General features: G+C 53.9%; 4 protein-coding genes across 5 annotated transcripts; all 4 read right to left on the bottom strand.

Annotated features, from left to right (window-relative positions):
* Positions 1-7,939: 7,939 nt before the first annotated feature.
* ZNF696 (zinc finger protein 696) lies at positions 7,940-17,884 on the bottom strand. Its single transcript, XM_032609589.1, has 5 exons — positions 17,668-17,884; positions 16,675-16,732; positions 16,427-16,483; positions 14,957-15,057; positions 7,940-9,591 (listed from the first exon to the last, which is right to left on the bottom strand). The coding sequence occupies exons 1-5, from the start codon at positions 17,882-17,884 to the stop codon at positions 8,486-8,488; spliced, it is 1,539 nt and encodes a 512-aa protein (XP_032465480.1). The 3' UTR covers positions 7,940-8,485.
* Positions 17,885-24,600: 6,716 nt separating this feature from the next.
* Positions 24,601-32,452, bottom strand: GLI4 (GLI family zinc finger 4). The gene is made up of 4 exons (XM_032610082.1): positions 32,405-32,452; positions 30,902-31,060; positions 30,110-30,211; positions 24,601-29,428 (listed from the first exon to the last, which is right to left on the bottom strand). The coding sequence occupies exons 2-4, from the start codon at positions 31,026-31,028 to the stop codon at positions 28,515-28,517; spliced, it is 1,143 nt and encodes a 380-aa protein (XP_032465973.1). The 5' UTR covers positions 31,029-31,060; positions 32,405-32,452; the 3' UTR covers positions 24,601-28,514.
* Positions 32,453-34,827: 2,375 nt separating this feature from the next.
* Positions 34,828-47,432, bottom strand: ZFP41 (ZFP41 zinc finger protein). Its single transcript, XM_032610087.1, has 4 exons — positions 46,028-47,432; positions 42,627-44,192; positions 36,066-36,227; positions 34,828-34,915 (listed from the first exon to the last, which is right to left on the bottom strand). Exon 2 carries the CDS (start codon positions 44,007-44,009, stop codon positions 43,506-43,508), a length of 504 nt encoding a protein of 167 aa, XP_032465978.1. The 5' UTR covers positions 44,010-44,192; positions 46,028-47,432; the 3' UTR covers positions 34,828-34,915; positions 36,066-36,227; positions 42,627-43,505.
* Positions 47,433-62,391: 14,959 nt separating this feature from the next.
* On the bottom strand, positions 62,392-64,354 carry GPIHBP1 (glycosylphosphatidylinositol anchored high density lipoprotein binding protein 1). 2 transcript variants are annotated; one of them, XM_032610246.1, is made up of 5 exons: positions 64,268-64,354; positions 63,871-63,978; positions 63,565-63,684; positions 62,862-62,975; positions 62,392-62,748 (listed from the first exon to the last, which is right to left on the bottom strand). In XM_032610246.1, the coding sequence occupies exons 1-5, from the start codon at positions 64,317-64,319 to the stop codon at positions 62,513-62,515; spliced, it is 630 nt and encodes a 209-aa protein (XP_032466137.1). In that variant the 5' UTR covers positions 64,320-64,354; the 3' UTR covers positions 62,392-62,512. The 2 variants fall into 2 exon arrangements, with proteins under 2 accessions (XP_032466137.1, XP_032466139.1); XM_032610248.1 differs by having other exon boundaries at positions 63,871-63,948.
* Positions 64,355-66,827: the final 2,473 nt, after the last annotated feature.

The following is a 66,827-nucleotide window of genomic DNA, read 5'->3' as shown; positions in this document are numbered from 1 at the left end:
TTATTTATTTAAGTTGTATTTTTGGCTGCGTCGGGTCTTGGTTGTGGCGTGCGGGCTCTTCGTTGTGGCGCATGGGTTTCTCTAATTTGTGTGTGTGTGTGTGTGTGTGTGTGTTTTAGATTTATTTATTTAAGTTGTATTTTTGGCTGCGTCGGGTCTTGGTTGTGGCGTGCGGGCTCTTCGTCGTGGCGCATGGGTTTCTCTCTAGTTGTGGCGTGTGGGTTTCTCTCTAGTTGTGGCGTGTGGGTTTCTCTCTAGTTGTGGTGCGTGGGTTTCTTCTCTGGTTGTGGCGCGTGGGTTTCTCTCTAGTTGTGGCGCGTGGGTTTCTCTCTAGTTGTGGCGCGTGGGCTTCTCTCTAGTTGTGGCGCGTGGGCTTCTCTCTAGTTGTGGCGCGTGGGCTTCTCTCTAGTTGTGGCGCGTGGGCTTCTCTCTAGTTGTGGCGCGTGGGCTTCTCTCTAGTTGTGGCGCGTGGGCTTCTCTCTAGTTGTGGCGCGTGGGCTTCTCTCTAGTTGTGGCGCGTGGGCTTCTCTCTAGTTGTGGCGCGTGGGCTTCTCTCTAGTTGTGGCGCGTGGGCTTCTCTCTAGTTGTGGCGCGTGGGCTTCTCTCTAGTTGTGGCGCGTGGGCTTCTCTCTAGTTGTGGCGCGTGGGCTTCTCTCTAGTTGTGGCGCGTGGGCTTCTCTCTAGGCGTGGCGCGTGGGTTTCTCTCTAGTTGTGGCGCGTGGGTTTCTCTCTAGTTGTGGCGCGTGGGTTTCTCTCTAGTTGTGGCGCGTGGGTTTCTTCTCTGGTTGTGGCGCGTGGGTTTCTCTCTAGTTGTGGCGCGTGGGCTTCTCTCTAGTTGTGGCGCGTGGGTTTCTCTCTAGTTGTGGCGCGTGGGTTTCTCTCTAGTTGTGGCGCGTGGGCTTCTCTCTAGTTGTGGCGCGTGGGCTTCTCTCTAGTTGTGGCGCGTGGGCTTCTCTCTAGTTGTGGCGCGTGGGCTTCTCTCTAGTTGTGGCGCGTGGGCTTCTCTCTAGTTGTGGCGCGTGGGCTTCTCTCTAGTTGTGGCGCGTGGGCTTCTCTCTAGTTGTGGCGCGTGGGCTTCTCTCTAGTTGTGGCGCGTGGGCTTCTCTCTAGTTGTGGCGCGTGGGCTTCTCTCTAGTTGTGGCGCGTGGGTTTCTCTCTGGTTGTGGCGCGTGGGTTTCTCTCTAGTTGTGGCGCGTGGGTTTCTCTCTAGTTGTGGCGCGTGGGCTTCTCTCTAGTTGTGGCGCGTGGGTTTCTCTCTAGTTGTGGCGCGTGGGTTTCTCTCTAGTTGTGGCGCGTGGGTTTCTCTCTAGTTGTGGCGCGTGGGTTTCTCTCTAGTTGTGGCGCGTGGGCTTCTCTCTAGTTGTGGCGCGTGGGCTTCTCTCTAGTTGTGGCGCGTGGGTTTCTCTCTAGTTGTGGCGCGTGGGTTTCTCTCTAGTTGTGGCACGTGGGTTTCTCTCTAGTGGCGCGTGGGTTTCTCTCTAGTTGTGGCGCGTGGGTTTCTCTCTAGTTGTGGCGTGTGGGTTTCTTCTCTGGTTGTGGTGCACAGGCTGCAGGGTGTGTGGGCGCTGTAGCTTGCGGCACGTGGGCTCTAGTTGAGGCGCATGAGCTCAGTAGTTGTGGCGTGTAGGCGTAGTTGCCTCGCAGCATGTGGGATCTTAGTTCCCCGACCAGGGATCGAACCCGCGTCCCCTGCATTAGAAGGCAGATTCTTTACCACTGGACCACCGGGGAAGTCCCCCCTGATATGTTTTTAATTTTGCTTATCACGTTTTTAAGATTTGTTTCCTTATTTTGAATCGTTCCTTTTAAAATACTATTCTGTTCTCTCTCTTTTTTTTCTGCAGTGCACAGCATGCGGACTCTTAGTTCCTCGACCAGGAATTGAACCTGTACCACCTGCAGTGGAAGCGTGGAGTCCTAACCGCTGGACCACCAAGTAAGTCCCCTATTCTGTTCTCTTTTAGTGGACACAGTTCCTTCTTGATCTCGTTGAATTTACTAACTACCATCTCGCTCACCTTTTCTACGTGTCTTGCACTATCTCTGTTTCCTCTGAGTTTGTAAAAAGCTCCTTTTCTGGTTTGACCTCGCATGTGCATCGAGAACCTCCTCAGCTGTCTGGTGCTGGCCTTCCATCCATGGGGATGGGGACGGGGTGGGGACATTCTGAACCCAGGGGAGCCTTGCTGCCTCTGGAGCAGCTGAATGCGGTTGCCACCGAGGTTGGTCTTTATGGCAGGACTTTGGTGTTTCTCCGAGATGGTTCCTGTTCTCTGGTGAGGACCCTGCAGACCCGCCGTCTCCAGTCACGGAGCCTTCCCAGAACTTCGCACAGCAAATTGGCGGGCGTCTCACCTCCGGAGGCCCCTTGGCCCCTTGGTGGACTCCTGCCTCTGCCTACTTTGTCTTCACAGGTACTGTGGTTCTTAGTTACAGGCTCCTCCTGCCAACCTTACTGTTTTAACTGGACATTGCATCTAGTTAGGTTTACCGTGATTAGGAACCTATTTGGGTGATTTCTACCATCTTACTCTGATTAGTTTTTTTCAGATTTTTCTTTTCCTATTTATTTTTTAGTTGATATAGTAAGTTTTTGTTCATTTTAAATTATTGCATTTTTTTTCTATTGGACTGGAAACATATACACCGTTTATATTTAGTAATTAAGCTTAAAGTATGCTATGCATATTTAAAGTCTAAAATTATAAAGTGTGTTACAGCCCTTCCCAACAAAGGAGGATCTTAGAAAGTCCCTTCTGCACCCGTGCAGGGCCCAGTGGACGTCCTCACACACAGTGTGTGTTTACACTCACATCGATCTTCTTTGCTCCAATTCCATCTTGTATCGAAGGCTGTCATTCTGAAATCATTTTTTCTTATTTTCTTTTTTTTTTTGTGGTATGCGGGTCTCTCACTGTTGTGGCCTCTCCTGTTGTGGAACACAGGCTCCAGACACACAGGCTCAGTGGCCATGGCTGATGGGCCTAGCCGCTCCGCGGCATGTGGGATCTTCCCGGACTGGGGCACGAACCTGTGTCCTCTGCATTGGCAGGCAGACTCTCAACCACTGTGCCACCAGGGAAGCCCTGAAATAATTTTCTTTTTGTAGTACAAATTTTAGAAGTCCTTTCAGTGAAAATTGCTTAATGAAGAACTGCCTCAGATTTTACTTATTTATATTTTACTTTACTTTTATATATTAATATAACTTATATTATTTTATATTATATTATATAATTATATATTATATATATATATTATATATATAATATATATTTTTATTTGTGCTGTTTCATATCATTATACTTCCTGCATCTGTGAATTTATGTTTTTCAGCAAATACAGAGAAGCCTTGCTGGAACACTGTGAGTGGGGTGTAAATTGCAGTCACAGTACTGTGATTGTGGCACAGGGGCCACCAGAAGTTGCAGAAGTCCATCCAAGCAGTCAGGCCCTCCATTCTCAGCTGTAGGTTGGCACGACTTGTTGGCAGTTGTCCACTCTGGCTTAAACACTGAAGATATTGATTCTGGGTCTTGAGAATGGCTGGAACTTCCAGGACATAGATAACAATTTCAACAATCTCTCCTTTAATTGATTGTTTCATTGGCCTGATTACGGGGAGACTGGTTGAGGTTAAAACTGGGGAGGCAGACACTCATCTTCACCAGATGGGGTTGGCTGTTGTTTCTCTGCCTGGATGGCCTGTGGGAGAGGATCTGCATACTCATGGGGGTCAGTGTAGGCTTTTGCTGTATCTCCTCTCCTTCACTCTCTCCTCCTGGGATTCTTGTCACATCTACGTCAGACCTTATTATCTTCTACAGATCTTTGAACATTTCCTTCATGTTTCCCATCTCCTCGTCCCTGTGGTATTCTGGGCCTCCTTGCATTTTTCTTCCACTACACTAATGCTTTCTTCAGCTGTGTCTAATCTGCTACTTAACCTACCCATTGAATTCTATTTCAGTGATTATAATTTTCATTTCTAAAAGTTCTACTTTAAAAGCCTGCCTTTTCATGAGTGGTAGTCTCTTACTGCTTTCTTGTCACTGTGTCTGTCTTCTTTTTTATTCTTTTTTTAAAATTGAAGTATTGTTGATTTACAATGCTGTGTTTATTTCTGGTGTATAGCAAAGGGATTTACATTATATATATATATCTATATATATATATATATACATATATATTTTTTCATATTATCTTTCATTAGAGTTTATTACAAGATATTGAATACAGTTCCCTCTGCTATACAGTAGGACCTTGTTGTTTATTTTATATATAGTGGTGTGTATGTTAATCCCAAACTCCTAATTTATCTCCCCAACTTCGGTAACCATAAGTTTGTTTTCTATGTCTGTGAGTCTATTTCTGTTTTGTAAATAAGTTCATTTGTATATATATATATATTTTTTTTTGATTCCACGTGTAAGTGATATCATATGGTATTTGGCTTTCTCTTCCTGACTTACTTCACTTAGTATGATAATCTCTAGGTTCACCCATGTTGCTGCAAATGACATTATCTCATTCTCTTTTATGGCTGAGTAATATTCCATTGTGTATGTGTGCATATATACACATAGATATATATATTCGTTTGGCCAAAAAGTTTATTCAGATGTATGGAAGAACCTGGATGAACTTTTTGGCCAAGCTAATACCACATCTCCTTTATCCATTCACCTGCTGATGGACATTTAGGTTGCTTCGATGTCTTAGCTATTGTGAGTAGTGCTGTTATGAACATTGGGATGCATGTATCCTTTGGAATTAGTTTTCTCCAGATACATGCCCAGGAGTGGGATTTCTGGATCATATGGTAACTCTATTTTTAGTTTTTAAAGGAACTTCCATACTGTTTTCCATAGTATGGAAGCCAGTTTATAGGCCCACCAACAGTGTAGGAGGGTTCCCTTTTCTCCACACCCTCTTCAGTATTTATTATTTGTAGACTTTTTGATGATGGTCATTCTGACCAGTGTGAGGTATTACCTCATTGTAGTTTTGATTTGCATTTCTCTAATATAATTAGCGACGTTGAGCATCTTTTCATGTGCCTGTCGGCCATTTGTGTGTCTTCTTTGGAGAAATGTCTGTTGAGGTCTTCTGCCCATTTTTTGATTGAGTTGTTTATTTTTTCTGTTAATTGAGTTGGATGAGCTGTTTGTATATTTTGGAAATTAAGCCCTTGTCAGTCACAACATTTGCAAATATTTTCTCCCATTCCATAGGTTGTCTTTTTGTTTTGTTTATGGTTTCCTTTGCTGTGCTTTCAAGCTTTTACGTTTGATTAGGTCCCATTTGTTTATTTTTGCTTTTATTTCTTTTGCTTTGGGAGACCTAAGAAAACGTTGCTATGATTTATGTCAGAATGTTTTGCCTGTGTTTTCTTCTAGGAGTTTTATGTTGTCATGTCTTATATGTCTTTAAGCTATTTTGAGTTTATTTTTGTGTATAGTGTGAGGGAGTGTTCTAACTTCATTGATTTACATGCAGCCGTCCAACTTTCCCGACACCACTTGCTGAAGAGACTGTCTTTTCTACATTGCATATTTCTGCCTCCCTTGTCGAAGATTAACTGATGGTAGGTGTGTGGGTTTATTCCTGGGCTCTCTATTCTGGTGATCCGTATGTCTGTTTTTGTGCCAATACCATGTTGTTTGATTACTGTAGCTTTGTAGTATTGTCTGAAGTCTGGGAGGGTTATGCCTCCTGTTTTGTTCTTTTTCCTCAGGACTGCTTTGGCAATTCTGGTCGTTCATGGTTCCGTATAAATTTTAGGATTATTTATTCTAGTTCTGTGAAAAAACGTCATGGGTAATTTGATAGGGATCACATTAAATCTGTAGATTGCTTTGCGTAGTGTGGCCATTTTAATAACATTAATTTTTCCAATCCAAAAGCATGTCTTTCCATTTTAAATCATCCTCAGTTTCCTTTATCAGTGTTTCATAGTTCTCAGCATGAGTCTTTCACCTCCTTGGTCAGGTTTGTTCCTAAGTATTTTTGTTTATTTTTTTGATGCGATCTTAAAAGGGATTTTTTTTTTTTTTTTTTTTTACTTTCCCTTTCCAATATGTCATTGTTAGTGTAAAGCAACAGGTTCCTGTATGTTGATATTGTATTCTGCTACCCTGCTGAATTTATGAGTTCTAGTAGTTTTTGTGTGGAGCCTTTAGGGCTTTCTGTATACAGTATCATGTCATCTGCATATAGTGACAATTTATCTCTTCCCTCGTAATCTGGATCTTTTATTTCTTTTTCTTGTCTGACTGCTGTGGCGAGGACTTCCAGTACTGTCTATGTTGAACAGAAATGGTGACAGCGGGCATCCTTGTCTTGTCCAGATTTTAGCGGGAAGGTGTCTGGTTTTTCAAACACTTCATGTGTAACTACTCTCTTGCCTGCATTATCTGGCAATTTCAGTATCTGCAGTTTCTGTGGTTTTATATCTGTTCTTTGTTGACTTTGTAGACCCCCCAGTCAATGAGACTCACCTTCCTGTGTACTTGGTGATTTCTGTAAGCTCATTGCTTTGATCTCATGATCAGGGACACTACAGGGTCTAAGTAGGAAAAATTTTCCTCCAAAGAGCTACCTGGGAGGCACAAACCTGGGCCTTGGCTTAGCATGGGAGCTCCAGGCTTAGCTTTCCATGTTACCTTGGCTCAAGTCAGCAGCCCAATAGCTGTGGTGCCTGAATGCACTCTGTGGGCAACTCTGCCCCTACAGGCTGCGCAACCCTGTAGCCTAAGCTCACACCATGAAAGAAACAAGGTGCCAACAAGAGCCCTAGAACTGAGCTACTATTTTGGAAGTCCCAGCCAGCTACAGGACCCAAATAATTCAGTCAGTAGTTAAACTAGAGCAGATAGTTCCCACAAAGTGGCACCAAACCACAGCTTGACTAGGACGGATTTGGGTCCTGTAGCTGGACCCCCAGGACTTGTGGCCAGGTGACTGCTCAGATTTGTCTTAGTCGTTACAGTAAACCTTCAATAACATGACCTCACTCAGTTTGTTACAGCAGTTTTATGATATGTACAGAGTATCATCCCCAACAAAGACACCTGTCGCTTTCTATCTGGCAAATAGCATGTGTAGGTATCTATAACACTGCCGTACTGTGATATGAAATATCGGATCATGAGCAGTGAGCTCACCTAGACTACTGTTTTACATACACTTTTTGTCTGATCTCCCAGCTACGAACTGGAAGGTCCTATGGGTGAGCACACTTCTCATGCTCTTCACAGTCCACTAGCGTGCCCTGACCTTTGCTTTGTACACATTTAATCCATCTGCGCAGGAATCCCCTCCCCTGGGTGTTCACCCCCGTTTTTCCCTTGCCCCAGTCTTGTTTACTGCCCCCCTGTGTCACTAGTTCCCTCTATATACTTCTGTTATTGGACTTTTACCTACAGTCCTTGAATGCAGCCATCACAGTGGCTTTGTGTTTCCTACAACAGTGGCGTAGAGCCTGGACAGCTAAGTGCTTAGGAAATGTCTGTTGGAAGTACAAACATCTTAAACTTGTTTTATCTTATACTACCTTCCTGAGCCTGAGAAGAGTTCTGTATACTCCGAAATGGCATGAAAACAAGTGAACCAGTACCTCCTCCTTCCGGCCAAGCCTATGGTCTCTCCTCTATGCCTGTCTTTCATAAACTCCCCTGCATATTTCATGTACTTATTTTTTTGTGGAGTGCACATCCTGTATCCGGGGCTGTGCTAAAATAATTTTAGCTGCAGGGGCTCATACTTTGATAAAAGACACAGACATAAGCATATAGCTTTGATACAGGGTAGAAAGTGATTCTTGACTCTTCAAAAGAGCTATGAAACTGAAAAAAAAACTCGAAAGAACCCCCAAAACCTACTGATACATGGATAAACCTCAAAAAACATTAAGCAAAGGGAAAAAGACATAAAAGAGTATAAATTATATCACTATTTATATAACGTTCTAGAACAAGCAGAACTACTATAGTGACAGAAACGAGATCACTGGTTGCCTCTCAGGATGAGGGGCTGACTTGAAGGGGCATAAGGAGACTTTCTGGGGTGATGGAAATAGTCTACATCTTCAGAGTGTGGTGGTTGTAAAGGTCAAAGCACATTGTACTGTTGAAACTCATAAAACCAAACACTTAAGGTTTATGTGTTCCACTGTATGTAAATTATACTTCAGGAAAAAAACCCAGTGCTGTGAAAATGAAATAAATTAACTTCCGAGGCACACGTTGCCATCACGTCTCCTTCCCCAAGGCTCCTCTTTCCTTTCCGGTGCTCCTGGCAAGGCGGTGGCAGACAAACTGCAGGCCTCCACGGGCAGGCTTGGAGACCAGCAAGACAGTTTTATCCTCTTCCTGTGGGGCGAAGTACACAAAGCTGGGGGAGTGGGCAAAAAGTGAAGGGTGTTGTACCCACACTCCAATCTTATTTACTCCATTTTCCACTCCATGTTCACCCCCCAACAGGCTCACTCCGTGCCGTGAACTCGCTGGTGCTGGATAAGATGAAAGCTCAGGCGGAAGGCCCTGCCACACCTGGCACAGTGGAAAGGCTTCTCCCCAGTGTGGATCCTCTGGTGCCGGAAGAAGCCCGACAGGGCCCTGAAGGCGCGGCCGCACTCGCTGCACTCGTAGGGCTTCTCCCCGGTGTGGATGCGCCGGTGCTCACTGAGGAAGGAGCTGCGGCTGAAGGCACGCCCACACTCCTGGCAGGCATAGGGCTTCTCCCCAGTGTGGACCCGCTGGTGCTGAATGAGGTTGGAGCTCTGGCTGAAGGCTTTCCCACACTCTTTGCACTCGTAAGGATTCTCTCCGTGGTGAATTCTCTGGTGCCGGACGACGTTTGAGCTATGGATGAAGGTTTTCCCGCACTCGCTGCACTCATACAGCCGCTCGCCAGTGTGAATTCTCTGGTGCTTAATGGCATCTGACCTCTGACTGAAGGACCTGCCACACTCAGCACATTCGTAGGGCTTCTCTCCCGTGTGGATTCTCTGGTGTCTAATGAGATTGAAGCTCTGGCTGAAGGCTTTCCCACACTCCTTACAAACGTAAGGCCTCTCCCCGTTGTGAATGCGCTGGTGCCTGACGACGTGGGAGCTGTGGATGAAGGCCTTCCCACAGTCGCTGCACTCGTAGGGTTTCTCCCCAGAGTGAATGCTCTGGTGTTTCACCACATCCGAATAGCATTTGAAGCTCCTGTCGCAGGTGCTGCATCGGTAAGGCCGTCCTTTCCAGTGGCCTCTCCTATCGGCTGTGGAGGCTGCATTCAGGGTGACCTCTGACCCGGACACACTGTCCTCATGGCCATTCTGCCCTCCAGTTTCCTCATAAACAACTGGTCCCCGAGGGGAACCTCTGGGCCTCTCTCCAGCTTCCTCATTCCCACAAGGGTCTGGAAACCGCAGTGTCCGGGGAGGCCCCCGTAACAGTCCTGGCACAGCTTGTCCACGGCGCCCCCCTTCTTCTAAGGTTGCCTGTCGTAGCATCAGCCCTGGGCTCCGAGCCCCTCGCTCAGCCACCAAAGCAGCGTAGCAGGAAGCTGGGCCACCACTCGGTGCCCGTGCTAGGAAAGCTGGAAAAGGGGGAGAGATGCACAGCTTAGAACTCTGCTGCCGACATGCAGACGGCACGGGAGAGCCACGTGGTGACAGGGAACAGTGAGACGCCAGGGGGCAGCAGAAACCCATTATCCCGCCTGTCCTCCTCCTGCCCAGCTCTCCTCCCCGACTTCTAACACCTGTGGTCACACGAATGGACAAGGGACTGGGGGAGAGCTAATCAGCAGGCTTCCCTGTGACTCCAGAAAAGGCCCAAGCCTCTAACCTCAGTCTGCCTGGTCTCACGAGTCGGGGGAGACAGACCCCCAGGCTCCGGTGACACCCTGGCACCGCCTCATGGGCTGGAATGCAGAGAGAAGTGGTTGGCAGCAGAGCAGGCACGTGTGGCCATGTTTGAAAACACTTCCGGTGTCACGGTGGGCAAGGGGCACTCCTGGCACCTAGTGGGGAAAAGCCAGGGAGGCTGCTCAACATCCTGGAATGCACAGGCTGCCCCCAACAGAGGCACCTCCAGCCCAAGTGCCCAGAAGTCTTCCCAGAAGGCAGAACCTGGGCTGCTAGACGTCCTAACCAAGAAGCTCAGTCCCCTGGCACAGATGCTGGTCACCACTCTGATACTGGGGCCCAGCCCTCAGCCTCACCTCCCTTCAGGCCGTACATCTCATAGTATGTGCTCAGGCCAGCAACCCAGACAGGGTGCTTTCTCTTTATTCCTTTTCTAAATGGGACGTTTTTAATAACCTGTTTTTTCCTCCACACACTGTGTATGGTGGCATTTGCTAAAATCTAGCCCCAAATTGTGAGACTGAAGAGTGCTGTCTGGGCCAGATCTGGTCAGGAGTAGGGTCTGACAAGGGAGGGACACAGTGGCCTGGAAGTACTGGGCCTGAAGGGTGGCTCCATGGCTGCACCTCTGGGTCATCCCCGACTCACACCCTGAGGGATGAGGTGCAGGGACACAGGGTGGCTGAACCACCCGACACGGGGGTTCTGTGACTTCCTGGGAGAGCAGTTCCAGGTGTGTTTGGGGGAGCCACGGTCACGTTCTCCCCAAGCTCCCACTGCTGAACCAGAACCTTAGGGTAGAGTATGATGGGGAAAAGCTTGAAATGGCGTGTGTCTTTGCCAAGGGAAGATGGCCTGGTGGTTAGCACAGGTCATGTGACAATTCAACAACATCGACAACAGGCAACTGAATATGAGCCCTCCCCCAAATGTGGCCTGAAATCTTCAGAACAGAGGGGCCTGGAGCCCGAGAGGGAGGTGGCCGGTGGGTGGGAGGCCAGCCAGATTGTCATCCACCACACACTTCCTGGTCACCAACCCTGAGCCTAGGCCAGTTGACGCTGCTGGGCCCTGGTGAGACAAAGCCAAGAATTAATACTCTTGTTCCTCAAAGCTGGAGGCATAACCCTCCCAGACTTCAGACAATACTACAAACCTACAGTAATCAGAACAGCATGGTACCTACCTAGGGAGACAAAAGACCTGTATGCAGAAAACTATAAGACACTGATGAAAGAAATTAAAGATGATACGAACAGATGGAGAGATATACCATGTTCTTGAATTGGAAGAATCAATACTGTGAAAATGACTATACTACCCAAAGCAATCTACAGATTGAATGCAATCCCTATCAAATCACCAATGGCATTTTTTACAGAACCAGAACAAAAAATCCTAAAATTTGTATGGAGACACAAAAGACCCCGAATAGCCAAAGCAGTCTTGAGGGAAAAAATCAGAGCTGGAGGAATCAGACTCTACTACAAATCTACAATAATCAAGAGACAGTATGGTACTGGCACAGAAACAGAAATATAGATCAATGGAACAGGATAGAAAGCCCAGAGATAAACCCACGCACCTATGGTCAGCTAATCTATGACAAAGGAGGCAAGGATATACAATGGAGAAAAAGTCTCTTCAATAAGTGGTGCTGGGAAAACTGGACAGCTACATGTAAAATAATGAAATTAGAACACTCCCTAACACCATACACGGAAATAAACTAAAAATGGATTAGAGACCTAAATGTAAGAAAGACCAGACACTATAAAACTCTTAGAGGAAGACATAGGAAGAACACTCTGACATAAATCACAGCAAGATCTTTTTTGATCCACCTCCTAGAGTAATGGAAATAAAAACAAAGATAAACAGATGGGACCTAATGAAACTTAAAAGATTTTGCAAAGCAAAGGAAACTACAAACAAGACGAAAAGACAACTCTCAAAATATTTGCAAATGAATCAACGGACAAAGGATTAATCTCCAAAATACATAAACAGCTCATGCAGCTCAATATTAAAAAAACAGCTGAATCCAAAAATGGGCAGAAGACCTAAATAGACATTTCTCCAAAGAAGACATACAGATGGCCAAGAAGCACATGAACAGCTGCTCAACATCACTATTAGAGAAATGCAAATCAAAACTACAATGAGGTATCACCTCACACCAGTCAGAATGGCCATCATCAAAAAATCTAGAAACAATAAATGCTGGAGAGGGTGTGGAGAAAAGGGAACCCTCTTGCACTGTTGGTGGGAATATAAATTGATACAGCCACTATGGAGAACAGTATGGAGGTTCCTTAAAAACTAAAAATAGAACTACCATATGACCCAGCAGTCCCACTACTGGGCACATACCCAGAGAAAACCATAATTCAAAAAGACACATGCACCCCAATGTTCACTGCAGCACTATTTACAATAGCCAGGTCATGGAAGCAACCTAAGTGCCCATCGACAGACAAATGGATAAAGAAGATGCGGCACATATATACAATGGAATATTACTCAGCCATAAAAAGGAGCGAAATTGGGTCATTTGTAGAGATGTGGATGGATCTAGAGACTGTCATACAGAGTGAAGTAAGTCAGAAAGAGAAAAACAAATATCGTATATTAACGCATGTATGTGGAACCTAGAAAAACGGTACAGATGAACCGGTTTGCAGGGCAGAAATAGAGACACAGATGTAGAGAACAAACGTATGGACCCAAGGGGGGAAAGCGGTGGTGGGAGTGCGTGGAGGGTTGTGGGATGAATTGGGAGATTGGAATTGACATGTATACACTGATGTGTATAAAATGGATAACTAGTAAGAACCTGCTGTATCAAAAAATACATAAAATTCAAAAAAACCCCACAAAAACCCAGCATGGTATTCGCACAAAAACAGACATATGGATCAATGGAACAGAACAGAGAGCCCAGAAATAAACACACACACCTATGGTCAATTAATCTTAGACAAAGGAGGCAAGAATACAATGGTGAAAAGACAGTCCCTTCAGCAAGTGGTGCTGAGAAAGCTGGAGAGCCACATGGAAGTCAATGAAGTTAGAACACTCCCTCACACTACACACAAAAATAAACTCAAAATGGCTTAAAGACTTAAACATAAGACAGGACACCATAAAACTCCTAGAAGAGAACATAGGCAAAACCTCTGACATAAATTGTAGCAATGTTTTCTTAGGTCAGTCTCCCAAAGCAAAAGAAAGAAAAGCAAAAATAAACAAATGGGACCTAATCAAACTTAAAAGCTTTTGCACAGCAAAGGAAACCATAAACAAAACAAAAAGACAACCTATGGAACGGGAGAAAATATTCACAAACATTGCGACTGACAAGGGCTTAATTTTCAAAATATACAAACAGCTTATCCAGCTCAATAACAAAAAAACAACTCAATCAAAAAAATGGGCAGAAGACCTAAACGGACATTTTCCCAAAGACATACAGATGGCCAACAGGCACATGAAAAGATGCTCAACATCGCTAATTATTAGAGAAATGCAAATCAAAACTACAATGAGGTACCACCTCACACTGGTCAAAATGACCATCACCAAAAAGTCTGCAAATAATAAATGCTGGAGAGGGTGTGGAGAAAAGGGAACCCTCCTACGCTGTTTGTGGGGATGTAAATTGGTGCGGCCACTATGGAGAACAGTATGGAGCTTCCTTAAAAAACTAAAAATAGAATTACCATATGACCCAGCAATCCCACTCCTGGGCATATATCCAGAAAAAACTCTAATTCAAAAGGATACATGCACCCCAGTGTTCAGAGCAGCACTATTAGCCAGGACACGGAAGCAACCTAAATGTCCATCAATAGATGAATAGATATGGCACATGTATATATAATGGAATACTACTCGGCCATAAAAAGAATGAAATAATGCCATTTGCAGCAACATGCAGCAACAGATTATCATATTAAGGGAAGTCAGTCAGACAAAGACAAATATCATATAATATCACTTATATGCGGAATCTAAAAAAATGATACAGGGGCTTCCCTGCTGGCACAGTGGTTAAGAATCCGCCTGCCAACGCAGGGGACACGGGTTCGAGCCCCTGGTCTGGGAAGATCACACATGCCGCGGAGCAACTAAGCCCGTGATCCACAACTACTGAGCCTGCACTCTAGAGCCCACGAGCCACAACTACTGAGCCCAAGTGCCACAACTATTGAAGCCTGCGTGCCTGGAGCCCGTGCTCCAAAACAAAGAGAAGCCACTGCAATGAGAAGCCCGCACGCTGCAAGGAAGAGTAACCCCTCTTCCCTGGTGATGCAGTGGTTGAGAGTCCGCCTGCCGATGCAGGGGACACGGGTTCGTGCCCCGGTCTGGGAAGATCCCACATGCCGTGGAGCGGCTGGGCCCGTGAGCCATGGCCGCTGGGCCTGCGCATCCAGAGCCTGTGCTCCGCAACGGGAGAGGCCACAACAGTGAGAGGTCCGCGTACCGCAAAAATAAATAAATAAAATTAAATTAAAAAAAATGATACAAATGAACTTATTTACAAAACAGAAACAGACACACAGAACACAAACTTATGTTTACCAAAGGGGAAAGGGAGCGGAGGGAGGCATAAATTAGGAGTTTGGGATCAGCAGCTACACACTGCTATATATAAAATAGGTAAGCAACAAGATCCTATTGTACAGCACAGGGAACTATATTTATTATCTTGTAATAACCTATAATGGAAAAGAACACGAAAAAGAACGTGTACATATAACTGAATCACTTTGCTGTACACCTGAAAGTAACACAACATGGTAACTCAACTATAATTCAAAAAATAAAATTCTTGTTCTCAGAGGTCTCCAGGTGGGGGGACCAGAGAAAGAGAGAGCAGGGTATAGAGTGTGTCCAGGAGAACAAAGGAGGGAGGGGCTGAGGGAGCACAGCAGGCATGGAGGTGGGGAGCTGTGATGGTTAGAAGCTGCCCAAGCCTAGTAACACCTCCAGAGTAGCAGCCAGGCAGATGGACTTGGGAGCCCCGATTCCTAAGCTGTCCCCACGTCCCTGACCCCAGGATGGCCCTCTGGGCCTGCCTGCCTCCCTCACCCGTGCACGTGTCCATCAGGGTAGCCCTCTCTGTGGCGTTCTGTGGACTCAGGCTGGGGCTTTGCTTACTGCTTCCTGCAGAAACACCAGGAGTAGGACACCTGCCTCGGAGAAAGAGAAAGAAAGGGGAGAAAATGACAGGGAGAGTGGGGGTGAGGTCAGAGTACCTTCAGAGAAGGGAGGGTCAGAGCCTGCCCAGAGGGCCCTGAAGGAGCCACCTCACTATAAATCAAGGTCTGAATAAGCAAACATCCCAGAAACTAGTGTTCCACGGGACACCCTCTGGGAACTGTCTAGGCCATGCTGGCTCCCCCACCCCTGCGCCCCAGCAGATTAGAAGCAGAGAGAAATGTGGCAGCACCTGTTACCTGCCCACTGTGGTCTCAGCTCCACCAGGAACCAACGAGCACCTTTCGTCAGTCCTCGGATGTGTGGAAAAATTTCTACGCATTTATATTTTTTCTTGATAATGACAAGAGATCTGAATATAAATATATGAAACCAAAAAAGTAACGATCTGAATGGTGCAATTTTGGATGGAGGAATGCTTTTGCTAAGCTTGCCACCAAAGGTAAAGTGTGACAGATTTAACTACACAAGGATATTTACTGTCAAAAACAAAAAGAAAAAAAAAAAAAGGGAGGGATATTTGCAACACAAAGATTCATATCCTCAATATCTAAAAACCCACTATATATACATGAAAAAGCACGAAAAAACTAGTTAAAGTTATGGACAGGTAACCAGCAGAAGAAAATAAACAAGTAGCTGGGACCTCCCTGGTGGTCCAGTGGTTAAGAAACCGCCTTCCAGTGCAGGGGACACGGGTTCCATCCCTGATCGGGGAACTAAGATCCCACATGCCACGGAGCAGCTAAGCCCGAGCGCCACAAGTACGGAGCCATGCACTCCGGAGCCCATGCGCCCGCAATTAGAAAAGCCCAGGCGCCACAACGAGGGAACCGCGTGCCTCAGCGGAAGTTCCCCCAAGCCACAACTGAGACCCGACGCAGCCTAAAATAAGTAACTATTAAAAAAAACCATAAGGCTTAAAAACAGTGGCACCTTATGAGCATATAGACAATTAGGGGAAACAGGCACCTTCATACACCGCTGGAAGAAGAAAAAGTGCACTGGACGGCGGGTAATTCGATGATTTACAAAGGCTTTAAAATTAAACTGTGATTTCACTTCAGGGAACTGTCTGAGGCTGTCCCGGGGCCTTCACACTGGTCGTCACAAAGGGCGGGGAAGGCTGTCCCCGGGGCCGTCACACGGCGGGAGTAGGGCCGCCCCCTCGCTTACGCTCCCCTCCCGGATGTGAGCCCTTTCGCAGGGAGAGCCCAGGACAGATAAGGGCCCCGTGCCCCGTAGGGACGGCCCGTCCTTGCGCCCATATTTCTGCTTCCCTCGCGGGCGCGGCCCACCGTCTGCCAAGCCCTGCCCAAGCCCCGGTCCGCCGCCACTTACCCGGAGCCCCCGCCGCCCGCCGGAAGCGCCGCCTCCCTCTCCCGGGCGGCTCGGGCACTTCCGGTGACGTTCTAGGGCGCCGGAGGACCCGCCCTCAGCTGCCCTGGAGGCCGCGGGGTGGGAGGTGGGTGGGCCTGCCTTCGCGAGTTATGCGCGGATTTCCTAGCTTCGCGTGCAAGACCCTCGGTTGCTGTCCGGCCACCTTCACACCGACTGCTCCCGCCCCTGCAGGGCTTCACTCCCCGCACCTCTGGGACGCCTCCCGGATCCCCGCCCCGGGCCGCGTGGCCTCCACCAGGTCCAGGCCTGAGGTCCGGGGAGTAAGCCGGGTTAAGCGACCTTGCTGACTGCGGAATGAGCGAATGCACGGACGCATGAAGTCAGCGCTCGTGGAGAAAGGGGGGAGGGGAGGGCGCCCCGAGCCTGCCCGGCCTGGGCGCCAGAGCCTCACAGCGGCTGGTCCTCCGCAGGGGGATCCCCCTCCTAAGCCAGGGGCAGCGCAGAAATCCCCCTCCTCCCGCGCGTCGGGCCGCCGCGCCACATTCTCCGGGTTTCCCTCCCCGCTGGTTTTCAGTGACCACACACTTAAGGGCTTGAAGCATCAAGCGTTTATGATCTCACGGCTTCCTTGTGTTGCACGAGTCCGGGCACAGCCTGGCCGGTCCTGGGCTGGAGTCTCTCCTAGGCTGCAGGCAAGGTGTTGGCCACGACTGGGGTCTCCCCTGGGGTCTCACGTGGCTGTGGGCAGGATTCAGTTCCCAGGGTCGGGAGTTCTCTGGGCTCCACACGTGACGTGGGGCTGCAGGCTTCCCACAGGAACGGTGGCCTTGGGGTCCTCTGCAGAGTGGGTACTCTTGTGTTTAATCCCGGCTGAGAAACCTTCACAGCGTCTGCCTTAAACACGTGTCGTGGGGCTTAGGCGACGAATGTCCTGTCCCCAGCCCATCACTGAGTTGTCTCTCCGTGCTCTGGGCACTTTCCTGTAGATGACTCCTGTGGTCTCTCCTCAGCCACCTCATTCTAACCTGCTTCCAGAAACCCCACAGCCCAGAGAGCCCTTGAAATGACTCCCTGCTCCCTGACAATGTCCCTCCGCAAGATTCTCCTTCTACGGACGTCTGCTGCTCTGGCACGCACCCCGGGTTCTTAGCCCAGACAGAAGCACGGGTGGAGACTGGCACCCTCACAGCTGGGCTGGGCCTTTGATGGTGGCCCAGTGCCCGGATGGCAGCAGGCCTTACCTCCATCAGCTTCCACCCACCTGTCCAGTGTCACCTCTTCCTCCAGCTCCCCCCAACTGTGAAACCATTCACCGCTCCCTGAACACGCCAGGCTCGTTCTCGCCTCCCTCTGAGCTTTGCCCATTCCCTTCCCTTTCCGCGTCACTGGACACAGGTCGCACCTCTCCAGCTGGAATCCTGCAACCACGTGTCCTCTGGGCGTCACGTGGAGGGACATGGTGTCCACGGGCTCTTCACTGGGTAGTGACCATTTTGATCACACGGTCAGTGTCCTCCGGTTTTTTGACCATGTGGGCACCATTTTCCCCTTGCAAGTAATAAATCATCTCGGGAGAAAAGAAAGGCTGAGGAACCGCTCCACACTATAGATTCCTCAGGAGACACAGTGACCACAGGCAGGCTAGGATCCCAGAATGGATGCTGGGTTGGAGGGAAAATGCCACGAGCACAACGAGAAGGCTTGCTTTGTTGAGCATTGTATCAATGTCCAATTACCTGGATTTGGTACCTGCACTGTGGTTTTGTAAGAGAATGTCATTGAATATAGGAAATACACACTAAAGGGTTATGGAACCAAGAGACATAATGGATGCAATCCATTCTAAAAAGATTCGGGGAAGAAATCTGTATAGATATAAAAAAACTAAAAGGTACATTTCTGCCATGTGGTGTGAACTAGTGTGATTTCTTTCTATGTTTCCCCATTTCCCAAATTTTCTATGACATATTCTGTTTATATAATAGGGAAAATGGGCTTTGTCAAAAGTTTTCTCAAAAAGTGAAATCTTGACAAACGGCAGTCATTGATGATCTTGTAGAACGTGGAGAAGGCCTGCTTTGTTTTTCAGCCCCAGAGCAGGTCACAAATTGCAAACTGAGTTTGTTTTCCGACGGTGCAGATGAGGCCGACGACCACACCCCAGGACGCAGGTGGCGAAAGGTTTTTTTCTCCAGATGTTCCCACGTGTCCCAGTTTCCTATCACGCACGTGTCGCTTCTACAACCAGGTGCCCGGAGGGAGCTTTCTTGTTCAGAGGCTACAACGACGGCTTCCTCATGGGACACGCACTGGCTTTTCTTTTCCGACAGGTTCAGGGGTGAATCTGGGGGCCTGTGGCTTGCTTCTGCTCAGGACCCCTTCCTTCTGGGAATGCTCCTCTCCCTCTCTCCCCCTAGATCACTCTGGAACCCCCACCACCCGCTTCTCCAGGAGCTGGGGCGAGTGAGGGCTCTGTACTCTGCAGCCCGGGCTGAGATGGTGTCAGACCTGGGGAAGGCCGGTCAGCGGTTGGAGCCCGGGGCCACATGGGGCCTGCAGAGATGAGAGGCAGGGAGGGGCCAGAGACCTCTCTGACAGCCTAGAAAATCCAGATTCCTGGGGGTCCTGAAGCAGCTCCTTAATCCTGCGTGCTGCCCGAGCCAGTGCCGAGGGGCTTCTGTCGCTTGCTTTGTTCATGTGGGACCACTCAGCTTCCAGGACCAGGCCCTGGCCAGTGCCCAGAGGGCCGGACAGGCTTCAGTGGTGCCAGGGCTGGGCCGGCACGAGGTGCGGAGGGCTGAACTCAGGCTGGCCTGAGGCCCCAAGCGCGCATGTGGTCTGTCCCTCCACTAACAGCCCCAGGGGGACGGTGCAGGTACCCCTCAGTCTGCCTGCTCCCAGCCACACTCTCCTTGAACAGCCCCACACTGTGTTCATCACCTCTTCTGATATTAACCCCCAGAGAGGCTGTGTTTCCAGAGGAAGGAGCTGGGACATGGAGAAGGCAATCACCACACCTCATTCAGTCAAGCCTGACTGCGCTGTGCTGACAGATGGGCACTGAATCTCCCCGCTGGAAGCCAGAGGTCCCTGTTCACCACTGGTCAGCGGCTCTGCTCTGCCCGTCTTCCTCCATCCAGGGCCAACAAAACAGGTGCCACTGGAATGCTGCTGCTGGTCGCTGCGGGTGCAGGACAGAAAGGTGGACGAAGCCCGCTGGGTCTTCCCAGTTCCCTTTTACTGCCCCGAGCAGCTGGGGCCTACAGTCCTGTCATGACGTAGGGGGAGGGATGAAGGGCCGAGCACAGTGGACAGGCCTTCCAGCGGGCGGCTGGGTGGCAGCAGCAGGGCCAGGAGGGGAAAAACCAGGTAGTCTGAACCCCCACCAACAGCCTAAACAGTTTTCTCTTTGGGACCAAAACCAGCTTCAGAATGCAAGAGCTGAAGCCGGAGTAGCCCTGAGCTTCCTCAGTACCTGCAACCTGCAACCCGCAACCTTCCCAACTCTGGACTCCCCGCCAACCCCGGGGCCCCTCTGGAGCCTCTCCCGCAATCCCGCCCAAACGGGGCTCCCCGCACCAGTCTCCTGCCAGCCCACCCTATGTGTTGAGGCTTTTCGCTGCAGAGCCATCAGTAAACGCTGAGTACATGCCCACCACGCACTGCATTTATTTGTAACAAATTATAAAAATCATAAAGCACACATACAAATTAAAACATCTTAAAAAGATGATCTAGGGACTTCCCAGGTAGTCCAGTCGTTAAGACTGCGCACTCCCAGTGCAGGGGGCCTAGGTTCGATCTTTGGTCAGGGAACTAGATCCTGCATGCCGCAACTAAGAGCCGGAAAGCCGCAACTAAAGATCTCCCGTGCAGAAACAAAAAGATCCCCCACGAGGCAACTAAGATCCCGTGTGCTGCAACTAAGACACGGCGCAGCCAAATAAGTAAATAAATAAATAAATATTTAAAAAATGATCCAAAAACTAGAAATAAGCTTGCCGACGCATCACAAGGGAAAACCTCCAGTATCCTGAGGGCTACCCTTAGCAAAAGCAACACTCCGAAAACGCCAGCCCGACTTCCGCTCCTGAACCTTCGCTCCCACAAGCCACGAGGCATTCCAGGGGACTCACCTGAGCGCAGGCATCCGGAGAGCCACTGCGGCCACTTCCCACGAACGTTATCCATGTCCGGGCCTGTGCTCTAGCCTCTTCTTTCAGCACCATAACCAGAGAAAACACCCACTAGTCTCAACTAAGCTCGTAGCCCAAAACTCTTGAATGGTCTTCTGCTCCTGCTCTCCCAGGATCAGGCGCCCCCTTGCGGCGCCCCGCCCCTGCGGCGCCCCGCCCCTGCGGCGCCCCGCCCCTGCGGCGCCCCGCCCCTGCGGCGCCCCGCCCCTGCGGCGCCCCGCCCCTGCGGCGCCCCGCCCCTGCGGCGCCCCGCCCCTGCGGCGCCCCGCCCCTGCGGCGCCCCGCCCCTGCGGCGCCCCGCCCCTGCGGCGCCCCGCCCCTGCGGCGCCCCGCCCCTGCGGCGCCCCGCCCCTGCGGCGCCCCGCCCCTGCGGCGCCCCGCCCCTGCGGCGCCCCGCCCCTGCGGCGCCCCGCCCCTGCGGCGCCCCGCCCCTGCGGCGCCCCGCCCCTGCGGCGCCCCGCCCCTTGCGGCGCCCCGCCCCTTGCGGCGCCCCGCCCCTGCGGCGCCCCGCCCCTTGCGGCGCCCCGCCCCTTGCGGCGCCCCGCCCCTTGCGGCGCCCCGCCCCTTGCGGCGCCCCGCCCCTTGCGGCGCCCCGCCCTTGCGGCGCTCCCTGGCCTCAGAGTGCAAAGTGCTCGCTGCCAAGTGCCGGTTAACCCCGTGCATTTCTATGAAAGGGACAAGACAGTTTCGGGTCGGGGATAAGTACCCGTAGTACAAGCCCGCAAATATTTCGTTCAGGACCAGCTCGTACATGTGTTTTGGGCATATTAATCCTAGTTCGCACTTGTTTCCCTGGGCGGCCCTGGGGCGGTGAGGGCTGGGGGAGGGTGCGGGCGAGGGGGCGAGCGCCGGCATCTTAACTGGGGTGCAGGGGCCACCTTCAGCGATGGTCCGCGTGCTGTTCTCCCCGCGCCCCTAGCAGCGCGCGGCAGGCATCCATAGCGTCCACAGCGCCCTCCAGTGGCTTGTCCCCGGTGTGGACCCGCTGGTGCTGAACGAGGCTGGAGCTCTGGCTGAAGGCCTGACCGCACTGCTGACACGCAAGGGGCTTCTCGCTGTTGTGGAACCGCAGGTGCTCGTGAAGTGAGAGCTCTGCACGAAGGCCTTCCCGCAGTGGCCGCACGCGTAGGGCTTCTCGCCGGTGTGGACCCGCTGGTGCTTCACCAGGTCCGACCTGCGGCGGAAAGCCCCCCCACACTTGCGGCACTGGGGAGGCTTTTCCCTGCTTGGAGGCTGCCACTGCTCCAGGATGTGGGCCCCTCACGGGGAGGCCTCGGGGCGCACGGCCCGGTGCAGTGCTGCTTCGCCCGCCGGGGCTCCCCACGCCTGCTGGATTCTGAGTGGCTCCTCCAGCTGAGTCGCAGCTACCCGGGCTCCCTCCTGCGCGGTCTTCCTGGCGGGTCACCAGGCTGGCGGTCATGGTTCCTCTCTTCCTCGGGACTTGCCTGGTGTACGCAGGCCTTGTGTGGCAGCCCTGCTCGCCCCTGTGAACCCCGATGGCTTCTGCACGGCCCGGCAGGTCCCTGGACCTGTGGCCCGGGCCTTAGAACCTTTGTCCCCGGGACACCCTGCGGTTCTGCCCCGGAATCTGCTCCTCACTCTGAACTCCGTCCTCATGGTCTGAAACCAGAAAGGGAGGCAGCAAATGACACCAGACTCTGAACCAGAGCATGGAGAGACTTCGGCAAAGGCCGCATTCATTTAAATCAGCGGGGCGGGAACAAGGAAATTAGGCCCTCTGTCTGGGATGGGCTTATGCAGGGATCAAAGTCAGGGAGCGGAAGGGTGTTAGAAGGACACAAAGTCCCAAAACACTCTTAAAGAAAAACAAATCTGGGAGCACTCTTAACCACTTCCAGTTTGGTGCTCTCTGATTCCAAACGATTTTTGCTCAAATAAACTCTTAAAGTTAAGACAAAATTTAAAAAAAAGAAAAGAATTCTGTTAAAACCTGTCTTACTTGAGGACTAGCCTTCCATTTCCCCTGAGATCCGGGGCCTCGCTGATCCCTGTGGCAAGGCAGCAGCGCTGGGGGGGGGGGGGGGGCGCTGGGAACAGCCCGAGGAGGCTGCACACTGAATGACAGATGTTAAGGTCAGGACCTGTGGCCCAAGGGACAAAGACCGGGGCTCGAGAGGGGTGTTCCATGTCCCTGGGTCCCCGCCTCCGGAAGAGGAGAGCCTGGCCCGGTCCCCTCGGCAGGCAGAGTGGGGGGTGAGGTCACAGCGGGTGACAGCGCTGCCATCGGTGAGATGAGGATTCGTGCTGATCCGTGGAGAGGTCCTGGGGAAAACACACCCCAGCTGTGCAGATGGGGCCGTGCCCAGAGCCAGATGCTCTCCCCAAGGGCACATTGGCCTGGACTTAGCAAGGTCCACCTGGACACTCCAGGATGAGCTTCTCTGAAAGGGAAACCCGGGCTTTCCCGGGATTTTCAAATCTTCCAGCGGACTCCCTAAAATAAGGAGTGGGAGAAGCATGGTTTGGGAACCTGGCCTGTGGCCGTCCAGGCCCTGGGCCCAGCAGGCCGGGGGCGCCCTCCTCGCGCACGGACGAAGCTCGGGCGCCGGGGGTCGAGGCCGCCGGCCATGGTTCCGAGAGCGGCGGGGGGCGCGTGGGGCTGGTTGTGCTGACGGCGGGAGGGAAGGCCTGAGGGAGCCGGGCGCGACGCCGCATCCCCCGCCGGCCCGGCTGCAGGGCCCAGCGACCAGCACCGCGGGGCCTCTCACCCACCGCTCCCCGGGCCCCGGCGGGAGAGCCGGAAGCGCGCGCCGCGCCCACAGGGAGCCCCGCCCCGCGCCGCCGGCACTTCCGGGAGCTCTAGGAAGCTCAGGGGACCCTCTCGGGGGTCCCCGCGGGGGGACTCGCCCAGGGGAGCGGCCGGGGGGAGGGCTCCTGGGGCGGAGTCCCGGGTTGAGGCTCGGGGGACCCGGAGAGCCTCAGGGCCGTGGACCTGCGCCCGGAGGCGTGCGCGCGTCCCTGGAGCTGTCCGAGGTGCTGGGCTGCACCGCCGATGGGGCCTCGGAGAAGTCGGCGAGGCAGAGACCTTGGGAGGGAAAGAGCAAGGGTACCCGGCGTGTAGGGCCAGGAAGGCCGTAGGAAGGGCTCTGGGGAGGAATGACGCACGCTGGCTTGGACCATTGCTAAGGCAAGTCCACAAACCCTGCGACCAGCTGAGGGAACTGAGTGCTTAGAAAAGAAGCGCAGCGGGGAGATGGACCCTGGCCTGACCACTGCCTTCAGATCCTGAGGGTTCTCCCTACCAGTGAGTGCAGCCAGGCTACGACAGGCCCAGAGGGCAGAGCTGGGAGCAGCTGGCGGTGAGAGGGCAGAGCTGTCCAGCAGTTCGGGTTGCCTCTCCAGGTGGTGTCTGAGTGGGGCTTGGACCACTGCCTATGCGGGTGCACCTGCTTTGAGGGACTAGATGATACCGGAGGTTCCCAAGCCTGGCACACTGTCAACTTCACTGGGGGTGTCAGAACTAAATCCGGATTCCCTGGCTCCACCCCAGGCCTATTGAATCTGTCTTCCCTGGTGTGGGGCCTGGGAATCTGTGTTTTTCAGCAAACTCTGCCCCCAGGAGGAGCCTCTGATACTCATTCCTCAGGGGTCTGGGTCCGGCATAATCCCTCCTTCAGCTCAGAGACCCCTGTCAGAGACCTCTGAAGAACAGTTTGTCTCACTTTCCCTAGTGGAGTTGGAAAAGTCCTGCCAGATCTGATTTAGCCTGCAGCCTTGGGTTTAAAAGATAAAGTCAGGGGATCTGACCATTGATACACTTGGGTGACCCCAGTGACTGTTTAACCATGCAGCAGTGCCCAGGCCACCACCGTGCTGCGCACCGAGGACAGAGTTGGGTGTGACGTGCTGTGTGGAAAAGCAGCCTCCTAGATGGGGACATGCACAGCCCAGAGCAGGTGCTCAAAAAGGGTTTACTGAATGAATGGGATGGAAATAAATAAGTGTAATAAACTATCATGAGGGAGGATGTGTATTTTCCAGGTGGGAAGTGCTTCTGGCCTGTGCTCTGCTGGTTCTTCACACAACGATCTAATTTAGCGCTCACAGAACCTTGTGACGTATTCCATAGAATCACTATCGCCAAGTTACCGATGCAGCTTAGAGAGGATACGGACCTTGCCCAGGTGGCATAGAAATGAGTGGCAGAGCTGGGCTACAAAGTAGAGTGAATGTCCTTAGAAGCTGGATGTGGGGAGAGCCTGCCTTCCTGCCCACCTGCTTTGGGGCACACGGCACAAGGCAGATGAGTCCATAGACCACGTCTTGGCTTCCACCCCTGGGCCATCATTAATCTGGGGTCTCTCAAAGTCCGAAACCCTTGGGATACTGAGGTAGCCCAATATGGAATGTTGCATAGCAACTGAAAAAGACAAGTGCGTGGACAATACTGGTATTGAAAACGTGTGCAGAGGACCTTATGGTTCTGTTTGCTCATCCCAGCATCCTGCAGCCAGCCATGGGTGTGACCTTGAATCAGGCTGAATGACAATCTCTGGACCACCTCCCTCATTACAGCCCTTGGCCCAGGGATGGACAGCGAGTGCACGAGAGCCCAGAAGGAACCAGCAGAGCCCTTCCCTGGGACGCCTCCCTTACCGTTCTAGTGGCGAAAATAGATACGAATGGGTCTGGGGCGGCTTTGAGCTCTGCTCTGCGTCATGGGGAGAGAGCACATCCACATCAGGAGGAATGAGGCCAACCCTATGGCATTGAGTACAATCTTATCCTTGCTTGAGATGGTTAATTCTATGTGTCAACTGGACTGGGCCACAGGGCGTCTAGATATTTGGCCAAACGTTATTCTGAGTGAGATCAACATCTGAGGCAGCAGCCTGGGTAAAGCAGGTTGTTCTCCCTAACGTGCGCGGGCCCCAGCCAATCAGCCGAACGACTGGATAGGACAAAAAGACAAAGTAATACGGAACTCCTGTCTGACTGCTGAGCTGGGGCGTCAGTCTCACTCTACCTTTGGACTTGGACTGAAACACTGGCTTTCCTTGGGTCCTGGGCCTGCCGGTTTTCAGACTGGAACTATGCCATTGGCGCTCCTGGGTCTCCGGCATCCTGACTGCAGGTCTCAGAACTTCTCAGCCTCCATAATCTCGTGAGCCAATTCCTAAGAATATCTACCTACCTATCTACCTATCTCTCCAATTGAGTCTGTTTCTCTGGAGAGCCCTAATACATCTTTTTCTTTTTCCTAATTAGAAAACAAATTTGGAGACTAATAGCTTGTCCAACCTTACACTTCAGTGTAGAGTTGGGCTTTAAGTTTCAAAGTTGATTCTCTTAACCATCATGCCACACTGCTTATATCATGTAAAAATAAAACCCCTTGTATCCAACTGAAAAGTGTCCACATTTAGGCCCAGCTTTGTCGTTATTTCCCGACTCACAGGCACACGCAGCCCGCTCCACACTGCACAGAGCCCAAGATGGATTGTCAGCTCCTGGACCCTCTTCCCTGTGCGGGGCCCTGGGAGCTCCTCACAGGGCCACCTTTCTTTAGGGCTCAAGCTCCTATAGGGCTTTTATTTACTTCTAGGGCCGAAAGGAGATACTGCCCCTACACAAGTGACCACTTCCTGGGCTCTGAAACGCACAGGGACCGCTTTCCTGGTGCCTCACTCCGTCTCCCTCAATGTTCTTTTACACTCGCCGTGGCCGGCCCTGGCCCCAGGTGGCTTTCTGCTGAGGCTGTCCATCAACAGTGTTCCTGACCTGTCCCTGGTTGTCGACAGAGCCTTTCCAGGAGCCCCTTTTATGGGTTTTTGCTGTCTGCCTGGTGGCGTGCAAAGGATTCTATGGCCATCCTCCCAGTCACCCTGTGTGGTGCCAACAGATGGCTGTCCCCATTTCCAGAGGAGGAAACAGGCTCTGTGAGGGACAGTAAGTGCCTGGGCTGGCATCAGGGCAACCCTAACCCTGGTCTCCCGGAGACCAGTGGGTCACTTCAGGGAACAGCATGAGGCTGGCTGGAGCCGAGGACACGGGCCCGGGTGGGAGGGAGCGCAGCCCATGGGGTTGGAGATAACAGGGTCAGCGGGAGGCGAGGGACAGTGGCCGCTGAGCTAGAGACACTCGCAACCAGGGCTGGACAGAGGCTCCAGAGCAGGCCGGGGCACAGAGCTGGAACCGGAGGATGACGATGGCGGGGGAGAAGGGGCGTGACGTCTGTGCCTGACACGAGGCAGGAGGACAGTGCAGAGACTCCGGGCTGTACCCACGTCCCAGGAGCGGTCAGGGGTCGAGAACTATAACGTCCTGTGCAGCCAGATACTGATAAACCTGCGCAGCCACAACGGGCAGAGAAGATGCCCTGAGGAGTCCTTGTCTAGGTCCTGCCGGGCGTTCCAGGTTCCTGGGAAGTGCTGAATGCATCAGATGGAACCCTCGAGAAAGAACCGGTCCCAAGCCGGCAAATGCAAATGCCATTCAGCCCATCTCGGCGGGCCGCATGCGACAAGGGCGGACACAGAGCCTTTGCTGAGCGTTTACCTCCTGGCACCGAGGAGCTGCAGCTGGAGGCGGTTGATTCCACGCTCCCCTCCTCTGGGCAGCCTTCCTAGCTTGCACGTCTGCTGCTCAGTGGCCTGGGAGCTCCCGCCCTGTCCCTGTCCCGTCACCGAGGGTCTGCCGGGCCACCTCCAGGACAGTCTAGGACAGTGTGGAGGACCGCCGGGCTCTGCTCTGGGGCTGCCCGCTAAGTCCGGTTGTGGTGCAGGTATCCGAGTCCAGCCTTGGTGCTGAGGCTGCAGGATGAGCCTTCTGGAGCACAGGCTGAGCCACCGCTCCCCGGAAAGCCCTGGGGGCTCTGCTCGCCCGCTCCGCGGCCTGGCTGCCCAAGGTGGACGCTTCACGATACCCAATAGCCACGTGGTATTAGGGGACAGGGGGCTGGGGAGAAGGCGGATGTCCCTCGTCTTCCAGGGTGTCAGTGCACGACTCAATGGGGTGTTCTGACCCTCGTGGGGGAGTCCAAAGCGCTTGATGGCCTCGGGGCCCTGCGAGTGTAGCCTGGAGAGGCGGGGCAGCCCAACCACAGGGCTCTCCATTGGGGTCGCTGGGAAAGAGGATGTGGGGGCGAGGCGGAGTTATACCCTGGAGAGGGGGCCGGGCAACTCCTCCGTGTGTGGTGCAGGCGGCAGGGGTGGGGGTCCCAAAGCTGTCCAGGAAGGAGCAGGCAGGAAGGCAGACAGAAGGCGCCCCCACCCAGCTGGGCTCTCCCCTTTACCACAGGGGCTGGGGAGCTACAGGGCAGTCATGGCAGATCTGAAGCCGGCTACAGCCAATGCCCAGCTGCAGTCGCCTAGACCTGTCAAGCGGGGAACCCCCTGGGGCCCCGGCTTCCTGGGGCTGGAGGCAGCTATGAAGGCTGGGCAGGGCCACCTTCCACTGAAGCCCGCTGGCCTCAGGCAGCCACCAGTAGGTGCAGAGGCAGGGTGAGAAGGCAAACAGAGCAGATCCGAGGGCTTGCTGCAGAGAGGACATGCTACACACATTCTCCCAGATGCATGAGGAAACCAAACCGCCAGAGACTACAGCCCAGGTGGAGAGCGGGCAGCCCGGGCCCCCACACCCCGATCTGGAAACCACCCGTCCTGGGGTGCCTGACCCCGCCCTGGCTATGGCTCTGGTAAGTCACGACGCCCGCAGGCCTCGGTCGCTAGGGCACGCGGTGGGCTCTGCCGAGAGGAGCCCTCAGGGATGGGGGGCAGCCACGTGGCCTTCCTCCCGCGTCCATCAAGTACACAGACTTTATTCGGGACACGCACGAGATGCCGTCTGCGCCAGCCAGGAGGCGCGAAGGCAGGAGCCCTCCGCGGGAACTCGCCTCGACCTCAGGCTGCTGACGCGCGGCCCCGCGCCCGCTACTCCCGGTAGTGCACCCTCTGGTGCTGGATGAGCTGGGAGCTCTGGCCGAAGGCTTTGCCGCAGGCGCCGCAGGCGAAGGGCTTCTCGCCCGTGTGGGTCCGCAGGTGCCGGAAGAAGTGCGAGCGGCCGCGGAAGGCCTTGCCGCAGTCGGGGCACTCGTAGGGCTTCTCGCCCGTGTGGATGCGCTGGTGCTCGATGAGCACCGAGCTCCAGATGAAGGCCTTACCGCACTGGCTACAGGCGTACGGCTTCTCGCCCGTGTGCAGCCGCTGGTGCCGCACCAGGTTGGAGCTCTGGCTGAAGGCCTGGCCGCACTCGCCGCACTCGTACGGCTTCTCGCCGTTGTGGATGCGCAGGTGCTGCGTGAAGTGCGAGCTGTGGCTGAAGGCGCGGCCGCACTGGCCGCACTCGTAGGGCTTCTCGCCCGTGTGGATGCGGTGGTGCTGGATGAAGCCCGACCAGCCGCGGAAGCGCTTGCCGCACTCGTGGCAGGCGTAGGGCTTCTCGCCCGTGTGGATGCGCTGGTGCTTCAGCAGCAGCGAGTTGTACTGGAAGCTCTTCCCGCAGGCCTCACACCTGTGCGGCTTCCCGCCCCGCGGGCCGCTCTGCCGGGCCCCGAGGCCCGAGCCCCGGCCGACGCTGCCCGCCAGCTCGTCGGCGCGCCCCGGGCCGCCCTCTGTCCCCGAGGCTCCCTGCAGCCCGAGCGGCCCACGCCAGGTGCCTCTCTTCTGGGGGCGGGGCCCTAACGGCCGCTCCAGGCTGCACTCCCGCCCCAAGCTGTCCCCACACCTGGGTCTATGGGGAAGGCTCCTCAGAAGGGTCCTGAGCACCCCCGTGTCCTGGTCCACCTCATCTTCAGGATTGTGCGGCTGGGGAGACGACGGGGCCCGCTCGCGCTCCAACTCGGGATCTGAGAAACGGGAGAGGCGGAGAGCACTCAGCCGCCCACCCGGCTGTCCGTCTGCGGGGACCCCCGCCCCGTTCCAGATGACGGCACCAGGGTGAGAACACACAGGGTGCGTGCGCATGCGGAGGGGGGCAGCCTGACAGGAGATTCAGACTCAGAGCCAAGCAGAAAAGCCTCTGATCCCGAGGACGCTGCCCACACGGCCCCGGAGCTGCTCCACGGACCCCCAGAGGACACCCCAAGGGCTCCTCTAGGGGAGAGAGGCGGGGGGTGGGGTGGGGAGGGAGAGAAACGAGGAGCTGAGGGCCTGGATGAGCGAAGCCCCAGGGGAAGGGGGTGGGGACCAGAGCTCGATTTAGGGGACAAGTGGAGGCCAAGGGCAGTACACAGGGGTGCCAGGACGACTCCCCAGTTGCTGGCCAGTGTTGCCAAGTCGGACACTCTAGCCAGACAGGCAGGTGGATATGGGGGTCTGCGCTGCTCTCACAGCCTAGAAAGTGTCAGCAACAAGACCGACTGAACGGGGGGGAGGGGCTGTGGGGGACAGAAGTGAGCGCTGAGCCAGGGACAAGTGGGGCCTCGGGGCCTGGCAGCGGTGGTGGGCGGTGCACAGAGCCTGGAGTGCAGCAGCCGCAGGTAAACGCGCTTCTGGGCGGGGCCCCGCGGCAGGTTCCGCTTGCTCACCTGGCCAGCAGGTGTCTCTGCCAGCCTGGACCTCCTCCACGTCCCGGAGACCCTCCTCCTGTGGTGGCTGGGAGAGCACCTCAGGGCTGCAGCCGGGGAAGCCTGAGGGTCACAGCGGGGCTGGGGCTCATCTCCCCCTCCTCTAGAATGGGTTGTACCCCCCAACACACCTCCTTGCCCTCTGGAGGCTCGCTGAGTGGGACAGAACACATCTACCTGGGCCCTCGTCCTGGCTACCAAGAGCTGATTTGTGTCCTCGACTGTGAGGGGAGTGAAGCCAGGCCTCCTGTGGGACATGGGGCAGGGAAGGGACCCCGGACTCCCTGATGGCTGCGTGTGAGCAGGGTCCAGGGGCACCACACACCGCAGGGCTTGGACATCCTCCCTGACCAGTTGTCGGCTATTTCCACACCTGGACACCCCCAGATCCTGCCGGGGGGTGGAGCAAGGCTGATGGCTCCATCCCTGCAGTTCCCTGGGGGTCCCCACCCAAACCAGCTTGCCCAGAACTCTGGAGACCATTTTCCTGGCGTGGGATCAAAGGCTCGGAGAGGGAGATAAGGTGACTGTCTCCTCTCACACAGGCCTGGCCATCGAGGCTTCTTTTTTTGCACCCCTCATCCCCTAAAGAAACATACTCCAAGGGACTGTCCTCTAGGGAGCCACTGCTCACAGAGCTCGACCCCTAGCCTCAAGCACTGCTGCCCGAGTCCCGACCCAAGCACCAGGGTGCAGGAGCCCCAGTGCCCAGTGAGCTGCCTGCCCGCAGTGACGGTGCAGGGAGGCAAGTACCATGTTGATGGCCGTGGAGGTGAAGCTGGGCCTCGTGGTGGTGGCAGGCTCCAGGTGTCTCCGGTGACTCGAAAGTGACAGTGGACAGGACATGAGAGGGCTCCTGACTGTCCCCCAGGGCTGCCATCTTCCCCCAAGGCCTGCTGGAGGAGTGCACACCTGGGAGCCGGGGAAACGAAAACCACGGCGAGATGAGGGGGTCAGAGGGATGTGCGGGGTGGGGCCGATCAGCCGCTGGTGAGCTGGAGGCTCCTCCCCCGGGGGAGGGACTAAACGCCAAGAGGTAACCTGTGGGGCCCACAGTGCGAGGCCACCGGGGCCCCTGGTGTGTTAGTTCTACCATGTGCACAGCACCAGCTCACCCACACGAACTGAACCCAAGCTCTCCCCCCAGCAATGCCTGCAATGTCCTCCCAACCCAAGGCCTTGCCCATGGAGAGAAGCAAGCTGGTTCTCCCAGAAAAACCTCCCCCATCACAGCTGTGGGCCGCTGGCCCTGGGGAGAGCAAAAAACTGAACTTTGCCTGCCGGAGCAGGAATGTCCTAGGTTAAATCTTAACGAGACATTTCCAGAGAGGAAAACCCTCAGAGGCCGCAGGCTGGGACCCCTCACATCCCAGCCCCGCCCAGGGTGCTCCGAGCCTCCTCTGGGGTCAGATACTTTTCTTTAGTCTGGTTTGCAGGAATAGCTTGGTCTAAAATGAGGATTTTTCTTTCACACTTCCATGAAGTAGGAGGCCTTATCTGGGAGTGAAAAGGGGCAGGGGAAGGACGAAAGGTAATGTACATCCAATAACGGTGCAGGCAGTACCTGCTTCAAGGAAGCAGGGAGGCAGACGCCACAGGGCTCCTCACCAGTGGGGGCCTCCTGGGTCAGCCCCCGACCTCAGCCCCTAAAGATGGGAAGGATCACCCACAGCCAGGTAAGTGGACACATGGTGGGTCTGCAGTCCTGACATCTGGGTATGCCACATTTTAAATATCTGGGAAAGGGCACGGTCACCCCTAGCCGGGCTCTGAGGGGAGGTGGCGGTCACGAAGGGACGCCAGTGCAAACGTCTACGCTGCTGCAACAGGCTGAAGGCGGAGGGGACACAAACGGCACCGGCCCAGGAGCAAACCCTCCTCCACCCCGCCTCCCAGGTTGGAGCCTGTGCGCCGCCGGAAAGAGCCCGAACTCGGGGCGCTTGGCAGCGGAGAGCAGGGTGCCCCGGCTGAGTCCGGCCACGGACCTCGGGCCAGGGGCAGCTCTGAGCCTCTTTTCCATCTGCAAAGTGGGCATCACCACAGCTCCCGTCACTGGGGTTCCGGGCGCGTGGGGAGGCGCCCCGCAAACGGACACCCGCGATCGTCAGGGGCCAGTGTGCCCCCTGCGTCCCGCCACCCGCGCCCCCCACGCCCGGCCGAGGCCAAGGTCTCGGCGGCTGCGGGGACAACGCGCGAGCGCGGGCTGGGCCGAGGGTGCCCCGCAGCCGCCACCACCGCCGCCCGGCGCCCACTCACCTTCCGATCGGGAGGTGGCCGCCAGCCCGCCCGCCGGCCGGAAGTGCTCCCGCGCCCCGCCCGCCCGGCCTCGCGCACTTCCGGGACGCTCTAGGTCCCCGGCGGACCGGTGCCTTGGTGACCTCGGGGGCTATGGGCGGGGCAAGAGGACACCTCGGGGTTCAGGCAGGAGGGAGACGGGGAGATGGCAGGGGAGAGGAGGGGGGTTGTGATGGAAATGCACACAACCTAATTCTCCTTGGATGTGTCCTCCCCGATGGTGGACAGCGGTGGCCGTGGGCCGGACTTTCACCCTTTCTCGTCTTCAGTCTGTCCCGCTGGTTCAGTTTCAGAGGGATGGGGGCAGCCTTCTGTTTCCCATGAGGGTGGACAGACCTGAGGGGTTCTAATTACTCCCATGGAGACTTTTAGCCAATCACCATTTTTCTTCCCACCTCTGCCCCACTGTCAGGGTTACCCGCGCCCCCATCCCCAGGCCCTGCCAGCATTCTCAGCCTGGACGTGCACCTTGTCAAGTGTGTAGGCTTCTGCCGAAAGCTGCTTTTCCTCATTTTCCAGCTTTTGAAACCTCCAGCCGACAGCGCTTACTCTTCTCTCTCCGGCCTCGTGAATCTTCTCTTTGGCCCTTCGCCTAAGTCACGGATCTAACTCGGGTCCCCACCCTCAGCATCCTGGGCTCTTTAGGACGCTGAACAGCTTCCCTGCCCCCCGCAACTGACAACAGTAGCTCCCCTCAGTTGGGACAACCAAAAAAATGTCCCCAGGTGTTGCCAACGTCCCCTCCTGAGGGCAGAATCGCCCCTCGTGAGAACATCTGCTCTAACAGAGGCAAAGTGAGCAGGGGCACAGAGGGAAGGACTGACAGAGCGCGTCACAACTCGGGACCTGAACGGGGTGCTGACAGGGTCTGGGGGCAGGCAAGGTCACGTCACACTGTAGGCATGAAGCAACGACAGGGCCTAACTTTGTTCCAGGTAAAAATGTCCCCTGCTTCTTGAAAGTTCTCTTTACACCACTTTGCTTTTACAAGAGACCTACATTAGTACCTGTTTTCCAACAAATCCAAACAGGATTTTAGCTTTTTTTGAATAAAGGCAAGAAGTGAAAACAGCGCTCAGCATTTGTTCTGCAGCAGCTGCAACCAAGGCAGCGAGAGCGGCCCCTGCCGGGCTCCTAAGGGACTACACTCAGCACCAAGCTGCCAGGCTGCGAACCGCGTCCGGGGCGTCTGCGCTTCGTCTCGATTTGCCTTGTGCGCCGGTGAGCAACACGTGTCCTAACAAGGTAACTAAGTGCCTCTTCGCTTTATGCCATTTCGGCCTTGGAAGGTGTCACAGGAACGCTCTTTTTTTGGATAGCAGGGGAACCTGTATCCAGGCTCAGAGAGGGGGTGTCTATTGAGGGACACGGTATTTTGCTGAAGCAAGGGGTCATGCCCATCCTAAGTTAGCACATTCCTTTTCTGATTTGTGTGTTGGTCTCTTACAAGTTTGGTTAAGATGATGTGGCCCCCAAGAGACACATCCAGAGGCAGTGACCAGCTGGGTCTCTGGTTCTGCAGGCCTGGGCCAGACCTTGAGCTGGGAGATGGTCTCTCCCTTGAGGCAGTGGCACCTCCCTGGGGACTCTTGACTGTGGGGAGAGCAGCTGAATGCAGTGAACAGGTCAGAACAGATGTTTATTGTAGGAGAAAACAAGATCCAGAGGCAGCAGGACAAGGAAGCACTGACGGATGCCCAGGGCATCTGGGAAGAAACATGGGGACCAGCGCAACAGCCGTCTGGGTTAAGAGAGCACCGCGTGAAAAGCAAGCCCCGGGAAAGTGAGGACAGAACATCTCTCCATCTACCCCAAATGTAGACCACACTTGCTTTCCACGGACTGAAGGATGTGAAAATATAATCAAGTAAAAGTTCAACAAATTGACTAGTTGGAAAGTTGCATTTCTAGGACTAAAAATAACAGTCGGAAACACTAGACTGGGGGAAAGCGTCCGCCCCAGCACAGGCCCAAGGCCACCCACTGTGCACAGGCGTTTGTAGCCCATGGCCACCTCGGTCCACCAGGGGGGCATGAGGAGAGCAGCACACCCAGTGCTGAAGCTCTCCAGGAAAACAAACATGCAGTAACACCAAGAGGCAGGACACTAAAAGCAAACAGGACCAGGATGCTGCGTGGGTGAGGCTGCAGGGGACACAGGCCACGCGGGCCCACAGGGAGCTCGCAGGTTGTGTCGGACGTACCTGACACCAGGGCCCCCCAGTGCCGAGATCGCTGTGGGCAGTGGGGCCGGGGCGCCGGGAGCTCACCCCGAGGGATGGCTGTCCTCAGGCCTTGGAAATCCCCATCCGTGGAGTCCGCAGCGTCAGCCTCGCCCTGTGGCTGGGCCTGGATCCTGTAGGGGCTCTGGTCAAGGGGAGGACCTCCGGCTCCCGGCTTTGCTGACAGGTGGCTGGAGTTTGTGCGCAAGCAGCCAGGAGGCAGGTGAACTCCGAGCTCTGGGCAGGGGTCCTTGAAGACACCGGCTGCCTCTCAGAGCTCAGCCCCTGACTCCAGGCAGTGGATCCCGGGTCACTCCCGCCCTGTCCCCCCGCCATTTCCCTCTCTGGTCCCAACACTGCTTCCGTGGGCCTCGAGACACCCCCTTTACCCCGCCATTTTTGCTCACTGAGAACCCCACCCTCACCGTGACCTCTATCTGTGCTGCTCCAGAGCAATGCCCAAGTGCCCCAGCACCACGGGCTTCCACTGCAAGCAGGGCGACTCGGAGCCCCTGGCCTTGCCCCCAGGGCCCAGGCCAGCCCAGTGTCACTCTGCAGCGTGTCTTGGTGTCTAGCTCACCGGCAGAAGAAAGGAATGATCACATCTCGGTGCCCAAAATGGGGACAGACATGAGCGGCCATTAGAAATAAAGCCCAGGTGACGTGCTGGTGCCCAGAGCCTCCCCAGGGGTGCAATGGACCTGGCGAGGGCGACCTGGGCTGAAGCCCATCAGCTCCGCCTGCTCTGTGGCCCGCACCGCCAGCTTCCCTCAGAGCACAGGAACTGGCACGAAGGACCACAGACGTCACGTCCCCGGGACATCCGCAGGTGTCCCCACGTCCGTTCAGGTCCTCTGTGCCTTCGCTCTGACGCCAGGTCATGCCGTCCCAGCGACCTCCGTGCTGGCCCCGGCAGCGGGGAGCCTGCGCGGTAACTCAGGTGCCCTGCCGTGTTTCTGCGGTCGCTGCTTTAACCGTTCTCCTGTGTTCAGCGGGGAGGGGACACCCTGAAGGGCGTTTGCAGGGACAAGCTCCGAGGCCAAGGAGGTTCTGACTTGGCCTGCAGCTGTTTCCTCCTGGAGCCTGTCCTACAGCACTCCTGGCTGAGGGGGAGGGGCTGAGTGCCTCAGAATCTCCAGAGGGCTCCCTGCGGTTGCTTCCCCTTTTCAATTCACTGCCTTCACATGGCCTCAGATGAAACACTTCCCTCCACCTCCACCTGACCCGACGGCAGGCACTGCCCGAGGGTGGAGTGTCTACTGCCCGGCCACCTGCCCTGCGGTGACAATGCCTGCCCTGTAGTGACAGCGCCCGCGCTGCAGTGATCAGCCCTCCGCGCCGTGTCCCCGCACGCCCCTCCTGCAGCCTAGCATGTGGACTGCAGGGGTATCCTTTCTTACCACGGCCTTTCTCTTCCCTTCCTTCTTGATCTCTGTTCCTCCCTGGAGCTCAGGAACATGGAAGTTTTGCTAGTTTTGAGGTTCTTTTTTTACGCATATTTCATCAGGAACTTCTTGCTTTGGGGCGGATCTGCTTTCACAGCCGAAAAAGGGCAGAAATACCTTTTGAATAAATAAAGAAGCGCAATTATCACCTGGTTGATAATTGGGAAATTATCAACAGTTGGGAAATGCCAACGGTGTGAATAAGGCCAGGCTCTGGGCACATGGACACGCGGAGGCTGGTACTTGGTGGGGATAACGGCCACAGGGACTGGAGGAGAGCAAGGTGGGGAAGGGGGCGCGGGCTGTGGCTCAACCCATGTATCCCACCCTGGGTGGCAACAAGATTTCAAGGAAAGTGCTTCAAAACTTGGGACTTCCCTGGTGGCACAGTGGTTAAGAATCTGCCTGCCAATACAGGAAATACGGGTTCAAGCCCTGGTCCGGGAAGATCCACGTGAATATTAATAGTGATGGCAGAAACTCTGTACTGCTCTTTTTCAAAGAGAATGCCATTTAACATTTAACCTTAAGGTTTAATTTGCTATAGACTTTTTTGTTCTTTGATTTTTATTTTATATTGGAGTATAGTTGATTTACAATGTTGTGTTTCGTTTCAGGTGTACAGCAAAGTGATTCAGTTATACATACATATATGTGTGGGTGTATATATATATATTCATTTTCAGTTTCTCTTCCCATATAGGTCATTACAGAGTATTGAGTTCCCTGTGCTATACAGTATGTCCTTGTCAATTATCAATTTATATATATAGTAGTGTGTATATGTTAATTCCAACCTCCTAATTTATCCCCCCCCCCCGACCTTTCCCGTTTGGTAACCGTAAGTTTGTTTCCTAAGTCTGTGAGTCTGTTTTTGTTTTGTACACAAGTTCATTTGTATCATTTTCTTTTAAGATTCACAAATAAGTGATATTACACGATACTTGTCTTTCTCTTTCTGACTTACTTCACTTAGTATGATAATCTCTAGGTCCATCCACGTTGCTGCAAATGGCAATATTTCATTCTTTTTTATGGCTGAGTAATAGTCCATTGTGTGTGTGTACATATATATATATATATATATATATATATATATATATATATACCACATCTCCTTTACCTTTTCCTCTGTCAATGGACATTTAGGTTGCTTCCATGTCTTGGCTATTGTAAATAATGCTGCAATGAATATTGGAGTGTATGTATCTTTTGAAATTATGGTTTTCTCTGGATATATGCCCAAGAGTGGGATTGCTGGGTCATATGGTAGCTCTATTTTTAGTTTTTTAAGGAGCCTCCATACTGTTCTCCATAGTGGCTGCACCAATTTACGTTCCCACCAACAGTGTAGGAGGGTTCACTTTTCTCCACACCCTCTCCAGCATTTATTATTTGTAGACTTTTTGATGATGGCCATTCTGACCAGTGTGAGGTGAAACCTCATTGTAGTTTTCATTTGCATTTCTCTAATAATTGGTGATGTTAAGCATTTTTCATCTGCTTTTTGGGCCATCTGTATGTCTTCTTTCGATAAATGGCTACTTAGGTCTTCTGTCCTTTTTTTTTTTTTTTTTTTTTTTTTTTGCGGTATGCGGGCCTCTCACTGTTGTGGCCTTTCCCGTTGTGGAGCACAGGCTCGGGACGTGCAGCCTCAGCAGCCATGGCTCCACGGCACTCCACGGCATGTGGGATCTTCCCGGACCGGGGCACGAACCCGTCTCCCCTGCATTGGTAGGCGGACTCTCAACCACTGCGCCACCAGGGAAGCCCTGTCCATTTTTTTTTATTGGGTTTTTTGATATTGAGCCACATGAGCTGTTTCTATATTTTGGAGATTAATTCCTTGTCAGTTGCATCGTTTGCAAATATTTTTCTCCCATTCCGTGGGTTGTCTTTTTGTTTTGTTTATGGTTTCCTTTGCTGTGCAAAAGCTTTTACATTTGATTAGGTCCCATCTGTTTATTCTTGTTTTTATTTTCATTACTCTAGGTGGATTCAAAAACATCTTGCTGCAGTTTATGTCAAAGAGCGTTCTGCCTATGTTTTCCTCTAAGAGTTTTATAGTATCCGATTTTACATTTAGGTCTTTAATCTATTTTATTTTTGTATATGGTGTTAGAAAAATGTTCTAATTACATTCTTTTACATGTAGCTGTCCAGTTTTCCCAGAACCACTTATTGAAGAGACTGTCTTTTCTCCATTGTATGTTCCTGCCTCCTTTGCATTGATTAATTGACCATAGGTGTGTAGGTTTATCTCTAGGCTTTCTATCTTGTTCCATTGATCTATAGTCTGTCTTTGTGCCAGTACCATACTGTTTCGATGACTGTAGCTCTGTAGTATAGTCTGAAGTCAGGGAGGCCTGATTCCTCCAGCTCTGTTTTTTCTTTCTCAAGATTGCATTGGCTATTCAGGGTCTTTTTGTTTCCATACAAATTTTAAGGTTTTTTTGTTCTAGATCTGCAAAAAATGCCATTGGTAATTTGATAGGGATTGCCTTGAATTTGTAGATTGCCTTGGGGATTATAGTCATTTTGACAATATTGATTCTTCCAGTCCAAGAACATGGTATATCTTTCCATCTGTTTGTGTCAGTTTTGATTTCTTTCATCAGCATCTTGTAGTTTTTGGAGTACAGGCCTTTCACCTCCTTAGGTAGGTTTATTCCTAGGTATTTTATTCTTTTTGATATGTAGGCAAATGGGACTGTTTTCCTTAACTTCTTTTTCTGATCTTTTGTTGTTATAGAAATGCAACAGATTTCTGTGTATTAATTTTTTATCGTGCAACTTTACCAAATTCATTGATGAGTTCTAGCAGTTTTCTGGTGGCATCTTTAGGATTTTCATGTATAGTATCATGTCATCTGCAGACAGTGACATTTTTACTTATTCTTTTACAATCTGGATCCCTTTTATTTCTTTTTCTTCTCTGACTGCTGTGGCTAGGACTTCCAAAAACTATGTTGAATAAAAGTGGCCAGCGTGGACATCCTGTCTTGTTCCTGATCTTAGAGGCAATGCTTTCAGCTTTTCACCACTGAGTATGATGGTTAGCTGTGGGTTTGTCGTATATGGCCTTTATTACGTTGAGGTATGTTCCCTCTGTGCCCACTTTCTGGAGAGTTTTCTTTTTTTTTTAATCATAAATGGGTGCTGAATATTATCAAAAGCTTTTTGTGAATCTATTGAGATGACCATATGGTTTTTATTCTTCAGTTTGTTAATGTCGTGTATCACACTGATTGATTTGTGAATATTGAAAAATCCTTGCATCCCTGGGATAAATCCTACTTGATCATGGTGTATGACCTTTTAATGTATTTTTGGATTCGGTTTGCTAGTTATTTTGTTGAGGATTTTTGCATAATATCAGTGATATTGCCTGTAATTTTCTTTTTAGTGGTATCTTTGTCTTGTTTGGTATCAGGGTAATGGTGGCCTCGTAGAACAAATTTGGGAGTGTTCCTTCCTCTGCAATTTATGTTGTCTATGCATCTATTGAATTTATGTCAACTATGAAAGCAATCTGTCTGGTTAGAGGATTCTTCAGGCTATTTCCTCGAGTTGGCTTCAGTAACTCATCTTTCTTCTATAACCCACTTCATTTGAGTTCTCACATCTCTTGGTTCGACAGTTTATCCTTCTAATCTCTGATGTATCTGCCATTATCCTCCCCTTCTCACTCCTAATGGAGCTCTCCTTCTCACTTCCTAAAGGAGCTCCTTTGCTTCTTCCTTCTCTCTTTCTGGATCCACTGCCAGGGGAATGTCAATTTTTCATAGTCCTGTCAGAGCACCAACTTTTATTAAAAATGCTCTCCATGGTATCCATTCCCATTAGTCGTATTAATTTCTATAATTTATTTCCTCCATTCTACTTTTGAGTTTATTCTGTTGGCCTTTTTTCAATTTTAAAGTTGGATGCTTAGCTTGTTGATTTCCAGCTCTTCTGCTGGTCACATAAGGCTACAAATTTCCGTTTGGCTTTAGTTTGCACCAGAATTTCTGGCAAGTTGTATTTTCATTATCATCCAGGTTTAAGTATTTTGTAACTTTCATTATGCTTTTTTCTTCTCTCTTTTAAAAAATTTATTTATTTTTGGCTGTGTTGGGTCTTCGTTGCTGTGTGGGTGGGCTTTCTCTAGCTGCAGTGAGCGGGGGCTACTCTTTGTTGTGGTGCGCGGGCTTCTCATTGTGGTGGCTTCTCTTGTTGCAGAGCACGGGGGCTTCAGTAGTTGTGGTGTGTGGGCTCAGTAGTTGTGCTCATGGGCTCTAGAACAGAGGTTCAGCAGTTGTGGTGCATGGACTTACTGCTCTGTGGGCATGTGGGATCTTCCTGGACCAGGGCTCCAACCCGTGTCCCCTGCATTGGCAGGTGGATTCTTAACCACTGCGCCACCAGGGAAGCCCATGTTTTTCTTCTTTGACTCAGGCTACTTAGAGAAGGTTTTCTTTTCTGGAATTTGGGTTTCATTTGAAGAGCAATAGCAAAAAAAACCCAAAAAACAAAAAAACCATCAAAATAGATTTATCTGAAAGATTTGGGTTCAGTGCTTGGTGGTGATGTGGTATCATAATGGTTACTCAGAAGAAATGGGAAATGAGCCCATCTGTCTGAACCAAAATGACAGGAGGCAAAAAGACGGTGGACTGATTTAGTTTGTTTGTGTGATTTATTTTCTCATGTCTCTCTTGTTTTCCGTGTTGATTTCATTCTCTTGAGAGAGGGACTGACGGTTGTCTGCTTGCACAGCCACCTCTCATGCCTGTGGAAAATGTCCCCTCACTAAGGACACTAACACGTGACCGGACATGACAGTGGCTGAACTGGGGGTCGGCACGGCACTGAGGTCACACACAGTCACTGACCAGGTTGAGCACTGTCCAATGCCTCCGAGTCACCTCTGAGGAACCATAGGCACAAGGAGTGAAAGGACGGGCCCGAGGTCCCACATCTCCAAGTCATGAGGGTCGAGTCAGTAACCCCTGGCTCGAGAGACTACGCTCTTTGCCACCTGCTTCCTCTCTAGAACTCGAAGACACCAGATTAGAATGTTCTTCTCTCCCATCAAATTGGGGAGATTAAAACCACCTGCTACCTGTGCACTGCTGGGGCACTTATGCAGCACAACCTGGGGGAAGGTAATTTGCGAATGATCTCCCCATCAGCTCATTTCTGGCAACCCGTCCTGTTGGCCCTAAATGTGGAGAAGATGTTTACTGCATTGTTTTAATGACCTAAACTGGAAACAGCCTACATGCCTTTGTTAGGAGAAGGTTAAGTCAACTTTTTATTTAATGGATCATCATGCAGCCACAAAAAATGCTTCCCATATGGTATTAACGCGGAACATAATAACATAAAAAACGATAATTTTTCTATAGTACATGTGATGTGTTGTAATTTATTGTACATTTATACATATTTTATATATAACAATATATCCATCATGGTATTTATAAACCATCATAAATAAAAACCAAACCAAACCGAAGCATATGCAGACAGCCCCCTGGAACGTGTCACATACCCTTCATCTGAGAACCGGCCAAATCTGGCCCACCGCCTGCTTCTGTAAATAAAGCCTTATTGGCTGTTCTGTGCCGTGATTGCATTGCATGTCATGGCTGAGCTGAGACCTTATGGCTACAAAGCCAAGAACAGTGATTATCTGTCCCTTAACAGAAAATGTTTGTCAACCTGCCAATCTGCATTGTTGTTATTGCTTCTTTGCTCAGCCTTTGAGAGCAAACTGCAGATGTTATGACCCTGTGGCCCTTAAGACCTCAGCATGCATCTTTCATGACAAGGACGTTGTCTGGGATGGCTGCAGGCCATCAAACCAGGGAGCTTTGACACTGATGTGCCCCCCCACCTCCCCTGTGGACAGTCTAGACCCAACGTTTGCCAAATGTCCCAGTGACCTCCTTTATAGCAACCTTTCCCCACCCAGGATCACAGGTGTGTTTTCCCTGAGCCAGACCCTGGCACCTGTTTGAACAACTTTGCCTCATCACATCTCCAGTTCCGGGACTGTGAGAGCAGGATCACAGGTCACACCTGGGGCCTGCCTGTCAGGGTAGGAGGAGGGCCTGCCGAGCTGTGAAGCAGAGGTGCCAGCTCAGGTAGAGCTGTTATAACGTCATAGCTTTTAGAAAGAACAAGAGTAAAAATCTTAACCTGGAGGGATGTTTCCACTGGAAGCACTCTCTCCTGTCTCCTGATGGAGGAGCCCCCAAGATCAAGGCCATTATTAGTTTTCTGGGTCTAAAGAGCTGAAAATGTAGGTATCAACATTTTCCTGATAAAAAGCCCTATTACTTCCTGGATGACAGTCACCTCACCCCTCTTATACTGTGCTGAAATTCTGGGACAAACCACACCCTCGCCCGGGAGAACATGGAGGCCCATCCAGACCACTCTTGGAGGGAAACCAAGGGCAGGCACAGCATGTGGATGTGAAGGGGTAGGATGGAACCTGGGGGCCAAGCACAGAGAAGTGGAACTAACCTGAACGGAGAGCTGGCCCTGGGGGGCAGGCCCACCGTCTCGTGTCTGAAAGGCCGCATGGCAGGCATAGGCTGCATCCAAGCTGCCGTCAACATCCCGGGGCCTCATGTGGCCAGGGCAGGAAGCTCCCACAGTGGTAGCATTTAGTGTCCTGAGTGGTCCACCTGGTAAGTCAAGGCTGCTCAGCTGGGATGATGGCTGATGTGGGAGGACACACAGGGAGCCCAGTTCCTGGGAGCAGGGGCCAAGTTCAAGGAATGTTTCTCCAGAGAGGAGGGAAGGCAGAGGACAAAGCACAGCACTACCACCACAGCCAGCCAGGGGGACACTGGGGTCCCCAGTGCTCACTGCGGAAGCAGCCCAGCTCAGGGCCACAGGCCTCCTGCCGGGCTGCACGGAGATGGACTTGGGACCCAGTGGGCCAAAGGTCTGCAGCACAGTCTTCAAAGGAGCCGGTGGGAGGGCCGAAGCCAGCATGGGAGTCACAGGCGGAGGTGGCAGTGGGAGGTGCTGACTGTGCTCGGGTCTGAAGCCTGTCCCCCGGACAGCAGTTTGTACACTCGCCTCCCTGGTGCCACAGCTGCGAGGAGCTGCCTTGTTACCATGATGTATTGCCCTGGAGATTCTCTAGACCAGAAAGGTCTCTGGCCACACTGGTGTTTGCTGACCTGGCTGGGGCGGTTTTCCTGGTGACGGCAGGACCCCCAGCCCGATCAGACGCCAGGGGAGGAGGAGCCCCAGGCAGGCCTGCCAGGACAGTTTTCGCGGGCACAAAGCTCTGAGTCTGGATGGCTTCCCCACGCTCAGTGCTTCTTCCGTGGGTGACGTTTCCGATGGCGAATAAGACATGAGCTGTAGGCAAAGGTTTTCCCGCATTCCTTACATTCGTACGGCTTCTCTCCGGTGTGGGTCTTCTGAACCACAGTTAAAGGCTTTGCCGCACGCACTGCATTTAAAGGGCTTTTCTCCAGTGTGAACCCTCCAGTGCTCGGTCACGTCAGAGCTGTGCCTGAATGTCTTCCCGCGCTGGGCGCACTGGAAGGGCTTCTCTCCAGTAGGGACTCTCTGGTGGCGAATGTGATCCGTCTTGTGCTTAAAGACGCGCCCACGTTCGCTGCATTCATAGGGCTTCTTCCTCTGGAAGGGAGTGAACACAGGAACCCCCTCAAAGTCCTCTTTAAATGTAGCATTGAAGGCTTCAAACATGTGTTCCTCGTCCTCACGACTCAGGCTGGGTTCCTTACTGTGCTTTTTGGCCAAAGTGGGTCTCTGGTTTGGCTTCTTTTTCCTAGATGCTTTATCTTCCTTGGGAGTGTCCTTCTGAACATGTACTTCTTCCTCTGGGGTCTGTGCCTTCTTATTTTTGCCTGTGGGCTTTTCCATCCTTCTTGTCCCCAGGAGAGAGGAAGGACCACTGGAAGCCGGCAAGGGCCAAGGAGAATGACCAGCAGCAAAATTCTCCAGCCTTACGAATTTCCTTGTAACTCCACTTCTTCAGAAAGGTCTTGCTTTAGACACAACACTGTATTTTTCCAAGCTGGTAACTGCAGTTCTGGAACAGAAACTCTGCAACAAAGAGAAGAGCACCAACAACCCTTCTGAGGCTGGAGAGAAACAAGACCACGAACATTAGATTAAACGAATGTTTGGGAGGAACACAGCCATGAGGTCTTTGAGTGCTGAGTTATGAAGGGGCAGATGGGCAGGGAAGGGGTGCGGGAGGCATGGGAACATGGCCCCCTTCCCTTCCCTGCTCAGGTATCCCACCTGGACATCTAACGAGTCTCAGGCTGGACATGACCAAACAGAGCACTTATTTCCCAGAAACCCACCCCCCACAACCTCACTGTTCCCAGTTTTCCTCATCTCAGTAGATGGCATCATCGTTTACTCAGTTGCTAACCGAGGAATTCTTTTTTTCTTTAATTAATTAATTAATTTATTTTTGGCTGCGTTGGGTCTTTGTTGCTGCGTGCGGGCTTTCTCTAGTTGTGGTGAGCGGGGGCTACTCTTCGTTGCGGTGCACGGGCTTCTCACTGAAGTGGCTTCTCTTGTGGTGGAGCACAGGCTCTAAGCGCGTGGGCTTCAGTAGTTTTGGAATGTGGGCTCAGTAGTTGTGGTGCATGGGCTTCGTTGCTCTGTGGCATGTGGGATCTTCCCGGACCAGGGCTCGAACCTGTGTCCCCTGCATTGGCAGGCAGATTCTTAATCACTGCGCCACCAGGGAAGTCCCAACCAAGGAATTCTTATTCCTCTGCCAGGGGCCAGCATCTCCACACCTGCGTCCAGTAGGACTCATGTGTACCATGGACCAACGACTGCCGCGTGGTCCCCAAACTGGAGTTTTCCCCGCCCTTTACTTGCTCCTTCTCCACTTCTTGTATTTGGGACCAGACAACGTGCTTTTGGAGTTACAGGCTGTGGGAGCCACATGTGACCCTCATGGAAGGTACCTCCCATCACTTGGAGCCTGGATTCTGAGCTGGATGAAACTCGCTCCCACCCTCACCCCGGCCCTCCCCTGGGTCCATCCTCCACAGAGCAGCCAGTGAACCCCCGTCACATCTCTACCCAAATCCCCACTGGCTCCCCTCACACTGCTGCCCCTGTGCTTCCCCACCCCCCCAGCCATCCTTAGGTTTGCCACACATTCCTTCCTGCCTCAGCGCCTGGGTGCTCCTAGAAACAGGTCCTGAGAGGAGGTGTTGGTGGTGCTGGCCCCTCACTCATTCAGAGCTCTGCTCTGAGGGCCCTTCTCAGGCAGTCCTCCCTGACTCCACTCCCTGGTTCCCTTACCCGGCTCCCATTCTCCGTGTGGCACTTAACTGGAGCCAACTCATCCACTGAAGGCCAAAACCCCAGGGAACAATCAACTACGATCTTGCTTCCATTGTCTAAAAAACCCGACATTCTCTGTCTCTAATCCCATCTAAAAGAATTCCAATTTCACCACGAGTTCAAACAGGAATCAGTCGGTTCCCGTGGTAGGTGCTTGTAGAAGCATTACCAGTATGGCTCACGTCTCATTGGTTAAGAACCTTCATCTATTTCTTTTCTGTATTATTTCTGAGTTTTGTTGACCTGCCTCTTCCCTCAGTGCTAACTAATGCAATTCCAGGATAAAGCCTTGACAAGCTTCAGGCTCTTTAACTGCTAGCAAAAGAAATCCTCCACAAGATTAGGAGAAAACACTTTCCAAAGAAAGCAGATCATGTTCTGAGTCCTCAAATCATCCCTGAGAAGACCTCCCATGACCTGTGCTGGTCACCCGATCTACTGGGAGGTCCATATCTTGACAGGCTGTCTCACCCTAAAATGTTGTGCTCTGGGTGATAATGTCCCAAGTGACATACGTTTTGAGGTACAAATGCTTTGAATTCCCTTTTAGTTAAAGTGGGTACCTGGGCTTTCATCCACTCTCCCATGCATAGAGGCAATGCATAAAATGACTGGACAGGTTTCCCAATTTGACAAGAGTTTGAGAGTCTGGTTTCTTCTAAATGAAAATGCTTAGATACACCTGACTTGGATTCAGGTAAACGTCATTCTCTGAAGGCTCTATTGGAGGTAGCTTCTGGGAGGTAGCATCCGGTGAGAGCCAGAATTGAGGGTGATGGAAGGCCATCTAGGCTGAGAGAAGCATGCACAAATATGGGAGCATCTCTGCTGGGGAGGTAGGCGGAACCAGGGCAGAGGATCACGGCCCCAGTCAGCCAGGCTGGAGTTGGAGCTCAGGTGTAGTGTTAGTAGGAAACAGATGAAAACCAAGAACCAACAGGAAAGTGCCACCAACCCTCTAGCCCACGGCTCTCCAGGGAAGGCGTAAACTCAGCTTGGCTCTGTGCTGACCCACTTGATGGAGAGCGGTGGTCCTTGAACCCACTGAGCCTGACAACTGCCGGCTGTGCTCCAAGAACTGCTCCCCCACCAGGACTCCTGTCACTCCACGTGTGGCTTGTCACTGATGTGGCAGTCTCCCGACAAGGCGAGGGCTCTTCAGGGCAAGGATCGGGTCTTTTTCATCCTTGAATCCCTAGTTACTTGGCTGTAGCCCGCACATACTGCTGCTCAGGAAACATTCTAGATGATCGTCTTGTCTGCCTAACTCAAGCTGGCAGGTGCTTAATGGCAGAGACTGGACGTACTCACTTCTCTAAGTCCCGTGCACACCAAGGAATAAAATATTTAATTATTAAAAGCGGCGTAGACCTGAGGTCATTGTCTTGGTCGTTTCATTTCACAGGCCTGTAGGCCTGATGACTGCTACAGCCACGCAGAAAACTCAATCCACCTTGCCAGAGCAGACGAGAACCCTGGCCTAAAGGCCGGGGTGCTGGTACCTGCTGTGCGACTCCAGTGTAGCTCCTTCACTCTCTGTGCCAGGCCTCTTGTAACATGAAGCTTTGGGCATCCCCCTGCAGCAGGATACTCCGTGGTAACCTCACTTGTCCTCAGAAGCCGGGGTCTAAGGGAGAGACTGGATTACTAGTGGTGGGAGATCCAAGGGCAAACATGCACCCAAGCAGTGTGTGGGCCCGCAGCGGTGTCGAGGCCAAGGAGAGGGCGCCGCCTGACAGAGCCTCGCCAGCCTTGGGCCCGAGGACTCCACCTCGATCCGCACGGAGCTGGTCTTCGAGCCTCGTCCTCCTCCCCGCGGCGCCCAGGAGCCTAGAAAGGAGTGCCGTTGCTCTGGGCAGGGGGCCCACGCGACGCCAGAGGGACCCAGTGAATTCCTGCATGGAGGCTGGGGCGGGCGCGCCCCTAACAGGGTCCCCGGGCCGGGAGCAACGCCTCGTCCCCAAGCCCCGCCACACCCCAGCTGCCCAGCGCCGGGAAGCTGCACAGCCGAGCAACCCTGCCCATGCGCCGGCCGGGAGGGCCCGCCTCTGGCCCCGTCCCTTCCGGCGTCGCTCTAGGAGGCGAGGGCCCGGGCCTCTCTGTGGTGCTCCCGGGAGGGGTCCACTCCTCAGCTGGTTTCCCGTTTCAGGCGATCCCCGCTGGCCCGCCCGCCCGCTCGCCTTCGGTGCCCGCGGGAAGAGCCCGCTCCCAGCCGGCCGTTTCCGGTGCCGCTCTAGGTGTCGAGGCCCCGTCATCTCGGTGGTGCACCACGGTGGACTCCGCCCCCGAGCCACCGCCTCCCACTCCGCTGGGGTCCCACACGCCCCCTCACGCAGCCACCCCACCGATAGCTGCAGCTCAGTCACCTCTGCGCCCGTTCCCTTACTCTTGTGCCCCCTTCCTCCTGTACTCCATCACTCACTTCAGCCCCCCTCGCTCCCCCCGCACCCCCTTCCTTCTTCTTGTGGCTCCCCCCACTCACCCCAGCCCCCTCCCTCACTCATGCCCTCCCCGCCAGCCACCTGTTTGAGTTCCTCAGAGGCAGCAGGCACGCTGTGGCATGCGTTCAGTTGCACTGGCCACTCCCTCTGCCTGGGACACTTGTCCCCAGCTGTCTGGTTGGCTAACTCCCACTTCCATCTACTGAGAGCTCACCTCCTAGAGGGGACCCCTGACCACTGACTACCCTGTGTGTATTAGTTTCCTGGTTATCACAAGGTTAGCAGCTTAAAACAATACGTGTTTGTTATATCACAGTTCCTGTGGGACAGGAGTCCAACGAGTCTTAGGTGGTCCTCTGCTCAGTCTGGCAAGGCTGAGGTCATGGTGTCCGCGGGCTGTGTTTTCAGCTGGAGGCGAGACTGTGGAAGGATCTGCTTCCACACTCATGTGGTTGTTAGCAGGCTTCCTTTCCTGGTGGCTGTGTGACTGAGGGCCAGCTTTTTCTGGGCTGTTGGGAGGCTGCCCACAGTTCCCTCCATGTGGCCCTCTTCATGCTCCTTCAGGGTCAGTGGAGAGCCTCTGGCCCGGGTCTGCTGGGGTGGAGTCTCATATGACCTAACGGTAGGAGCAGCCTTCTGTCAGCTCTGCTGTAGTCTGCTGGCTAGGAGCACGTCCTGGGTGCTGCCTGCACTGTTGGGGGTCACATTCTGTAATACCACAGCATTCTACCTCTTTCTCCACCTTCTGGCCCTCACCCTTCCCTGCATTTTTTTTCATAGCAGTTCCCACTTTCTAACATACTATGTAATTTCCTTATTATTGTGTTTATTATGTTCATCTTCCCTTCCCACGCCAGAAAATCAAGTCTTTGGGGGCACACGGTTTTGCTTTTCCTGGTGGGGTCTCATTACATGTGGTGCAACGAATGGGCACTTGACCCTCATGCCACCTAGATACAGCCTTCTCCCACGTATCTCTGTTTCTAGCCCCTGCTGTCCAGCTCTCTCCTGGACTTCACCCTTGCAGGAGCTTTCGATACCTCGGTTTCAAAATATTCAAGACCAAACTCAACTCTGCTTCCTTCTTTGTTGCTGCTGTCAGCTTCAGTAATATAATAATAGCCAGATATTTTACCAGCAAAAGTAAGTTTATGTGGGAGTAGCCAGAGGAATTGCAATTCAGGAAATGCAAGCTATGGTGGACCATAGGCAAATCTAGAAGGAAGGAAAAGCGGGGAGTTGGGAGGGGCTGGTCCCACAGCACAAGGGATGGGATGCTGGTCCCACACACGCTGGGCGTGAGAGCTCCCCCTACAGGCTTGAGAAGTCCCCTTCCCTTGGCCCTCCAGCGACCTGCTGTCCACCCTCTTGCCACTGCTTGCCCTTCCATGAGACCCTAGCAAGTAGTGCACGTTTCTGCAAGGCCTGGGCTTCAGGCCCTGAGCTCCCCTGCACCTGACATACCCTCCCGCCTTCCTGCACCTGACTGACCTGTCCTCCAAGACTCTGCTCAGTTCAGCCCTCAGTGTGTGCTTCTGTCCTACCTTTGCAACTTTATGTGGAGTTGTTCTGCTTGTGCGTCTGTCTCTACACGTTACATACCACCTATGACTCGGATCAGCACCTGCCTTATTCACCTGTGTATCCCCAGGACCCCAAACACGGCCCAGCCCAGAACTGGTGCAGAATCAATATTATTGAGTGACTGATGGCTGGACAGAGAGAATGCGACTGAGAAGAAGCAGCACAGCAGAAAGAAAGGTGTTCTCCTGTCTCTGAGGAGAGACACAAAGCTTGGCCTCCTGGTGGCCCTGGTGGCTCCCTCCAGCCCCCCTTTCGTGGCCGACTTGGTCCTCCAGGAGCTCCAGGTGATGCCAACAGCATTGGTGTGTAAGGTCTGGTCAGAGGCCATTTCCCCGGCCAGGAAGCCCTGCTGTCACTGAGACCTGTCCCCCGCCCCCCACCAGCTGCCCTATAAATATGTACAGCAACACTGGGGGACGAGGGAGGAAGGGGGATCCTCTTTCCATGAGGGCAGCCTCTGTGAGGAGGAGAGCTGGGGGACTCGGAGGCTTTTCTGGAACATCCTTTGCTCCAGACCCCTGCCAGGTGCTCAGAATGCTCACCTTCCAGAATATCGGCTTCCTTCTCGGTGGGGCGCTGTAGCCCGGGCACCTGCATACAAGGTGCATGTGTTCTGATGTGGGGGTCATGGGTGGGGGGCCAACAGGGAGAAGAGAATTCTAGGACACGAAGTGGCACATGGGAGGCAAGCTTGGCTCAGCAGGAAAGAGCTGTGCTCACCTAGATTGAATGTTACCCTAACTTGTACTGTCGCCGATACACAATCAGGGAGATTTCCCGCCTCCTTCTCTCCCACCTCCTCACATTTTAGAAGTTACATTATTTCTACTTGGTCAGAAAATACATATAAAGTACATTCTTCCACTCACTTTTGTTTTTGGCCACTCCACGCGGCTTGCGGGATCTTAGTTCCCCAGTTGGGGATTGAACCCAGGCCACAGCAGTGGAAGCGTGGAGTCTTAACCAGTGGATGGCCAGGGAAGTCCCACCACTCACTTTTTTTTAATGTTAGATCCAAGGTCAGGGCATTAAATGATCACACCATCCATCTTTTTTGCTGAAGTTCCTGTCATCTCTTGGTTGGATGAAGCTTCTGGTACATCCCTCATGTTGGGCTCAAAGGTACAGGATCCCTTTGAGGTAAGATCACAGTGTGAGTGGATACACAACCCTTGGTTCACAGTTTCCTTTCTTGTCTTTTTTGAAACTTCTGCTCCATTGTCGCTTTGCTTACTGTTGTGGATTTTGAGAAATTTGATGCTGGTCTAATTCTTCTGCTCCTGGAAAGTATTTGACCTTTTTGCCTGGGAACCTTGACCTTTTCTTTATCGTCAAAATCTCATAGTTTTTCTAGGTGGTCTCAGACTTGGTCATCGTGGCTTATGTTTTTCCTGGTACCTCGTGATCCCTTTCAAGATGTAGATTTAGGTCTTCTTTTATTTCCAGAAACTTTTCTTGGATTATAGTTTTAAGTCTTAGTTCTGTTCCATTGTTTTATTTTCTTCAGGAATTCCAGTTTTCCATACATTATCTCTTCCATTTTGATCACTTTCTCTCTAACACTTCTTACTTCTTCATTTTAAAATTCTCTTTGTTATTTTCCTGCCTTCCTTATTAATTTCATTCAAATCTGTTCTTCCTTGTGCATCTTGTCATTCAGTCTTCATTTCTGATTGGTTATTGGTTTTTCTTCTATGTTTTCCTGAGTTCCCTTATTTCTTCCTGCTTTTTGTTCATTTCTGTTCTGATTCAAGTTTTTTTTCCCCTTTGTTTTCATATCTCCAAATACTTGCAGATATTTGATTCAGTTTGGAGTTACGGTTTCCTTCTATTTTGCTATTGGTTATTTTGGGAATTTTCATGAGCTGAATTGTTTGATCTCCATTTTCTCTCCCTTTGTGTAGTGGTTTTAGAGAGATGGTGAGCTCACCCCTGCATTTCTGTGTACAGAGGTATGGGTTGTTTTACAAGATTCCTAGCCCAAGAGGGACCTCTTGTGTCAATGTAAAAAAAAAGCATAGTTTCGTTACCTGATGGCTTTTGTTTGTGGAAGAGGGGTGTCAGTGGGGAAAGGATGTGTGATGTTTGAATTTTGAAAACTTTCTTTTGTCTCACAGGATCTTAAATTCCCCTTCTTGCTTCTTGTTTTACAGGTAACTCAAGGTTCGGATGCTTTCTGTCTTATAGTTATGCCTAGGGCATGAGTTTTCTGTCGTTTTATTTGTTCTTTGTTGATATTTTGAAGGAAATGTTAGAAGATTCAGATTTATGCTGCTGCTATTACTTCAACTATGCAGAATTTCCTCAATACATATTTTTGAATGAACAATAATAGCTGATGTTTACTAAGAGTTTATTGAATGTTCTAAGCATTTTACATGTGTTATCTCATCTAATCCTCACAGCAACCCAATGATTTAGGTACTATAACATCTCCATGACATGGCTGAATAAGTTGGGGAACAGAGAAGTCAGACAGTTTTCCAGAGGTCGTAGAGCTAGTGCGTGCAGAGCCAAGCTTCTGACTCCAGAGCTTGTATTCTTAATCATCATACCACACACACACACACACACACACACACACACACACACACACACACGCACAATGACTGTCCTCAAGATATTGTTAAGTAAAAAGAAAGCAAGTTTTATTATGGCTAAACAATGGCTAAAACAAAACCTATATTCATGTATTTGTTTCTATATGTCCATATGAGAACGGAGAAATGTATGGAGGCCCACACACCAGACTAGGGGCCAGCAAACTTTTTCTGTGGAGGGCCATCTAGTAAATATTTTAAGCTTTTCAGGCCAGATGGCTTCTGTTGTAGCTATTCAGTTTTGCCCTGGAAGTGTGAAATTAGCCATAGACAAAATGTAAACAAATAAGGTGGCTGTGTTTCAGTGCATCTTTATTTACAAAAACAGGTAGCTGGCCGGACTTGGCCTGCAGGATGTAGTTTGCTGCTCTATTAACTTTGGCTACCAGATGGGGTATATGGAGATGAGGCAAAACGAGAGGGAAGGTGAATGGAGAAATAAAGTTGTGCTGAAGTGGAAAAAAGACACAATATTAAAATAGAGATGCAGAATTAACTGTGACTATTCAAAACTTAAGTAAGCATATGGCTGCATGAAAACGTAATTTGATTAAGCAATGGGGTTGTGGACATATTTTGTGTTAGATTTCTGTTGTTATTTTAATACTGCTGTGAAACTTAATGAACAGAAACATCATTTAAAATGGAGTCAGGAGGCCAGAAGGGGGAGCTCTCACATCCTGTCACTCCACGTCAGCTGCAGACCCAGCAGGAGAAGGTTACCGCTTTCTACCCAGCAGGAGGAAGGAAGATTTTCTCCCCACCGGGCAACAGTTCAGCCAATGAAAAACCACGAAACTTCAAACTCCCAGTTTCCTCCAATGGATTCAGTTTAGAACAGCCCCTTCCAACTCCCCTTCTCCTCTATAAAAGAGTTTCCTCTCTTTGTTCTCCAGACTTGCCTGTGGCTCCCCATGGATTGCAGGTCCCAAATCGCAATTCGTTGCTGTTCCCAAGTCAACTCATTTTGCTTGTAAAATAACTGGCTATTTTATTGTTTTAAGTCAACACTGCTTGTTCAGTGAGTAAATAAAAATAACTATTTGGCAACTTAAAATTTGGGATCGTTCATATAAAAATCTGGGTTTCTGGGTAAATCTGTATGTTCTGATCTGAAAAAATGAATTATAAATAGTTAATATTCATAATTAATTGAAAATTTCCACAACACATTTACTATTAATTGAAAAAAACCCAAGCCACAAGGTAATATGTTTAGTAAAATTCTATTTGTGTGAAAGAAACACACACATGTATCCGTTCATATGCACACGTACACACACATATACATATAAAATCCTTGGAAGGGTGAATGTTAAACCTGAGAGTGGTCACCTCTGGTGAGGGTAGGGGCAGGACGAGGGCTTTTTACTTTTTGCTCTGATGTATTTCTCTACTGTTTGTATTTCAGTGAATGTATGTTGATTTTATACGTCAGACCTGAAAACTGGAAACCTCTGTGTTGCTTTTATAAGTAAGCTAACCCCTCTCCTTTCTTCTGTTTGCTCCTATTTCAAATTGACAATATTTGGGGTGTTTCTTCTAAGCATATTTCTATATATTTTTAGCTCAGATATTCCTTCTGAAGTCTGTAAACATGTCCAAAATGAGAGAGGGGAATGGGAATCGATACTTTTACAGAAGAAAAAAGTGGCTGCATAGTGGGGGAAACAATCGCCCCTGGGCTTTGTACCCAGGCCTTTGCATTACTGGGTCCTCCGGGCTGGCTGTGGCCTGGGAGGGCCAGGGCAGACAGCTGCCAGGGTCAGAGGAATGTGGGGACTCCCGGGTAATGAGGACAGGGCATGCTGCCTGCCCCCGTGTAGCCCCCCCATTGGCACCGGGTTTCTGTCTCTCCCTGCTTGCTCTGGGCCTGCCCTGCCCGGCCCCCTTGGCTGAGTGTTTATCCAACAAGGTGTGGACGGCCCGCTGTGGGCAGTCTCGGGCCGGCACAATCAGCCTGGCTGTAGCTAGCCCTCCTCTGGGGGAGGCGAGCACTGCTCTGTTCCTTACCTAAAACCCACCCACCCCCTCTCCAGCCCGAGCCGTCCAGCACCAGGCCAGAGCCACAGCAGCTTCTGAGCCTTGGAGGAGTCATGGCTGGTACACACTGAGGTGGGCTGTGAGTGTGAACTCACACTCCAGATTTGGGAGAATTAATATGAAACAATGTAAAATATTTCAGTACTTTAAAAATATTGATTACATGTTGAAATGATAGTATTTTTGGATATATTGGGTTAAATAAAAGTAATTGTTTCCTTTTACTTTTTTAATGTGGCCACTGGAAAATTAAAAGTGACGTGTGGTTCACAGTTCTTGTGGAAAGTTGCTGCCCCCGCCGCGGCCTCTGCTTGACCTCTTCAGAGCAGTGGCCGCAGTCTGAAAACCATGATATTTATTTACTTATTTTTTTATAAGAATATTTATTTATTCATTTTGGGCTGCGTCGGGTCTTAGTTGCGGTACGCGGGCTTCTCTCTAGTTGTGGCACACGGTTCCAGAACACGTGGGCTCTGTAGTTGCGGCGCACGGGCTTAGTTGCCCCATAGCATGTGGGAGCCCATGTCCCCTGCACTGGAAGGTGGATTCTTAACCACTGGACCACCAGGGAAGTTCTGACTGTGCTATTTATTTCTTTGCTTCTTTACTCTCCCCCAGAATGAATGAACATCCCGGGGTCAGAGACAGGGGTCAGGGTGCTTTGGACCCCAGCAGGCTGACTGCCTTGGAATGGGCCCTGCTGACCGGAGTCCTGGGCAGTGGGTGCCGTCTTGGGTAAAGACAGCACAGTCTAGTAAAAGCCTTTCTCTCAAACCCCCAAATAAGCTCAGGTCTTACCTCGATCATCCCCGAAGCCCCCGGGTCTCAGGCCCAGGCCTCCTCCCTTCGCTGTTGAGTCAAGGCTATCGACACAAACCCTCCACGGTCAGCTTGGCCACGGCAGCTACACGGGGCCATGCTCTTGGCTGTGCAATGTCTTCCTTTCCATCGCCTCCTCTGGCCTCACTGTGCCGCTGGCGCTGAACCTGCTCTCCAGAGGAAACAACTAAGGCTCGCAGAGTTTAAGACTTGCCCAGTGTCACACCACTGGACCCAGACGCCTGCTGCACCGCCAGTCGTGGGCTGGGGATGGTCACTGGTTTCCTGCCACTCGGGGGTGAGGGCTGCGCCGCCCCTGCAGGCAGGTCATGTGCAGGCTGCGCGGGAGAATGAAGCCCTCAGCACAGCCCTGCTGGGAAAGGGCAGCTTGCAAGTGAAGAGCTGGGCCAGGGCGGGATGTGCTGGCTGGTCTGTCCTGCACCCTGGTGGTGCCGGCTCTGGGAGAGGCCACAGAAGTGATCCTTATGTGGCCTGTCCACACCGCTGCCTCACATCATGCTCTCTATCCAGTCCAAACCTTCTAGAAGCTTAAAGAATCTTTTCACGGGATGGACCCAACGCCTAGTATTTAGAAGGTCAGGCTGAGTCAGAAAGTCTTCTGATCACGCTACTGGATGGGTCAGGATTCAGTCTGAGAAGCCGAGACTTGAGAGTTACATACACCCACATGTGCACACACCCACACGTACACACACCAGTACACATACCCACCACACACACACACACATACACATACAAGTGTGTGATTTGATTCGTTCCAGGGATGTGACCCCATGAGACTGTGGGGCTCGCCGAGCGGCTTTTTCTTCCTGCCTGATGCTGGAGCTGAAGGACTGAGCTGATCACCTCAGCGGGGAGGGAGGGTCTGGCCGCCAACCCCACCCTGCCCGAGGCCTACAGCCTCAATTTTCTCACCTACATGACGCAGATAGGAACTTGACCTCAGGGGTTCTCCGTGAGACCAGATGAGACCCCTGTGGGAGATGCCCGGCCGTTGGGGGGCAAGGCAGGTGCTGGTGAACACTGGTCTCTTTGTTCCTCGGTTGGCAGGACTGTTGCGTCCTTATTCGTTTTTGTCCCTCTGTGTCATTGGTTCCCAAACCTGCTCTTCATCAGAACCACCTCGGAATCTTTTAAAATACCTTTTTTTCCAGGTGCCCTCCAAGAGCTGGTGAAACAATGCCATGAGGGTTAGGGTTAGTGATGCTGGTGGTCAGTCAGGCTTGAGCGGCACCAGAGGGCGAGATCCCCTCGGTGCAGCAGTGGTCACCGTGAGCTGTTCGTTGGGAACACCCGTGAGCTCAAAGAAAGTGTTCCCCCGCCCTCCCGCAGGGGTGCTAATTTGACAGTGGGGTGGGGAAGTGGACATCTATCATTGGGACTTTTTAAAGCACCTCCCGGATGATTCTAGCGGGTAGCCAGTGTCCAGAACTGCTGTTCCCGACACACAGGAGTCGAGCGGTCAGTACAATGGTTCTTCCAAGCAGCACTGATTTCTGACCTTTTGGCGGGTTCCTCAACTGTGTGTCACAAATTTATTTAGAAAAACTAAGGTCCGCCCCCTCAGGCTTACAAGTGATGGTGAGGGGTGGGTGGTAAGTACACCCATTCACAAATTACATAACCTTTCCCACATTCATCTGCTTACAGGCTTACTGGGAGATAAATCGCTAGGCATTACCTGAACCAGGATGGGGACGGGAATGGGCAAGGGAAACCAGACCACAGCTGACATTCCCATGTCCTTCAGCATAAATTCACCCTGGGCTGAGTCTGTGTCCCGTCTGCACATCTTCTCTTTCATTGCAGCTGGTGGATCACAAGCCGTCTGGAGCTGAGGGCCTTCCTGCAGCCACCGCACTCGGGGGCTTCCTGCCCGAGGACGTGCTGAGGCTGGGGCTTCATGGGGCCGCTCCTCTCCAGGACGCCTGCTCTGCAGGGCTGACAGCCCACGTGCCACCGCCTCTGCCACGTACCCTGGGTTTTTTCTGGGAGGATTATGAGGCTGAGCAAGGGGACACCACGAGGGGAGGTTTTCCCACGTTACTCCAGCATAGCCCCCGCCCCAATTCTCCACCTCTGGGTGCCCAGAGCCACCCTGGTCCCATGGGTGAGAGCGGCTCTGCTCTGGTCAGCATCCTTGACACTGAAACACATTTCTGCATCCCCAAGTGGGCCTCCCCGCAACCCGTTCTCAGGCAGGAGCCCTTGATGTGTGCAGGACTGACGTCTTCGAGTGACATCGCTGTGACTCCCCTCCCTTCCGGAGAGTCCCCGGTCGGACTGTGTGCCTAGGAGTCGGCAGTCTTGCTCAGCTCCCACTGCTGGCCAGTCCCCGAGTGCATCGACTTCTGCAAACCCTGGTGGTCATTGGAGGGCGCCGCTGGGTCTGTCCAAGGCCGAAGGCCGGGAGTCTCTGTCCTCAGGAATGTCCTGCTCTGGGGTCACTGCTTCGTCCTCACCCAGTTCTCATGGTTGCGAACAAGGACGGGAAATGCGACCATGGCCATCTGCTTCCTGTGCTAAGAGAAAGGAAGTCCCAAAGAAAACACCACGTTAATGGAGCTCGGGCGGGATGCCCAGGACTGCCCACTGGGACAGGACTCCCGCAGCCCCTCGTCCAGCTGGCAGCTCGGCTGAGCCCAGAAGAGAAGGGAACACAGCATTCTGCCTGAGCTGTCTGCCAGCGCCAGGGCTGGGTGGGGACACAGAAGGGGTCCCTCTGCCCACTGGGTTCATTTGTTCCCTTCTCATGGGGTCCAGGGGGTGGGACACGGGCAGGGCACCTGAGAGGGAGCAGGGCGAGTGGGTCCACCCAATGCTGGGAGGAGAGACAGAAAGCCTGCCTCCAAAGGCCAAAGGGCAGGGCCCAGAGAAGCCCTCCCAACCCAAGGGACAGCAGCTCAGAGCTCAGAGCAGCTCCCCAAGGGCAGCTCCGGGGTCAGAGCAGTGACCATGGCGTTCACCCCTGCCGTCGGTGGTGCACCAGCGCCTGGCAGCCGGCACCCAGCCAGCCTCCACGGGGATACTAGGAGATGGGGTCTGTGTTTCTGCAGTTTCGTGGCAGAGAGAACTGAGCACAGAGAGGCCGAGCCTCTTGCCAAGGTCCCTCAGCCAGGAAGAGGCCAGTTCAGCCTGGAGGCCCGGCAGGCGGCTCACTCCTGTGAGGCAGACTCGAGGTCACCACAGGTGCATGCCCTCTGCAGGGCGGGGCCACATGCACGTCACACTGGAAAAGCTGGGAAGCTGCAACAGTGTCTGAGCTGCAGGGTAGAGCCCTTACCTAGGGCAACCAGGCTCCGGAAGTTTCCAGCATCAGGCTCTCCAGGAGGCCCCTCTGGGGGGCCGAGCGCCTGCACGAGCCCAGGGTGAAGGGCCTGCTCTGGGGGGTCCCGAGGCCTGAGCGCCGAGGCCCGGAGGCTGGCACCGCCCGGGGCCCCTCACGCCCCCTGCTCTCATCCAGGAGGAGACACCTCACGGGGCCGCTGCCGTCGCGGCAGGGTGTCTGAGGAGCTGCCGGCTCCACGGGCGTCCCCTCCTGCCTGACCAGTGCGGCTAGAGGCCCTTCACCAGTGCTGGGCCTGTTGGAAGCCCACTTCCGGACTCCTGAGGAGGACGGACACCCTCACTGCTTTGGTGACAGAAAGTTGTGCCAGGCTCGATCACCCACAAACGTCGCAGGGTCCCCGAGGCGAGGGCAGCGAGCGGGGAGGCGGGGCAGGAGAGGGAGCGGGGAGGGCTGGGGTGAGGGGCTCCGGCGAGGCCCCCAGACCTCCATATGGGGGGCCCTCAGCAGGGCGGGCAGGTGGGAGCCGCAGGCCGCGACAGCACAACCTCTGGAGGTGTGAGGCAGGCTCAGGGTCACCACAGGTGCATGTCCTGTGCAGGGCGGGGCCAGCCTGGGGGCGGGGTTTGCAGGGGGGGCCGAGGACTGCCTCCGCCGACAGGGAAGGTCTGCACACAGGACCTGGTGCTCGGAGCTTGGCTGCCGCTGCCATGGGGCTCGTGGGGGACACAGGCACCCGAGGAGCAGACGGGCCGAGTGCTGAGGAAGCCAGCAGGAGCGGGCGACCCTGCCTGGCCACCAGCTGTGCTCACGAGGGCCGCAGGCGGGGCCCGGGGCTGGGGAGCGGAGTCTTGCAGTTGTGAGCCGCGCTCCAGCCCTCCCCTGCCCACCGCGACCCACCCTGCACCTTGTCTGCCTGCAGGTCCCCCGCCCCTCCTCCCCCACCTCCACCACCCTGGCAAACACCTCCTATAAATTCAGTTCAGGGCTGTTGCCCCCCCACACCCCGTCTGGGCCCCCTACAGAGCCCTGTCTCAGCCCCTTGCGATGGGCTGAATTGGTGTCCCCCAAATCCACATGCTGAAGTCCTAACCCCATGACCTCAGAACGGGACTGTGTTTGGAGATGGGGTTTTTAGAGGCGATTAAGGTACATGAGGTCACAAGAGTGGCCCCAAGCCAATCTGACTGGTGCCCTTATACGAAGAGGAGGTCAGGACACAGACACGCACAGAGGACTGATTACAGGAATTGGGTCACGTGGTCCTGGAGGCCGAGGAACCCCGCAACCTGCTCTCTGGAAGCGCGAGAACAGGAAAGTGGTGCCGTAAGTTCCCTCTGAGTCCAAAGACCTGGGAACCAGGACCCCGATGTTTGAGGGCAGGAGAGGATGGACAGCCCAGCTCCAGAAGGGAGAGAGAGCTTGTCCTTCCTGCCTTTTTGTTCCATCTGGCCTTGGATGGACTGGGTGGTGGCCACTCACCTGTGGGGTGGTGACCTTCCTTTCTCAGGCCCGCCATTCAAATGTCAAGCTCTCCCGGAAACACTCTCAGAGAAACACCAGAAATCATGTTTTACCAGCTACGTGGGCACCCCTTTTAGCCCCGTCAAGCTGACCCAGACAACCGACCATCACAGCCTCCAAAAGGGACGCAGCCCTGTGATACCTTCTGACCTCCAGAACCGTAAGATAATTCATGTGTGTGGTTTTAAGCCCCTGAGTTTGTGGTCATTTGTTTCGGCAGCCGTGGGGAACAGGGGCAGTGATCCAGATGGGTATGCCCTCCGCCAGCCTCCTGGGAAGGCGTAGATGCGCTGTGACAAGGCCTGGCTGTGACCGTCTGCTGACACCTCACACTGGGCTTGGCCTGGGGACCCAGCTGGGTCTGGGCCGCCATCTAGCCAGTTCCAACCTCTGACTCAGGTGCCCTGGCGCCACTGGCCCGTGGCCCCCTGGGAAGGCGGCCGCTGTCGGCGGGAAGCCCCCAGCTGGGTCCTGGACCTGCCACCACCAGCTGCGTGACCTTGCGCAGAAGTGTCACTTCCATCGGGTGGACTGTTGGGTGCCAGGACAGGGAGCTGGCTGGGCGGCGGGGAGGGGCGGTGTTTTGGGACCGGCTGCCCGTGGCACGTCAGGTCCCCGCCCACAGCTGGACCTGCCTGCTCAAGACACCACTTGCTTCCTCCTGTGCCCTCGGGCAGGGGCAGGTTAAAGCCCCAGTGAGGGGTCAGGGCTGTGCTTTCTGCTCTCCAGGGCGGGAATCAGGGGCCCAGCTGCACGCAGTGCGCCCGGAGCCCAGAGAAGAGGCTGTCGCCAAAGCAGGAGCCCAGGGCAGGCCCTTCAGCCAGTGGCTTCAGACTGAGCCCGACCTGGCTCCCTCCTGCTGCCAAGGGCCGTGAAGGAGGTCAGCTCCAGAGGTGCACGGTGGGGCGTCTGTGCACTCAGAGCTCTGGGGGCTTCAGGGCAGAGGGTTGAAGGGAATCCTGTGAATGCGGGTGATGGCGCCCAGTGTTTCTACAGCGGGTGGGTGTGGCTAACGAGGCTTCTTGTGATGGTAAAGGACTCGGGTGGGGCGTCTCCCATGAGCTTGCACTCGCAGGTGGCACACAGGGGCGGGGCGTAAGGGTTGCCCTGACAACAGTAGCTTGCTGACTGTTTACTCTCTGCCAGGCATGGGCTACAAGCAGCCCCCTCGGCGGTTCGGTCAGTTCTCACTGCAGACCTACAGGGACGGATGTCTTACTTTCCCACTTGGCAGATGAGGAAGCCCAGCTGCAGGCGAAGGGGCTCACCCGGGACTGGAGCTGGAGGGTGTGGGCCTAACATTTGAACCCAGGCAGTGTGACCCCCGAGCTCGGCTCTTATCTGCTATGCTTTCGTAGGGACTGTGTGTGCAAACGTGTGTGTCCACGAGTGTGTGTGCGAGTGGGAGTACGTGTGAATACGTGCATATGCATGAGAGTGTGTGAAAATGCGAGAAACAGAGAAACCCAAAACAACTAGCTTCAAGATGGCGGAGGTTCATGTCCCTCCCAGGTAAAGGGGTCCTGAGCTAGGCAGTGCAAGCCTGCTGTAATGGGTCCAGGCCCCTTCCTCCATGCTGCCCTGCCATTCTCAGTATGCTGCCTCATGGTGCAAGGTGGCTGCTGTGCTCCAGCCATCATTCCAGCCACAGGAAGGAGGAAGGAGAAGAGAAAGATATGCCATCTCTACCTAAGGGATTTCCCCCCATCCCCAGCTAGGCCTTGATGTTTCCATTAGTGAGGAAAGGGGAGAATGGAAAGTGGGAGACTATCCTGCCTACTGGGATAATTGACAGGTAGGATGGAGTTCTGGGCTTCCCAGCCCAGGGGATGTTGAGCTGGTGGGGATCAGGGGTCCTCTAAACCTTGTTCTGTACTGCTCTGATGGGGAAACTGAGGCCCAGGCCCAGGCCTCCTCCTTCCCACTCCAGGGCTCTGTCCTGTCACCAGTCAAGAAGGCCAAGAGCCCAGCAGCCAATGATACCAGCCTAGCCAGAGCAGGCACTGGGGAAGCCGAGGTTCTCCTACCCGGCCCCCTCCCACTGCTCCCCTCCTCTTCTCCTCAGGAGCCCAGAGGCCATGTCACCCCTCCCTGATACTGGTGGCCTGACCGCCCCGTTCACTGCCCCTATGTCCCTGGCACCCACCAGGCTGAGCGGTCGGCTGCAAAGTCCCATCTCAACCACCCCTCCAGCCTCCCTCTCTTTTTATTCTTCTTCCAGCCCCTCATCAACTCCACCCTCAAACCCCAGCAGCCTCCCGGGGTGGAGGGCCCTTCCTCCTATAGGCCAAGGAAGCCTTCCTCCCAAGGTCTCCTCCCCCAGATGGGCTGCCCATCACATGGATGGAGGTGTTTCATTGGTGGGAAGTTGGGGAGCAAGTTGGGGTGGTCTCCCCCCAGGCACATGGTGAGTGTTTTCTCTGCCAGGGGCGGGAGCTGGGTGGACCCACCCTGTGAGCAGCTGAGGCCTGGACCTAAGGCCCACGTGCTGGCCATCGTGCCACACACAGGCAGGGAGAGGAGACCAGGGTGCTAGATGGGGACACTGAGGAAAGGCAGACGTGGCTGTGAGGAACCAGTGCTGGCCGGATCATTACAGACGCTTCCAGTTTATTCTCCAAAGCTGGGGTGGGGGCAGGGGAGGGGAAGGGAGGGGAAGACAGTGGGCAGAGTGCTGACCAGCCAGGGTATAAGCTGGGCTGGGGATGGGGATGGGACCGCCCCCCCAACTCAGAACACCATTGCCTGAAGGCTGGCGAGGAGGCTGAACAGGAGGGCGGTGGCCACGGTTGAGGGTCTACCCTGGGGGCCACCTGCCCCGCTTCCCTGGGGGTCCTGCCAGGGCGGGATGTTGCACAGGCTGGCCTGGCAGCAGGATATGGTCGTCAGGGATCCATCCACCGTCCTGCTGATGGGTTGACATGTGTCTGCACACCACCCCGAGTAGGTGGTCTGGGGACCTGACTCTGGGTGGGGAAGGGGGTGGTGGAGAAAGTGCGTCACACTGTAGGGACGAGGCCCCGCACAGACGTGGGAGACAGGCTCCTCCCGTCCGGCTGCCCCGGGGTGGCCTGCTCACCAGTATTCCAGTGGGAGACGATGGTTTTGCAGGTCTTGGGGAGGATGCAGCTCTGCATCTGTCTGCAGCTCTCATCCCGGTGCAGGGACTGGCAGGAGTAGCACCGCAGCTGCACTGGGAGGCCGGGCGGGCTCAGTCCCCAGCGCGCCCCGGCTCACCCAGCCCCCCACCTCCGGCCTCTTCACCTGTGAGGCCTTTTCCCAGCTCCTGTCCCACTCACGCATCCTCGGCTGACCCCACGAACCCTGCGCCCCTGCCTCAGGACTGGCCCCTTTCCCTCCCCTCGCCCGGCCCCACCAGTGCCAGGCTGCTCATGTCTTTCTGAACAGGACTCCACACCAGGGCCTGTGACTCTCTGGTCTCCCCATCCCGGGCTCCGCTGTGCTGCTGTCCTGCCTGGTGAACTCTCTCTAACCTCTCTGCTGCGACACCACTGTCCCTCCCAGGAATGGCTCCTTCTCTAGGCCTCCCTACTCTGGATGGCAGTTGAGGGTCACGGTCAGGGTGAGAAGTGAGGGTGTGCTGAGTGTCAGGGGCCCCTCCTCACCCCTCCCCCCACAAGGGGAGGGAAGCTCACAGGTGGGGGCCCTTGCCTGTCGGGTCCTTACCGTCAGCCTCGCGGACCCTGGCCCTCGGCGGTGCCCACGCATGTGTTGGAAAAGGGGAACAAGTGGCCCACCGTGGGGTCGGGGTGGGCAGGTACCTGTGCCTCTGCTGCCTGCAGTCACGCTGGCCTCGTCGTCCTCGTCGTCGTCGTCCTCGTCATAGCCTTCAGGTCCAGCGTCCACGTCATCATCCTCGACCTCCTGCGTCTGCCCTCTGCCTGGCCGCGCAGGGACGCCTGTAAACCTCCACTACCCGGGCACAGAGGACACATGCTCGGGGTCCAGTGCCACGCCCCCACCTCTCGATCCATCAGCCCCCTTGCCAGTCCCTCTGTCCTCCCCGCCGCCTCCCAAGCTGGTGAGGTCGCTGCCTGGGTCTCCGAGCCCCGGCCCCGCTTCCTTACTTGTGTGTTCCTTACCAGCAACACTAGGGGTTGTGTGCTGGCCCTGTACAGCAGCTGGCCCGTAGCCGTCAGGATGGCCTGTCCATTTCACAGAAGAGGAAACTGAGGCTGGGAGAAGAGACGGCACCCCAAAGCCTGCCTCTCTGAGTGGCTGAGCCTGGGGGTGGGTGGGGAGGGAGCCCGTGCCCCCAGGGGCTGGCTGGGCCGGGGCTGCAGGTTCAGGGACCTGTGGGAACCCACAACAGCCTCATCCACCTCCCTGTGGCCTCGACCTCCAGCTGCATTCCCTCTTTCTTCCCAAGCCATGTCTTGCCCCCAGGCTGGGTGATCCTGGGGGTCCTGTGCGCCTGGACTATGCTGTCTCCCGCGCTGCAGGGTCTCCCCTCGCCCCGAGTACCTTGCTGCCCGCACAGCAGCAGAGCCAGCAGGACAGCCACCAACACCTTCATCCTGCCGGAGCTGCCGCGTCTGCTCGCCCGGCTCCTCGCTGGGCCTCTGGATTTGTGGGAAGTGGGACAAAGGACATTGCCGGGGGCTTCCCGGAGGCCCTGGACCCCCCAGCTCCAGCCTCAAACAATGGGCCTCACACTGGCCCCCAGGCCAGGCACTGGGCCAGGGATGGTCATTTCCCTCCCTGACTCCAGGGGCTGGGTGGGGGAGAGGAAGTCCATTGTGGTTGGCCTTGGGGCGTCCCGTCCACCTGTGTGGCTCTGCCCTGGCCTTGAGGCCTCAGCCCAGTAGTGTGGGCTGGCCAGCCCACTGCCCCCTGTCTGGACCCCAAGGACCCGGGCCCAGGCCACACAGCCCCAGGAGCCTGGCCTCACGGGCCCTCCAGCTGCAGACCACTGCCCAGGCACCTTCAGCCGTGAGTCATCATCCACATTCCGGGGGCCTTGTTAAGAGGATTTCAAAGAAGAGCACAACTGCAGTGCTCCCGCCAGGCCTGCCTGTCCCGCCAGCCCTGCGCTCGCCCACTGGCTGCCGGCTGCCCTCCCTCCCACCTCGGGGCTTCGTCCTGGCTGTTCCCTCTGCCTGGAATGCTGTTCCTGCCGACGTCCATGAGGCTGTCCCACCCGCACAGGCGTTACCTCTTCAGAGAAGCCTTCCCACCATCACCTCACACCCTATCCTCTGCCCTCCAGAGCTCCATGCCGACCATCCAGGGCAGGGTGGAGGCCTCCTGGGGAGCCGCTGGGAGCCTGCCCGCGCTGCGCTGTGTGTGGGCCTGGGCTGCCCCACTCTCCCGTTCCTCCCCTGCGGGATGCAGACTGTGCACGGGGGCTGCTGAGAAGCCCCTTCCTGGAGGCCACGGAAAGGAGGGGGCAGGGGCAGGAGGCTAGATTGGGGCCTGGAGCCAGGGACGTGAGCCCGCCCACTGTGCGTGGCCCACTCACTGAACTTGCCCAGCCTGAGTTTCCCCAGTGGGTGGAATATTCTCAGGGACCCACCTGCAGCAGAGGTTGAGAGCTGGCTCTGGGGTAAGGCCACCTGAGCCTGAGTCCAGTCCCCTTTTCCCTGGTTCTGTGGACTTCAGTGCTCTCACAGTGGTCGTGGCCATCAAGAGCCAGTGCCCGCTGGCGTGTAGGACGGCTCCCGTCACAGTCCCCACAGGGCCAGCTGGATGACATTTCTCTGAAGTCTCAGCCACCAGGTGTCATCATCCCTCCCCCATTCCTCTGGACCAGTGCACTCTCGCCTTCTAGTGGCACTGGGCCGGCCTGGCCATCCTCAGCTTCTGCAGGAAGCTGCCCGGCCTCCGTTAACAGCTACCCCCAGCCCTTCCCCACCTGGAGGCTAAAATCACTCTCCAGCCAGGGTCTCCCTCAGTCTGGTGCTCACGGCCCTGGACCTGCCCTCTTCATTTCTCAGGCCTGTGTCCACGGCCACCCCACCCAGCTGCCCCTGCAGACCCGGCTTCCTCCTGCAGGTGCTTTGATCTGGGGTCACAGGAGCTGCTCCCAGGAAGGGCTCCACAGGGGTTCCCAGAACTGTTAGGGAGCAGGGAGGCTTCACCCACCGCCTGTCCCCCCAGACGGGCCCAGCTCCTCCTCGGCCGAGGTGCAAATAATACTAGCACATTTAATTCACTAAGTAAAATTAAATGTCATTTTACTTGTCCTCAACAACTCTAGGGCTGGGTAGTGTTACCATCACTGCTTTACCGACAAGGAATTATTGCAGAGGTTCAGCCCCACCCTGACTGCCCCTCCCCCCTCCCCACCCACCCCTGCCCCAGTCTGCACCTCACCCCTCCTTCCCCACAGCGGGCGCTGCTCCCTCTGCCGCATCCCAGCAAGGGGCTGGGGGTTGGTCCCGCTCATGAGGAACGCAGTCACATGACCAGGCCTGGCCAAGACTGGTGGCCCACAGGAGTGCACGAGGCCCCCAGCCCTCAGGTCAGAGTGATTGTGGGGCCCCCCTTCAACCCCCCCAGACATTCTGGCCTCAGACACGCCTGCTGGGTTGCACTCTCTGACCCCAGGCTTCCGTGACAAGGGCCCTCCTGAAGCCCCCCCGGGTGGGGACATGGCTCCCTTAGACCCCAAGGGACAGGGTTGAGGGCAGGTGGCCCTGTGGGCACCCGAGACCCACTTTAGAGCCTCTGCTCTTCTACGTCAGGGCTTTCTCCCTCAGCCTTGCCCACGCGCACCCAGCGCGCTTCTTGGGCAGCCTGGGGGCCCAGCTTCCTGCCTGGGAGCCCAGCTTCCTGCCTGCAGACCCTTGCCTGCTCTGCCCTGCTCGGTCGGGCTGGCTCCCGTGAATGGCTCGTGGGCGCAGCGGGTGTGGGTCCCCCACCCGCCAGACCTGGCCTCCTCTGGCCGAGTGAGTCACCTTGTTCCTCCTGGCTGGTGGGCAGCGCAGCTTTGTCCTCAGACCTTGGTGCCGGCCGTGGACAGGGCACACTGGCCGTCCCGAACCCCGTCCGGCCCTGGCAGAGGGGAAGGTGGTAGAGGAAG

Source organism: Phocoena sinus, chromosome 17, assembly GCF_008692025.1.
Source record: "Phocoena sinus isolate mPhoSin1 chromosome 17, mPhoSin1.pri, whole genome shotgun sequence".
Taxonomy (NCBI): Eukaryota; Metazoa; Chordata; class Mammalia; order Artiodactyla; family Phocoenidae; genus Phocoena; species Phocoena sinus.
This window is presented reverse-complemented; position numbering and strand designations above follow the sequence as displayed.

Excerpts from the sequence above, each read along its gene's own strand:
- ZNF696 (XM_032609589.1), bottom strand. The coding sequence starts at position 17,884 with ATGTCCCTCCACGTGACGCCCAGAGGACACGTGGTTGCAGGATTCCAG. Across the intron at positions 15,058-16,426 it reads GCGGGCGGCGGGGGCTCCGG|GTGTCCTACTCCTGGTGTTT; the intron begins GTAAGTGGCGGC and ends TCTCCGAGGCAG. Across the intron at positions 9,592-14,956 it reads CCTGATGGACACGTGCACGG|CTTTCCTAGCACGGGCACCG; the intron begins GTGAGGGAGGCA and ends CCCCTTTTCCAG.
- GLI4 (XM_032610082.1), bottom strand. The coding sequence starts at position 31,028 with ATGGCAGCCCTGGGGGACAGTCAGGAGCCCTCTCATGTCCTGTCCACT. Across the intron at positions 30,212-30,901 it reads CCTCCACGGCCATCAACATG|GCTTCCCCGGCTGCAGCCCT; the intron begins GTACTTGCCTCC and ends TGTGACCCTCAG. Across the intron at positions 29,429-30,109 it reads CAGAGACACCTGCTGGCCAG|ATCCCGAGTTGGAGCGCGAG; the intron begins GTGAGCAAGCGG and ends CCCGTTTCTCAG.
- ZFP41 (XM_032610087.1), bottom strand. The coding sequence starts at position 44,009 with ATGGAAAAGCCCACAGGCAAAAATAAGAAGGCACAGACCCCAGAGGAA.
- GPIHBP1 (XM_032610246.1), bottom strand. The coding sequence starts at position 64,319 with ATGAAGGTGTTGGTGGCTGTCCTGCTGGCTCTGCTGCTGTGCGGGCAG. Across the intron at positions 63,685-63,870 it reads TGCTGGTAAGGAACACACAA|GCAGAGGGCAGACGCAGGAG; the intron begins GTAAGGAAGCGG and ends CTGCGCGGCCAG. Across the intron at positions 62,749-62,861 it reads CGTCTCCCACTGGAATACTG|AGTCAGGTCCCCAGACCACC; the intron begins GTGAGCAGGCCA and ends TTCCCCACCCAG.